Here is a 72,089-nt window from a genome sequence, read left to right as displayed (position 1 = left end):
TCTACAATCTGCGGTTGCCAAACAAAAGATCAAGGCGGATCGTCATCCTCAACCTGGGCCTTCTTTCAAACCTGGTGACAGGGTGTGGTTATCCTCAAAGAATATCAGGCTTAAAACGCCATCACCTAAATTATCTCCGAGATTCCTGGGCCCATTCAAAATATTAGAGAAGATTAACCCAGTAGCTTATCGTCTTGACCTGCCTCCCACCATGAGGATTCCTTCCGTGTTTCACACTTCCCTTCTTAAACCCTTTGGGCAAAGTTCTCATTTTCCTGTTCCCTCTCGGAAACCCAATCCAGTCTCCACCCTAGGACAACAGGAGTACGAGGTCCAATCCTTCATTGATTCCTACTGGTCTAAAAACAAACTCCAGTTCCTGGTCCACTGGAAGGGCTATGGTCCGGAAGAACGTTCGTGGGTACCAGCACGTCATATCCATGCCCCAAGATTACTCCTACAATTCCACCAAAAAGTTCCACTAAAGCCTTGGTTGGATCGCTCGGAGATCGACCCTCAAGGGGGGGATACTGTGACGGTTCAGGGGATTCCTTCCCTTTCTTTCTCTCCCTCTATCCCTTTTCTTACCAATCCCCCTGCACTTACCCACTCCTGTCCCAACCCGTCTACCTCTCTTATTGCCCCACGGCCTCAGCGCATGCCCCGCAAGTCTCGCGCACCCGAGCGGTCCCCGAGCCCCTGCGGCAACGCTCCCCGCTCCCACACACTCTCTATGCCCGCTGCCAGGACCTCACCTCCGGTGGCGGTCCCGTCCGGTCCTCTGCTTCCCTCCGCTGGGGTGCCCACGGTGCGGCGCTCCGTATGTCTGGTGACGCAGCCTGTGCGCGCTCACCCTCAGCTTACAGAGGGCGCGCGCACACGCTCCTTTTCTAAGGCCTGTAACTCTCCTGACTCCTCCTCCCATTCCCTGTAGGCTATCTCCCTGTCTGATCCTTCTGTCTCCTCCTCTTCTCTCCCTGACCTATCCCTGTTGTCTCCCACTTCTCTCTCTGCTCCTCCCCTCTCTCCTATTGGTGTGTCTTCCTTTATAATCCCTGTCTGTCCTCTCTATCATCGCTCTGCATAGTTCCTGTTTCCCTGTGTGTGCTGACCTATGCTGTGCTCCCTCTGTGTTCCTGCTCCTGTGTTACTTTGGATTTCCCTGGCTTTGACCCCTGCTTGTCCTGGACTACCCTGGTCTCTGTACCCCTTGAACCTTGCTACGAACTCTACTTTGCTGACCTCTGGAATCCTTGGACCTGGCTTTGAACTTCGACTACTCTGCTCTCTGTACCCCTGGACATTGGCACACGGACACGACCATTCTTACATTTAACCCTACAAGACGTTGCAAGTATCTTACCCACTTTTCCAACAGGCCCAACAACGCTATACCACACTCCGGGCTTGCTCCCACTGCTGTGGGTGTGTGGTGTAATACCATTCCCACCGCAGTATTGGGGTCTTGCCAGGTCTGCTGGCATACAGGCGTGACATAACTTTTGTGCATGGTATGGGGCATGGCTCTTATTATTTGCCACACAAGACCAGCTTGCAGTTAGACCTATATGATATATTGTGCCATGCAGGTTGGGACAGATAGGAGAGCAACTTTATCTGAGATCCATGAGTATGTGATTGGACAGGTATGAATACGACAAAAAATCACTAAACCAGGAAGGATGAAGGAATTTAATAAGACACAACTTAAGCATAAATGATTGCTTTATTAGAACATCTTCATGTCCTGGCAAGAAGGGCAGCTGCATTGACGCTGAACGCATCGTGGATGGGTATGTTCGATCATGGCAACTTTTGAAGGTGAAAGATATTGGTCAAGACCAAGAGATTGAATTATAGACCTTCCCGAACCAGTCCCTCCAATCTGCCTCCATCTGAGTACCTGATCCAACCTGAGTGCCTGCCCCAATATCATTACCAGTACAGACCAACACACTCCTTAAGCTAGATGAACCTACATTCCAACTACATGATTGACTCGAGCATCTATGCACAGCAAACCCCACACATCAACAGTGGGCCACTGCCACCCAATTTTCAATGTGTCTAATCAAGCCGTCCCTCCTGCCCCACTTTGCTTCAATCAAGCTGAAAACTTTCCCACTGGCAGCCAATGACCCTTCTCACTAATTCTTTGTCTTTGCCTCTTGTGTAGAGAAACTCAGCCCCCACCATCTACCCGCCCTGTGAAATTCTCCTTCCTATTCAATGACACACATAGCCCATGCATTGCATAGACATGCATTACTTTGTGTAAAAAAAAAAAAAATATATATTTTATATTTAATTTTATTGGGCACATAGATATATAATGTATAAAGAATAACTGGAAAAGCTATTTGACTTAAGCACTTTACAGTTTACAGGCAGGAGAACGGTATCTCACCCTTGTACCTGGACAAAGAATAAAGGGAATTATAAAACCGTGTAAACTATTTGCCATAAGCACTTTTCTGTCAAGTCTTGAGAACTGTTTCTCACCCTTCTACCCAGACAAAGAAAAAGTGGATTATAAAACTGTGTAAACTTTTTTGCCAAAAGCTCTTTAATGTCAATTTGTGAGAACTGTTTCTCACCCTTGTACATGGACAAAGAATAAAGTGAATAATAAAACCGTGTAAACTATTTGCCATAACCACTTTACTGTCAAATCCTGAGAACTGTTTCTCATGCTTGTACTGTACCTGAACAGAGAATAAAGGGGATTATAAAACCTTTTTTTTAACTAACTAAAAAATAACAATATATATATATATATATATATATATATATATATATATATATATATATATATATATATATATATATATATATATATTTTATATATATATAGTGGCGGGATGATAGTGTCAGAAATGATAGTGTCAGAAAGAGTCCACATGGTGTATTTAAGGCTTAAACAAACCATTTGGTGGTTTATTTCCCCATATCCCAAACACAGTAATGTAGACTCACTGTCCCTTTAAGGAAAAACGAATCATAAAAGTAACAGCCTACACCACAAGAATAAGGCTTGTCCTATAGTAGGTGTGGGTGCGCGTGCCCGCATGCCTGTGTGAATGCGCGTGCACGTGACACACGCATTTTGTGTGTATGTTATGAGCGAAGGTACTGTGTGTGTATATGTGCATGTGTATGTATGTGTGTTTGAGTTTAACCTGCCACATGCAGCAAAGTATGCACACAGCAAGCTCACGCCAACCGACACAGACTGTGACTGTGGGATTGCGAGAGTGCTACAGATCGGGAAGAAGCAGTTTTCTAGCAAGTTTGTCCATATTTGGCTAGTAGCACTTTTGCCTATTCCTGTGTGGGGATGTTGGTGGTAGAGGGGGTGGGTGCAGGGTATAGTTGCCCTGGGGCTGGGTGTTTAGGCCTCACAGGAGGAGTTAACTCCTTCATTATCTTAGCAGTTGTAACCACTAAGGTAAGGGAGGGTTAATCCCTCCTGGGAGGCCTTAACACTCATCCTCGGTCAACTATAACCTCCACTCACCCCCTCTTCCACCAAAAAACTAGGTTCCTGATATTTAACCCCTTCATTACCTTAGGGGTTAGCCACTAAGGTAATGATGATCTGTTTTAATTTTAATACCATTGTATGGAAGCAGGGGTTCTCCGGACCTGAACTGCAGTAATTTCAGGTCTGAGGACCCACTGCTTCCCGAGCAGCAGGCCTCTGTACGGGGTGCTGGTATCTCCGGCAAGTTTAATTCTCCCGCGTCACGTGACTGGGACATTTACACTAGCAGTACATTTGCACTAGCACTCCATACTGGGGCCTGTACATCGGGAAGCAGGGGAGCCCCGAATCTGAAATTAATGCGGTTCAGGTGCACAGACCTCCTGCTTCAATCCTATGTTATTGTATTGTATGTCTTTATTTATATAGCGTCATAAATGTACATAGCGCTTCACAGTAGTAATACATATCATATAAATAACAAATAATATAAATAACAGATCATGGGAATAAGTGCTTCAGACATAAAAGTAACATTAAGGAAGAGGAGTCCCTGCTCCGAGGAGCTTACAATGTAATTATTAAAATAAAAATAAAAAAGGGCGATCGCCTGTAAGAGCGGTGCAGGGAGATGCAGTTCTCTCTGCGCAGCTCTTCCAGACTGCAACAGCAAACTCGTTCGGCATAGCATAGTTGTACCAAACGGTATCTACTACGCAAAATATCTTACTGATTATCGTTTTAGCAGGGTATTCCTCTACACCTCTGATGCAGACTAAGGCCCCGCTCCCAGTCAGCGCGCCCGCACTGCAGACAGGCGGGGCGCTGACATACACAGACCGCGATATGCGGTCTGTAGGGAGCGGGAGCCGGAGCGGGAGGTGGGCGGGAGTGGGAGGTGTGAGCGGGAGGGGGGGCGTGGCTTGAGCGGAGGGACCCGCTACTCTCCCCCCCCTCCCTCCACGGCTCGGGCTGGAGCTGCACACAGACAGACAGAGGCAGGCACTCACGCACACACACAAACACAGGCACTCACGCACTCAGGCACACACATACACACACAAAGACAGAGGCAGGCACTCAGGCACACACATACACACACACAGACAGGCACGCACGCTGCTGTCACTCCACACTCCTCCCCGCTCCCCGAAGCCTCTCCTCCTCCCGAAGCCTCCCCTCCCCATTGGCTTACAGCCACACCACGTGACGCGTCAATGCTAGGGAACACAATTTTCTTGTGTCCCATAGCGGCTGACGCGCCACAGCGTGTAGTGCGCTGTACCGCCAGGGGGACCGGGACCGGCTCGGGAGGATTCCCCTGCTGGTGGGGAACTCGCGTGTAGCCGCCTGCGCCAACGAGCGCAGCGGGACCGAGGCCTAAGAACTCTATATCCTTGAACTCTGACACATAGCAAGGGATACATGCACTGGGACTGTGACATGTGCAGTCAGTGCTGCCAGAGCACATGAGATGTTAGGACTGTCTCGGGAGCCAGTGAGGCTGCCTGAGATTAGATTAGTGTTTCCCCAGAGGGCCGAGTTAGACCCCAGCCACAGTAGTCTGAGTGTTGTAGGGCTGCCCATAAATTAGGGACCCTTCACTGTAGTGATATCAGCGGAGGAGCTGCAGAGCAGGACAGACTTCAGGAAGGAACTCCAAAGGCCCAGAGACCACGTGAGCAGTTGCTGGTGATGAGGAGCAAGGGGAGTTTATTTGGAAGCCCCCTCATCATGGGACACCGCAGATGCCAGTCTCCAAGAGGGAGGCTACCATTGTTGAGTATCCAAATAGAAGGTACCCACCGTGCACCAATGACATAAGGGGGGTAGCGCTACCTCACACACACCCTATGACCTTGGGTGGACATACACTATCCCAGTTGTATTGCGGATAGAGCTGTTTCATCCCTGTGAGAGGGGATGGTGCTGGTATTACTGCTGTTGTGTTATAATGCATATGTGTTATGTTGGACCCTGCTGTAAAGTATTCTATTATTTATACTGTTGTGTGAGTGGTTATTCACAAGATATATATAGGTTCCTGTGAGGGGTCATCTCATCTGTGGCAGGATTCTCACAGGTGGAGGTGCTGCACCCTGCACCCCAAGCTCCCTATAAGTGGAGGCTTAGGCCTCCTGTGTCCTCAAATAGGTTAGCACCACAGAACCAGTAACACCCATTGGGGGGGATAGGGGTTACACAGTTTTTACACAAATGTCATACCGAACGATCAGAACATGCCAACCTGATCGATGTGGCAGTGATCTTATCGAAGCTACATAAATAGGCCCCTATACCTGGATAATTAAAATCACCCATTATGCAAACATGACCTACAGTAGTTTGGATGCCTTCTCTGTTTACACAGTATTTTGACTTCCTCTATCTCACAGATATTTGGTGGTTTATTGCATTTCCCTACAAACATGTTATTTCTACTTTTACCTAATTTCTATCCACAAGTTCTGTACATTTTCATCATTCATTTCATAAACATCTTCCCTTAAAATAGGTTTTAGATCCAGTTTAACATATAGACATATTCCACCTCTTCTATTTGCTTGATCATTCCGAAAAAAGGGAATAAACCTCTAAATTAACGGCCCAGTCATGAGTTTCATTCCCCCATGTTTCAGTAATGTGTATGATATTATACAGTACTGCTTCCTTGTAGCTATTAATTCAAGCTCCCCCATTTTATCTGTCAGGCTTCTTGCATTAGCAAGCATGCATTTAAGTTTTTTTCCAGTCTATACTACTATCTTATCTACTGCTGTCTTTCTACTCCAATTTGATTTAGTCTTTAGATGTTTTCTAGTATTATCTGTATTTAATATGAGTGTCTCCCTGCTTTCCAACCTCCCACTTTCCACCATTCTACCTTTATGACCCTTTGTTATTTCCCCATCCCTATCAAATATATTTAGTTAATTATCTGTTATTGTCCCTCCCCCTTATGCCAGTTTAAAATCTCCTCCAACCTTTTTAACATCCTTGCCCCTAGCATGAAGCAGAGTCCTTGAAAGCAAAAGAATGAGATGCTTCCGATGGTATAATTTCCTTATGATAAAAAGGTCAAAACAAATATAGCCCTGGTAAGAAATGGGGCTATAGTTCTATCCTCCTCATGGTATAATTCCTGCTAAGGGCAGGTTGCCAGGAGTTATCATGGGTTTCCCCCACTTCAAGCACTTGCCCAGAATGGTGGAGGTAGGTCACCTGACCCTGTGTCCAATCAAGAGACACAGGGGCGCTGCCTGCTGAGATCATAAAGAGCAGTGCATTTCCTATTTAGTGTGTTAGTCTGACAGTGTGAGTCTGACAGTGTGAGTCGGACAGTCAGTCAGGAGTAAGAGTTAGTGTTAGGGAGGAGAGGAGTGAGCAGCGAGCAGCTCATGACTAGAGCTGATATGATATACAGTAGTGAGGTGGACCAAATACCTCTCACCCTGCTTAGCGGGTGAGGGAAGAGCTAGCCCCACTCTGGATGGCCCTTAGGTCCAGAGTGGAGGCAGGGACCATCACTATGGAGAACAGGTGGTGGCATTATAAATCAACTATACCTGTCTGCTGCTGTGGGAGACTGAGTGAATAAAGGAGTCTGCTGTTTAAAGAGAACCTTGTGCGAGACTGGAATCTCTCAATCCCTGGGAGGGGGATTTCTGTGGTAGGGATTCCACCCCGCATCCCTGCGGCTTACTACAGATGGAGGCGATTCACCATTGAAGGAGAACGAAGGCATCCACCCCAGTAACCTGTCCTGTTGTCCCCCATGTCATCGCGGGAGACTCAGGCCCTCATGTTGCCGGCAGGTATGCACCACACAGAGACATGTAGCCAGACCCTAGAACACCTTAGGTGGTCCGATCTGCGACCGGGTGGGGGTCCATGGGTTATACAAACAAAGCTGAAACATTCACAAATATTATTCTCTATAAGAGTGCCCCCCATTTTTTTTTTTACTGATCTTTAGCCAAATGCAGTGGCTACCAGAAGTAGGTAAACACTTGAATTAATCATAGTTGGTTATATTTTTGCCACAACGTTTCGCTAATAAATAGGGCTGTTAGCCATTCTTATAGAGGGATGTTAAGTGTGTTGGGTGGGGCTATGGGGTGTTTGTTATGGGGGTAGGCTCCCCAAGGACAGGGTGGTAAGAGATTACCCTTTATCTGCCACAGTGATTATTCATTCATTGCATGACAATGCCTTACTAGCCTCTTTAGTATGCAAGGGTGTAGGGGATTAGTTGATGTAATTAAAGGTACATATTAACCCCTTTGTTTCTTTTGGCATTTAGCTTCATAAGTCATGGTTTGCCTATGGCTAGCTGGTCCCTTGGGCTTCTAAGGGGTTAAGATATTACGATGCAGATAAAAGTTAATTGAATGAACTGTTATCTACTATTGTAAGTCATAGCTATGCCAAGTTTAGTTATAAAAATTCAACATAACACAATTCAGCCAAGTTATTTTAACAGAGTTTAGCAGGTAGGGTATATATAGATATAATTTGCACTAATATCCCTTAAAATTAACATGCTATGAATGTAACTTTAACCTCAGTTAATGTTACATTACTTTCTTTAATAAGTAAAGCTTTACCATTAACCTTACATTAACTTTACAATTAAAAAGATATGAGGGCTGGAACAGAACATCTTGGTTGTGTACATTGGACTACATGAGGTCCTAAGGAACATAAATGATGTAATATTATATACTGTATAATAAGTAGATTGGGCTGAAACTTTACTCTCATGCACATTCCATACAATTAAATTTAGTGAGATAATAACGAAAAAGAAATCATCAATATTATTGTAAAGAAATGTGTATTTTCATTATGTAATCTGCTAATTATATACAGTATAAACGTGAAAATGTGCACTTTACATGTTTTATATAGTTTTGCATGCTGAAAAATAACTTCTGCTATATTGTTGAAATTAATTGGACTTTCAAGTCTTTGACATGATGTAGAAGAATGACAGTCAAGGGAAGACATAATATGTACCTACAGTATTATGAATTGTGATTTTAAAGAAAGAGTGAATACTTAATTAGATTTAAAAAAAATAACTATTATTATACATGTCTTCCTTACAGACATTCTTTTTGATTTTTGCTTTCTGCTTTCATGATTAGTAATTGCTGTATGTTCTAAAGCCATTAAACATTCATACATCAAATAAGCAAAATAGTATTACAAAGAAGAGTTTTTTTTTCATAAAATTGTAAGCCGTTATTATTTAATTGATAGCTTGTGAGGGAACTATGAAGGCCAGATAAGCTTAATTTCCTTCTGCATAACATATTTTAGCTGGAATATAAATGATGTTAATTACTGGTTAAGATTGAAGATAGAATTCACAAAAGTTTAATCATCTTTAATTAATAACAATATACTGCATAAAATGAAATGTCACTGTGCAACTTTAGGACACATTAAGAAAACTTTACATTTGCAAAAAATATCATATAGAATTTGTTTTACTTCATAGCGTATTACACAGGCATTAATGTAGTTAGTGTGTGATGTATGTATATACAGTGTATGTACAGGGCTTGAAAAATAATAAACAATGCTACTCGCCAGACAAATAAAGGGACTCGCCCCCACTCAGGCCCCCTACATTTTTTTATCCCAATGTACAATTGAGCGTACGCATGAATATATATAATACACACACTGAATATATATAGGTATACATTACTGCATAGCAGCAAAGAGGCGGCAGCACTCTGGTAGATGATAACAAAATTATGTATCACACCAGTGATTCTTTATCACATATATACTGTATATATATATACAGTGTTCGCCAAATCACCCAAAAATCTACTCGCCCAAACAAAAAATCTACTCGCCACCTAGTCCCGTCCCCAACCCCGCCCCCAACCCCGCCCCAGTCCCGCCCCCAACCTCGCTTTAAAATAAAATATATAAATAAAATACATTTAATAAATTCCTAGTCAGAACATTCGTTTTTGACATAAATGAATTTATTATATTACATTATACTACAATTAGTCCTTTTTACATGTGTGTGTGTATGTGTGTGTAAATGTCGGATCTAGAAATAAAAGCCAGGTGTGAATGACTAGTTTCCTGAACCCCTTAACCAGTGTCTGGACGTCCCCGCTTCACAATATCTAAAGCAGCAATCCCGCCTGGGATCTTACCTGATCCGCAGTCCCTCAATGTCCAGGTACCTCATTCCCGCAATGTTATACATTGGAGGGGATGTATTCCCTACCTGTCTTCTGGGTTAGAGGGGATTCCGATGTCTTCCGTGTTAAGCTTGAGTCAGAGCTGGAATAAAGCAGTATAGGTTATTTCGGTGTAGTATAGGGCAGTTAAGATATATAGGGTAAATAAGAGATCCAGAGTGTGAGAGAGAGAGAGAGACAGAGAGAGACAGAGAGAGACACAGAGAGAGAGAGACAGAGAGAGACACAGAGAGACACAGAGAGACACAGAGAGACACAGAGAGAGAGAGGGGGAGAGAGGAGAGAGAGAGCGGAAGAGAGCGGAAGAGAGCGGAAGAGAGAGGAAGAGAGAGGAAGAGAGAGGAGAGAGGGAGACACAGAGGGAGGGGGAGAGAGGGAGGGGGAGAGAGAGACACACACACAGAGACACACACAGAGAGAGAGACACACACACAGAGACACACACACACACAGAGAGAGACACACAGAGAGAGAGAGACACACACACAGAGAGAGAGAGAGACACAGAGAGAGAGAGAGAGAGAGAGAGAGAGAGACACAGAGAGACACACAGAGAGAGAGAGAGATACACAGAGACACACACACACACACACACACACAGAGAGAGAGAGAGATATGAGAGAAAGAGAGAGATATGAGACACACAGAGAAAGAGAGACACACAGAGAAAGAGAGACACACAGAGAAAGAGAGACACACAGAGAAAGAGAGACACACAGAGAAAGAGAGACACACAGAGAAAGAGAGACACACAGAGAAAGAGAGACACACAGAGAAAGAGAGACACACAGAGAAAGAGAGACACACAGAGAAAGAGAGACACACAGAGAAAGAGAGACACACAGAGAAATAGAGACACACAGAGAAAGAGAGACACAAAGAGAAAGAGAGACACACAGAGAAAGAGAGGCACACAGAGAAAGAGAGGCACACAGAGAAAGAGAGGCACACAGAGAAAGAGAGACACACAGAGAAAGAGAGACACACAGAGAAAGAGAGACACACAGAGAAAGAGAGACACACAGAACAAGAGAGACACACAGAACGAGAGAGACACAGAGAGACACAGAGAGACACAGAGAGACACAGAGAGGCACAGAGAGACACAGAGAACACACACAGAGAGAATGAGAGACAAAGACAGAGAGAGTGCGGCAGAGAGAGTGCGGCAGAGAGAGTGCGGCAGAGAGAGTGCGGCAGAGAGAGTGCGGCAGAGAGAGTGCGGCAGAGAGAGTGCGGCAGAGAAAGGGCGGCGGCGACAGGGAAAGGGCGAGGGTGACAGGGAAAGGGCGAGGGCGACAGGGAGAGGGCGACAGGGAAAGGGTGAGGACGACACAGGGAGAGGGTGACACAGGGAGAGGGTGACACAGGGAGAGGGTGACACACACTCACAGACACATACACTCACAGACACATACACTCACAGCCTGCGGGGGACATCGGGGGGCCTGCGGGGGAAATGGAGTGTACGTGGGGGCCTGCGTGGGACATCGGGGGGCCTGCGGGGGAAATTGACATCCGCACGGCCACACCAACTCCCCGATGGGAAACGTGGCCGGACGGTGACGCGCTGGATCCAGCGCGAACTTTGCTTGCGCGTGCGCACACACACTACCCGTGTGCATACAGAGCTGTCAGCCTGCAGCATTAACCTGCCCGCGCGGGATCCAAAGGAGCGTGGGACGGAGGGGAAGCGCTTCCCTTGCTCCTCCCGCCCCTGGCAGGGGGCAGAGGGCAGAGGGCGAGGGGGAGGAGGAGGGGGAGAGAGAGGCTTACCCAGAGCTGGAAGAGGGAGGGGGGAGAGAGAGGCTGACCCAGAGCTGCCAGCCGGCCCTCTTCCCCCGTCAGACCAATCAGGGAGAGGAATTATTTATTTATTTTCAAAAAAAATTGAACATTTTGGCGCGAGCAGGGGAATTAATAGAGCCGCAGCAACGGCTCGCCAGCGGCCTAAATCCACCCACCGCGGGCGAGTAGTTATAATGAATTGTCGAACACTGTGTATATATATATATATATATATATATATATATATATATATATATATATATATATATATATGTAAGGATGTGCATATATATAAAGGTTCCGCGCTGTTGCATCACATAGGCAGCGCCATATTGTCCCTGTTTTGCCAGCAAGGTCACTGCGTACAAGTTGGGCTGCGCATCCGCGAGAGAAGCGCGCGAAGGGTAACCAATCTGTAGAGACTTGGAGGAACTCTGAACTCTGAACTCCGAACTGTGGGAGGGTCAGCTGAGGCTGAGGACCAATCGGATGCGAGACTTTGTATAGAGGAACCGGATGCGTGTGGGCGGTGGGTCAGAGCAGAGAGGGAGGTGGAGGAGGAGGTTGGCGGAACCTCGTGTGCGAGAGCGGAGGGTCAGTGACCCGTCCGCTTAGGTAAGGGTATTTCCCCGGCCCGAGGAGTCTTCCCCCTGCCACAGTAGGCTGCTGCTTTTGTAAGGATGCCCATAGTTGTCAGGGACGTTTCCCTTTAGTGAGGTTTATCTGCGGAGCTGCGGCCGCCATCTTGGATTAAACAACTGACGGTGCTGCAGAAGGGAGAGACGGCGCAAGGCTGGACTAGCCCCAGGACCAGGTGTGGAGTGTCACGGTCATCGTAGTGACCGGAAGGTATCATTATCTACAAGTGCACCTACCCCGGGCACCAGGCGCTGATCCCGCCTCCCACTAACTAATTGGGCTTACTGAGTGAATCCATATGGTACCATACTTTACCGGTTATACGATATACTCCTTGGGAGAGTGGCAGAGCCACCTATGTACAGAACATTACCCCTAATAAGGTGTGGCCGAGCCACGGTGTGTGTGTGTAATGTTATACGATGAGTCTGCCGATCATTTGTTATTCATGTGTGATATATAAAAGGTTGCTGTTGCATACTGCTGTTGTTATGTTCTTGCTCAGGGTATAATCTCTATACTGGGGATCCTGGGTAAGTGGAGGCGCTGCACCGCAAGTGATAAAGGTATATGACCCCAGGCTCCCAATTAGCGGAGGCTCAGAGCTCCTGAAGCCACAGGTACATGCACCACCGTAGTCCCTTAGTATAGGCGTTAACAAAAAGGGCTACATTTGGAGGCGCTGCTGAGATCTTAGACCTGGGGTGCCCCCACATTTTTTTTTGTCTCTATTGTGCAACCAACCCACATCATGTCGGTGCCCTCGGCGCTCGAGGTGCGCAAGTGGGCCCAACGGCGCGGGATTCCCTTGAACCGTGTTTTCGCGCTGGGCCATGTCCCCGCCATGATCTCGTTAGGCACAGTGACCGAGCAGGTCCGAAAGCTTCCTCTCCTGGACAATGCCCAAGTACAAGACCATTTTTATGACCACGACCAGACCTGGCGCCGGATCTTGTATGCCACTGAACAAGATATATGCCCCGAGGCTTTGCCCCGTATACTGCTGCTGCCCGAGGCCCCGGGGGTGCGCTGTCCCATAGTCCAGGCGGACACCCCTGCGCCCCTGGCCACTTCCACCCCCCCGGAGAGAGTATACCCCCACCGCTGGCGCCGCGACGGGAGGCCCCGACCACTCCCCTGACCGTGGCCTGCACCCTCACTGGCCCGCAGCCCTGAGCCTAGGCTCCTCCTCTACCCCGTCCGGCCTGCGGGCTAGCCTCAACCGACTTAGCCTATCAAGATTGGATGCTTACCCCGCTGTCGGGGATAGCTTACCGGGAGACACCTCTTTGCCCGCCTTAGCTGCCGTTATCCACAATACCACCCAGTCGCTCCAGTACAGGAAGTTAAAGGCCTTCTCCGGGGAGAAACCCACGCCCCAAGGGGAAGTAGGGATAGAGGACTGGCTGGATCATACCGAACAGGTACTACCTGAATGGACCTGCACGGACGCGGTCCGTAGACAGCGCATCGTCGAGTGCTTACGGCCCCCCGCGTCCCACATGGTGCACTACTACCGAGACGACAACCCGGAAGCTGATGCGGCAGACCTCATCTACTGCCTAACCAAGGCGTATGGAGCTCCGGTGGACATGTATACTTTTGATGTCGAAATTTCATGCGTTAGCCCAGAAGGAAGGGGAGATGGTATCCGATTTTCTCAGGCGACTACACCTGGATCTCTGGAATATGGTCAGGAAAGGCGTGTTGCCACGGAAAGAAGCCAACGGAATACGTACCACTCAGTTGCTGAGGGGCCTCCTACCCCTACACCCCGTGTCGGTGCGGGTCAGTAGCTGCATAACGCCCGGGCAAGCCCTGTCGTTTCACGACTTAATGGATCGGGTCCAAGCGCACGAGATGGGGTTGTTAGGGCGTGACTTAGCCACCGGGAAGAAGCCACCGCCCGGGGGTAAAGAAGCCAAGAAAGTGGACCCAAAGCCCGACGTGCCCGAACCTGGGGATCCCGATTCCGAGGATGTCCCTACCCCAGTGACACCCAGACCTCGTCCCCCGACTGGGCGAAGTCCCCCAACCAGGAGAGACGAAGCTTACCTCAGCCAAATGCAGTGTTACGCATGTGGAAACATGGGACATTTACGGGCCCACTGCCCCACCTCGCGGAGGACGTCGTCCCGACCGGCGCAATCGATGCCGTGCCAACCCCTGGAGGATGAAAAGGTGTTGCCGCCCTCTCAGAGCTCCCGAATTGGCCCCGCCTCCATTGTTCGCGTAGTTATCGAAGGCATCTACGCCGCCGCATTGTTGGATACGGGTTCTCAAGTAACCATCGTATACCGGCCCTTCTACGACCAACATCTCCACCGACTGCCGTTGTTATCTGCGGATGCCCTGCGACTACGGGGATTGAGTCATATAGATTACCCCATAGACGGAGTAGTAAAGGTGCAGTTAGATATTCTCCAGCTGAATACTGGTAAACATCACCCCATGGAAGTGGAGGCCTTAGTGTGCCCCGAACCTCAGGACCACCCCAGCGCCCCAATCATCTTGGGGACCAACGCTGACATTGTGCGCGCGGTGTTCCGCCAGTTTTTGCAAGAAGCGGGAGAAGCCCCACTGCTGGCCTTAGCGGCCTGTCCCGCCCTCCAAGAGGTCTGCGGTAGAATTGCGGCTGAAGAAGAGTATGGCGTCCTTTAGAGTCAAGAATGGGGACTGACTCAAATTCCCCCGGGGGAAGGACGAATGATGGTCGCCGCTTGTCACTACCCCCGACGACGGTTGGAGGATCAACTCTTCACCGTGGAAAGTGTGGCCCAGGACGAACAACGTTTGGGATACAAAGTACTAGCCTCTGTCAAGGAATGGCCCGGGAGGATTCCGAGGCGCACCTGGGTGTACGTGCAGAATATATCCCCGTACCCCATGACTATCGACAGGCGGCAGACGCTGGGGAGGATATACCCTGTAACTCCTGAGGAGAAGGTTTCGACGGGACCATCTAGGTGCCCACCTACTACCGTCGAGTCAGTGTTGGAATTTGACTTCGGCGACTCGCCACTCCCGGATGTATGGAGGAAAAGGCTGCTGAACGAGCTACACGACCGAAGGAGTGTGTTCTCCACTGGTGATATGGACGTGGGTTGCAGTCGCAGCGCCCACCATACCATCCGAATGAGCGACGCTACCCCCTTCCGGGAGCGCTCCCGCCGGATTGCCCCCAGGGATGTTGACGAAGTGAGGGGATTAATCGACGAGATGAAAACGGCTGGCATCGTGCAGGAATCTCGGAGCCCTTACGCCTCACCCATTGTGGTAGTCCGCAAGAAGAATGGGACGGTCCGTCTATGTGTGGAGTACAGAACTCTGAATACCCGTACTATCCCCGACCAGTATACACTGCCCCGAATCGAGGACCTCCTGAACGCTTTGACGGGAAGCAAATGGTTCAGTGTGCTCGACCTCCGGTCCGGATACTACCAGGTGCCCATGGGCCAGGAAGATCAAGAAAAAACGGCCTTCATCTGTCCATTAGGGTTTTACCAATTTACCCGCATGCCTCAAGGGATCTGCGGTGCCCCGGCCACGTTCCAGAGACTAATGGAAAAAACCCTCGGAGACCTTAACCCGCGAGAGTGCTTAGTGTATCTGGACGATATTATCGTGTTTGGGCGGACTCTAGAGGAGCACTCCGAGAGGCTGATGAAGGTGCTGGATAGGCTTCAAGGGGAGGGTCTCAAACTGTCCCTGGACAAATGCAAGTTCTGTCGATCCTCTGTGACGTATGTGGGTCATATTGTGTCGGCTGATGGAGTATCCACCGACCCAGGGAAGATAGAGGCGGTGGTGAATTGGCCTAGGCCTCTCAATGTCCAAGAATTGCGGTCCTTCTTGGGATTTTGTGGCTACTATCGACGGTTCGTTGAGAGCTATTCCAGCAAGGCCAAGCGGCTGAATGATCTTCTAAAAGTATACCCGGGAGAAATCGGGAGGAAAAGCATCACGGCACAGACGCCCTTTGGGGAGACCTGGACTCCAGAATGTGAACAGGCCTTCAAGAACTTAAAGGCCAGCCTCACTCAGGCTCCCGTCTTGGCCTATGCGGACCCAGAACGAGAATATGTCCTACATGTCGATGCTAGCCTTAGCGGATTAGGAGCGGTCTTGCATCAGAAGTATGAGACCGGGCTACGTCCGGTGGCCTATGCGAGCCGAAGCTTGACCCCTAGCGAACAGAATTACCCGGTCCACAAACTGGAATTTTTGGCGCTAAAATGGGCTGTAGTGGATAAGCTGCATGACTACCTATATGGGGTGCAGTTCGAAGTACGTACGGACAACAATCCCATGACCTATATAAACACGTCTGCCAAATTAGACGCCACGGAACACCGTTGGTTAGCTGCTCTAGCCAACTACAGGTTCAACCTTAAATACAAACCCGGACCCACCAACATAGGTGCCGACGCCCTGTCTCGTCGACCGGGCCTTCAGTCCACCCCTGATGAGGAAGTTTGGGAAGAGATACCGGGTCCAGGGATTCGTGCCCTCTGCTCCGTGGCTGCGGTAGTCGACGACCACGTAGCATTCTCGGAATTGCGGATTGTTGACTCGTTGGGATGTAACTCGCGGGCTATTCCCCTGGCCTATCAAGGTCGAGAAGGGATGAACATCACTGAAGATAATATCATCTCGTGGAGGGACCTAGTGCATTATCAAACACAAGACCCCATAGTGGAGTTAGCCCGTCAAGCGGTACAACAAGATAACCCTTCTATACTGAAGCGAGCCCCCGGAGACTTGGTGAAACTCCTGCTAAATGAGTTTGGGAAGTTTGAAATGGACAATTGTTTGTTATATCGGGTGATATCCTATCATAACCATCCCGATCGGCGTCAGTTGTTTTTGCCGGAACGTTTGAGAACCCTAGTCCTCAGGGCCCTTCACGATGACCATGGTCACCTGGGCATTGACAAGACGTTTGGGCTACTACAGGATAGGTTCTATTGGCCGAGAATGAGGGAGTCCGTGGAGCAACATTGTCGGAGGTGTAATCGCTGTTTACAACGAAAGACACTGCCCACCAGGGCGGCTCCTATGGCACACTTGAAAAGCTCGGGTCCAATGGATTTGGTGTGTATGGATTTTCTCTGTATCGAGCCCGACAGTCGGGGAGTTAGTAATGTTCTTGTGATCACTGACCACTACACTAGGTACGCCCAAGCGTTCCCTACGAAAGACCAGAAGGCCGTAACGGTGGCCCGAGTACTATGGGAGAAATATTTAATTCATTATGGATTACCAAATCGTCTTCACTCCGATCAGGGCAGGGACTTTGAGAGTACACTCAACTCTACTGAACATTGCCAAGTCGCGTACTACCCCGTACCACCCCGAAGGGGATGCTCTGCCTGAACGGTTCAATCGCACTCTGTTAGATATGTTAGGAACCTTGACGAGCCCGAAAAAGACGGAGTGGAGTAAACACGTCGAAGCATTGGTACATGCGTATAATTGTACCCGACATGAGTCCACCGGGTATACTCCGTATTTCTTGATGTTCGGAAGAGAAGCCCGTTTACCGGTGGATGTGCGCCTGCGGATATCTACCGATGGGGTATCCAATAGGACGCACTTTCGATATGTCCAGCGACTAAGGGACAGTTTACAGCTGGCCTATAGATTGGCTGAACGGACGACTGCGCAATTGAATGCGGGAAATAAAAGGCGCTACGATCACAAAGTACGTCACAAGGAAATTCTCCCCGGAGATGCGGTCCTCTTACGCAACTTAGGTGTTCCTGGGAAGCATAAATTGGCCGACCGGTGGCGGGAGGGTGTGTATGAGGTGGAGTCACAGATGCCTGGTCTTCCTGTGTACCGGATCAAGGATTCTGAAGGCCGCGTAAAAGTGTGGCATAGGAATCATCTGCTTCCCATACCTCAAGTAGGGACGGACGAATTGGAAATCCCAGCCACGCCCATAGATGGAGAAGTTGAACACACAGAGGATGGCCCAGAGACTGTAAAAATTGCCACCTCTGAGGATCCAATGGAAGGAACCTCTCAAAGGGGCCTTCCGGCCGTGGAGGCATCTCCCGAAGGAGCCATGGGTAAAGAGCCTCTTGGCCCGAACATTGATCATTTGACTTCCGCGAGTCAGCCTCTAGACCCACAAAGCCCATGTTTCACACCCCAAAGAGACTGTACTAATGCTGAATACCCCTCAAGGGTAGAGATGGAAGTACCAGTTGAGGCTGGACACTCTGCAGAAGAAGCAGAGGAGAATCAACCTCGGCGAAGTCAAAGAAACAGTCAGCCTCCCATGCGAATGGCATATGATCAATTTGGGGCACCCCATTATGAGGCTCAGCAGTGGGCTCGGCATAGGATGCAAGCTATGATGGTACTGTTTAATGAAATGTGTAACCTAATCTAGGAGGGAGAGGGTTGTGTAAATAGTTATATATATGTGGGTTAGGTAGTCCAGCGGGGACGTTGGATTCTGGAGAGAGGAGAATGTAAGGATGTGCATATATATAAAGGTTCCGCGCTGTTGCATCACATAGGCAGCGCCATATTGTCCCTGTTTTGCCAGCAAGGTCACTGCATACAAGTTGGGCTGCGCATGCGCGAGAGAAGCGCGCGAAGGGTAACCAATCTGTAGAGACTTGGAGGAACTCTGAACTCTGAACTCCGAACTGTGGGAGGGTCAGCTGAGGCTGAGGACCAATCGGATGCGAGACTTTGTATAGAGGAACCGGATGCGTGTGGGCGGTGGGTCAGAGCAGAGAGGGAGGTGGAGGAGGAGGTTGGCGGAACCTCGTGTGCGAGAGCGGAGGGTCAGTGACCCGTCCGCTTAGGTAAGGGTATTTCCCCGGCCCGAGGAGTCTTCCCCCTGCCACAGTAGGCTGCTGCTTTTGTAAGGACGCCCATAGTTGTCAGGGACGTTTCCCTTTAGTGAGGTTTATCTGCGGCGCTGCGGAGCTGCGGCCGCCATCTTGGATTAAACAACTGACGGTGCTGCAGAAGGGAGAGACGGCGCAAGGCTGGACTAGCCCCAGGACCAGGTGTGGAGTGTCACGGTCATCGTAGTGACCGGAAGGTATCATTATCTACAAGTGCACCTACCCCGGGCACCAGGCGCTGATCCCGCCTCCCACTAACTAATTGGGCTTACTGAGTGAATCCATATGGTACCATACTTTACCGGTTATACGATATACTCCTTGGGAGAGTGGCAGAGCCACCTATGTACAGAACATTACCCCTAATAAGGTGTGGCCGAGCCACGGTGTGTGTGTGTAATGTTATACGATGAGTCTGCCGATCATTTGTTATTCATGTGTGATATATAAAAGGTTGCTGTTGCATACTGCTGTTGTTATGTTCTTGCTCAGGGTATAATCTCTATACTGGGGATCCTGGGTAAGTGGAGGCGCTGCACCGCAAGTGATAAAGGTATATGACCCCAGGCTCCCAATTAGCGGAGGCTCAGAGCTCCTGAAGCCACAGGTACATGCACCACCGTAGTCCCTTAGTATAGGCGTTAACAAAAAGGGCTACATATATATATATATTGTGATGCCCACATCACGTTGCAGTCTCTTTTAGTCCCAATGTAAGGCAGAAAACACTGTCATTCTTTATATGGGGTTTATTTACAGGGATTAAATCATACTAACAGTCCTACCGTCCCTTTACGTCCAAACAAAACATAAAATAAACTCCTACTCCTCTTAGGAGACTAACTGTACATTCAGCTTCAAAACCTTTCTAGCGACAGCTGGCCAATTATACTGGTTCCCAGCTTAAAACATGCCCTGGCATATGCAACAATGTACACAGTCTCTGCATACAACAATAAAGTGTTTTGCTTATCTTAGTCCATTGGAGCTGACGTCCCCACGTCAGTGCGGCCTTGCGGCCTTTCCTTCTAGGGGAATTCGGCCGCATGTGAATCCAGAGAAACTCTCCTCTGTATGTCCACGGTCAAGGACAGGACTTTCCCGCTTCAGCACGGTCTGTCGTTTTTTCCTTCTTCCCTCTGGGATTCAAACCCCCTCTCTGGGAACAGCAATGTCAATCTCTGTAACTCTCAGCATGTGTCTCTTTGGCAGCATGGAAGCATTTCTGTAGTCACTTCCTAATTATTAAAAACTCCATGAGCAATCAGGAGTTCAGCCTTCTCAATTAGGCATCAGCTGCATTAGCCATTCCTAAGGAGGATTAACTCTCTGTGAGCTGGAAAGCACACTTACTGCACTCCCCCAGACATCACACACATAACCCCCCCCACACATAACACATATCACTCCCCCCTGCACATAACACATATCACTCCCCCCTGCACATCACACACATCACCCCCCTCTGCATAATCACATCTCCTTTCTCCTCTCCACACCCCTGCACATCACATCTCCTCTCCCCTGCACTTCACATCTCCTCTCTCCCTTGCACATCTTCTATCATGTACTTCATGAGCATGCCATCATCCACCTTATCTTAATATCCCACTTCCTCTCAACATCAATTGCAACCAGATATCCCTCTTACAACACTGTATATAATATTCTCTGTTTTCCTTTTTCTGCCCTATCTGAGGAAGGATCCTGAGGGGTTCGAAACCTTGAGACATATCAACTACTTGTTGGTCCAATAAAAACTATCAGACCACCTACTCCCTCTCCCTCCTTTGTTATTTTACTAGTTTAGTGTGGGATTTGATTTAAAATATATTGTAAATAAAAGAAAACACAACTAAAAGAAATGTAAATAAAGACATTGTACTTTCAAGTAGACAGAGCATAAACTAGGCACTATTATTCCAGTGTCTCATTGATCTATAGCATTATACAGCCAGATGCTCAAAGCTCTGTTAAATCAGGGCTCATATTGGGACGTTACCTAAAACAGAAATGAAGGTTTTTGTACTATTGTTTCTGCTTGCTATGGTATAGCAGGCTGCTAACCGAGATTTGTTTGGTTAGTGGAAGAAGTAGACTGTATACATGTATTTCTACAACTTTATATTCAGATTCAGTTATATACTGTACACATGTAGTGATTCCTTCTTGTAGAAACAAGAAATCGGCCACAGAGTCATATACACACAACTTGTGCCCGCAGTAACCTGTGATAGGGATATCTAATGTCTCGTAATTTATGTTACATCCCGTATCTATATTAAAAGAAATATGAAACATATAAACAAAACAATACAGTTATATACTGTAAACGTAATGTCAGAGCAAACCACTATACAACAATGCATTTCCAATTATTGCAATACATTTTATTGTACAACCTTGCACAGGTCTACACACTTTTCTTGAATCTGGTGATGAGATATCAGGTTTTTTTTAGCTCTTTTGAGGTTTTAAAATTATATTATAGGTAAATTGGACACATGAATACAGTTTCCTCAATTTTGGCATTCATACCAGGCCAATATAACCGATCTAGGGCTCTGTTTTTGTATTTTCAACCCGCATGTGCTCATACTGTAGTGAATTTACTGCCCTAAACCCTATCTCATAGATTTGGTATTTTACCAGTCATTCACCTCTGAAGATTAGATTCTCCATAACCTTCAGTGGAAATGCCAGAATTCTGATACTCCTGGAAGACATGAATGTTTTGTCATTGGTCATCCAGTGATTATGGCTTTTTGTAGCTCTGACAGTTGGGAGTCTCTCTCAGTTTCCTCTTGAAGTTATTGTACCTTCTGGTCAGAAATAGGTGAATTAGATATGACTAAATGCACTTGTGCTTCAAATTACTCTTCTATACTGTCCTCTTGTTTCACAGGCATCTAGCCTAGAATTTCCTAGCAACTAGAGTTTCCTTTACTGTTTTTTTTTTATGAGAATGTTGTATTTCTGCAGTCACGGCATCATTATTTGCCGTCTGACTGGTGCTGCATGATTATTTGCAGGGGTTTATTGTCTGACTCCACAGTAACATTTTGACTATAAACATATTGCTGGAAATGTTCACAGACATTTTCTTTTCAATCTGTTCATCGTTGATTTCTGTAGCTGTGAGTGACATAGATGCATGCAGGTACAAGGAATATTATTTCCCCCATTAACATGGAATAACTCAGGAAAGAATGTGTTAACGTGTGTACTTTAAGGAGATAACGAATGTGTTACCATTGTGTCCAATAGTGTATGTGCTAACGTGGTGTTGAATATAGTGCTAGTATTAATAGAAAAATAGGGTAACCCCAATTATCGAGGCCACTACCAGGCACTATAGAGTGTGTTTAGGAAAGAGGGTTTGACGCCGGTATAAAGGTGATGCAGGTAATGAGGCAATATTAGGGTGTCTCCGATACTAACAAGGGGAGTGGGGTACTGGAAAACCGGTTAGAGGTACAAGGGGACACCTCACAAAGGGGCGCCCCCAAGTAAATCACGGCACGGCTACCAATATATCCTCACCTGTCTCCCCTGTGTACCGCGTGGAGGTCCCTTAAAAGCCGTTCCTGTTTGCAGCTGCAAGCTTGATCCTGGAGGCTCTGTGGGCTGGGATTCCGCTTGCTGGCGTCTGCGTGCTCCAACCGGATATGACGTCACAGGTGAAAAAAGGTAGATTGCTTCCGAGGTTCACAGCACCTTCACTCAGCCAGTTGTATGAATATAAAAAAAAACTTTATTAGTAACCAGCAATGTACAACAATGTACAATGTGATCATGCTGTTGTACATTGCTGGTTACTAATAAAGTTTTTTTTATATTCATACAACTGTCTGAGTGAAGGTGCTGTGAACCTCGGAAGCAATCTACCTTTTTTCACTAGTGCTAGTATTAGCTAAATACCTCGTGTTAACAGGTACAACAATGTCTGCTACATCTGTAAGTGACTGTTTTTCATTCCTGCATTTATATTGCTCCCAGTCCTTGCTTAGAAGCATCCACTTGAACAGTTACTTCCTTTCTTATGTTGTAGTATGCCCAAGTGCCAGCATTTGAAATAAGTTGTTTCATTTTATCAAATGCAGACTTTTGCTGTGCTTCCCACTGAAAGTCATCTTTTCTTTAATAGGTCTCTCAGTGGTGACAAATGATTAGCATGGTGTGGAATGATTTTGGCAAGGTAATTTACCATTCCTAACACTGTCTCAAGTGCTAAGCTGTTTTCGTGTGGTTTCATTTGATAAATTGTTGGCGCGTTGTGTGTCCCCCACTGCAATGCACCAGTAGAACATTAACTCCTTCTATATCCGTACATTGAGGGAATTCAAATGCTTTCCATTGCAATATTCATGTTTCCTCTCTCTGGGTGGTGCTAAAGCTACATGCCTGTATTCTATTGCACCCATGACGTTGGGGAAGCCAGCTGAAATCCCATCTCAGCTTCTGCCTCACTGTCCTCACTGCAGAAATATGTATACCCCCCTTCTGTGTTCTGTGTTTAGAGAGCACAGAAATTTGTGGAAATTACATGAAAACTGAGACTGTGCATACTGCACGACACACTTTATTCGAGCAAATACCCGGTATGTACCTGGCAGATACCTGGAATGCGCCGCTCCTCACCTCTGACAAGCCCCGTTGCGTTTGCCTTCCCAGCCTGGGTTCATGCCTGGCTGATGGGCGGCTGATTTGTTAAATGATAATGATTAGGATTTAATAGGCTGCAATGCTTCGCGTGTCTACCAGATGGCATAAATTCATGAATTGTAATGCAGTATATATATATATATACTGTGCAGTATTGCAGCCAGCGGGAATAAAATGCTTCAATCCCTGCCTAGAAAATAACCCAATATACTCGGGCAGAAAACAGTCACAAACCTCAATACACCCGGGTATACCCGAATTCGTGGGACTAGCCGAGCTCGAATAAAGTGTGTCGCCAGTGTATTTAGGCACTGTAACCTCTGTACTTTGAAAGACCCAGAGGCTAAATACTGTAATGAATACAGCATTTGCCAGACCAGGAAGGCGGAGCTCATGCCAGTGAGTTGCTCCAAATCAAGTCTTAACCTTTCATATAGAACCATAATTGAAGTTGTGTTTACGTGATAGAGGCCTATCACCAACTATAATTCCCTGGAAAGTATACTTGGAGCTATAAATTCTGGTTTACATACGAGCCACCACTCACCTCTCCAACTTCCATACAAGCTCCCTTTCCCACACCAAAACTCACAGCCAATCCCCTTCCCACAGCCACTACCACACACTCTCCAGCACCAAACTCTACATCCAATCCATCTCCCACGCAAAACCCCCCAGCTATATAGGGATTACTAATCCTCTTGTCAGTCCCCAACGCAGTATCTGGGGCCGTAGCCAAAAGCTAACACTCTAATCAATTGTTTTTTAATTTAGGTTATTTCCACTAAGCAGTGTTTTGTGAGGCCAACACCCATAATTCTATTATTTATCAAAATAATAAAGTTGCCTGTGCGGTGGTTTGAGGGTAACATTCTCATTGAGGAAGTGTATTAGTTGTCGCGAAAGCCACAGTTTTACATGGTTAAGTGATGAGAACATTAGAAATACCTGGGTTTATTTATAACTTAATAAACGTCTTGAATGATCTTTAACACTATGGCTACTGTAACGTTATGTTGTTAAAAGGTGTGCCAAATTTAGGTAAGACTTAACTAACGGAATGGTAAGTCCTTGCGTTAAAATTAACGGACTTTAGAGGATAAGAGCTTCTATGATAATGCTCATTTGAATATCTTTTGCATGTCATTATTACAAACGCCCATTATAGTTAACGCTATCTTCTTTATTGCACAATACATGTTTTCGCATTATTTTATTGTTCTTTGATGAGGATACAACTTTAATATAATGTTAACTTTGGTCAATGTAATGTTATGTATCTTAACAGGAATTTCAGCACCTGGAGCATAATCTAATCACTGGGGCAGATATGGAATGAGAGAAAAATAGGTACCCAGTTATATTAGGGTGTTCTACAGACAGTGCTATATTAACAGATATATTGTTTTTGGATGACATATTGGATGATAATAACCAATACAAAGGGTTGGATAACAATAAACCCAGAAAGGAAACTAACTGGTTAGCACGAATGGTATGAAGTGGTCGGTGTCCATAAGGTTGTTGTTACTGATGATAATGTTGCACTCTTACTAATGTATGGGCTAACCACCCACAGCAAAACCCTACAGCAAATGGCTTCAGATTGAGGCTGCATCTCTATTTATACTGCTAAACCTATTATAATTCTGGATTTCAGATTACGGATTGTGGGGTAAGGTTTCAGGTTCGAATTATTAATCTGCCGTGCACATTATCAGTGCTACAAAACAAAAACGGCTCAAAGGAACCGGCCATTCCACGTTGGATTCAAATTCGCCCAAAAATTCCCCGCCTCTAAATGTAAGTGCATAAGCATGGGAGTAGCACCAATATATGATAAAAAGCAGAGGTTAACTATTTCAGTAATATATTATACAGCAGTATATAAGCATGTAAGCATGTGTTGGTATGAGCGTATGTTTGAGTATGTACATGTGTGCATTTGCAAATTGTATATATCATTGTATATATATAAGTCTGTGTTTAGAGTACAGTATGTATATCATGCCCTTTTGTGTGTATCACTGTTTGTTAGTGGTAGTAAAGCTGTACCGAGTATTAGGATCCGCCATTGTAGCCGCTCGCATTCGGCACCGGTGCATCCCTGAAAGTCTATAATTTCAGGTTTCATTGCTTCATACAACATGGCTCACAATTGAGGACGTTTTCCCCTAGCAAGATGGCTGTCAACAGGAAGTGACCTCACACCCGCACTGAAGCAACGTGGCCTTCTTGCTTCCTTGCAATTCCTGGCCTAATTCACTGAAGAAGAAGTAAATCTCTGTTTGATCTGGAATTTCTCACATCTGTCTTTGCCCTTTGAAAGACTGTCATTACCTCTCTTTCCTTGCCTGTGCAAGGTAGTCTTATAACTTGTAGTCCCTGACACTGTGTGTTGGTGTCGCATGGAGAGCCGATGTCCCGCTTGATCATAATCTATTCCCTGGGGCAGGTATGAAATTCCACTCAATCAGCAGGGTAGGGGTTACCTCAAGCAGTCCAACGGAAAATGACACAAAGTATGTGACCAAAAGATTCAAACCAATCGAGAAAGGCTGGATAACCACAGGTAGTGGTGCTAGTATTTCAGAGCACAGCCGCTCACAACAGCGTGGTAATATAACATGCAATCGACAGGGTCCCAAAGCTTTTCGTGACCCAACGTGACTTCATCAGGGAAATGAATACATATATTTTAGGAAATCATGCATAAAGCATATTGTTTGTTTGTATTCACAGATTCTTAAGTGGAACCGTTCTAAAGTTTCAAGTTACACCAAACCATTTATGATCTGATTTAAGAGGTTATTAATTAAACTGTTATAGTGCCAATCGGAGCACTATTGCTCAGAAACTTCCATTGTCTTTAATAAGGGGTTTCCGTTTAATAGTTCCCCAATTAACACTATTGCTGTTTAATGAATAACCACTATGATGCACTAACACCTACTACGCTGACACATTCTGACATTTATCCAAAGCATTAGCATAGTACATACTACGTTAAAATCCTTAACATATTGGGGTGTAGCCAAAAGGTGGTGCTTGGAGGGAGGTAATTAGGACCCAGCACCTTCCTAGGCTTGTACCTTTTCTCCTCACCTGGCAACTAATTAATGAGCTGCTTTAAAATAGCAGTTCCCTAGTCCCTGCTGTTTTCCTGGACAAGGCTCCCAGCCAGAGAGGTCAGGGAGAGACTGCAGGGGCTGCCGCTTACACAGGTACAGGGGCTGCCGCTTACACAGGTACAGGGGCTCTGTGTTGGTAAAGACCTTGGCTCCCGAACTTGAAGATAGTAGTTAACAAAGTGTTAGTTAGCGCACCCGAGAGCAGCTACAGCAGGTATTTTGTTTTGTTCTTGTATTTTAGTTTGTACACTGTTGATAATAAACCGGATAAGCGAACCATCCATTTGCTGCTTTTTATCTGAGAGAAAAGACCCTGCAAAGAGGCTGAGTTGTCACAATATGCAGAATATTTTTTACTTGAACACATCTCTTGTGGAAAAGCATGTTCTGTTTAGAACTGTACAGAGAACAAATTAGCTTGGCTACTTGCAGTTATATGTATATTTTCACTTCCAAAGAAAGTAAGACTAATATAACATCCTTTGGGTGAGAATATTGATTAAACTGTAATGTCAGTGGGAGTTGCCGTGCAATAATGTCCCGAATGTTTCTATCGCACTTTAATGAATTACCCCCATGGTCTTCACAGTAGTACTTACAGTATACACAAGCATTAAAGAGGCGACTAGTCTCTTTTTATATCTAACTGTTTTCAGGTTTACCGTAGACAAAGTTAAACGCATAGTAATTGTAAATCTAGCATCTTAAAAGGGTAGTTTACATGCTAATTATCATTGCAATAAGATACATGTATATTTCATATAAAAACATGCAATAATTAAACGTGTCAAATTAATTTTAGCACTATGCCCAAAGGCTTGAATATGGAAATATAGAAAATCAGCCATTATATAGTACATTGCAACTCTAAAAGCAGATTCATCTTTGGAAAGAGCATTTAATTAACAGGATTAAATTAATTTACATGCTTCATATGCTTCTGAAAGGTACGACGATATGTAAATCTGTGAGATGTGATAGGAAATTCAATATGAAAATAATTTAATTAAAAGAAACATTAGATGCATAATTATTACATGTACTGTATCGGCCAGAAGCGTTTTCAGTATAATGTTTAATAATGTTTTGTATGGTATGTTAGATAACAACATAAAAATAAATATCTTGTTGGCAAGTATGTGTGTTACAATTAGCAACAAAACGTCATTTTGTGTACCTTCTAAAAACGCACGCAGGCAGGCACACACACCCTTTGGATATAGTATTTTTATCATGTCTGAATACCTTCATCTGATTGTATATATTTATGTACTGTATATATTTTGTCAGAGCCATTGACTGTGTGTATAATAACAGGAGGTTGCAGAATGCATGCTTTTCAGTATGTGGGCGGTTAATTCTTCTAGCTAAGCAATATACAGGTGCTCCTAATTAACCCAGACTGAATTACTTTAAATGGAAAGATGGAAAGCATTTACAGTCTCTCTCAGGAGGACAGAGAGAGCAGAGGAGGACTGACACAGGCATGCAACCTGCCTCTCACTTTGTACCTGAATAAATAGAGCTCTAAAGTAATGAGCTCATCATTCATACTTCCAAATCCTGTTTGGACTGGAAACTAGCCTTGTTAACCAGCCGCGTAGTCATGCCTTGCATTTTGGTTAGTTAGTCTCTCTAACTAAACTGCTTTGGCTGTTATGTTTATCGTTTGTTCTGCCTTAACGAGACGGTGTTGTGAAATGTCTCTGTTTATACTTCCACCCAAACCTGGCCCTACTACGTCCTTCCACATTACTGTTGGAACTACGATTATTCACCCAGTAGCCCAAGCACGCTGCTTAGGGGTCACACTCGATTCCTCTCTCACATTCTCCTCTCACATTCAAAACGTTTCTAAAACTAGTCGCTTTTTCCTCCGCAATATCACAAAGATACGCCCTTTCCTCTGTTGCTCGACTGCTAAAACTCTGACACAGGCCCTCATTCTCTCCCGTCTCAATTACTGCAACCTCCTGCTGTCCAGTCTCCCTGCCTCTCACCTGTCTCCCCTACAATCTATCCTAAACGCTGCTGCCAGAATCACTCTACTCTTTCCTAAATCAGTCTCCGCGTCTCCCCTCCCGAAATCCCTCTCCTGGCTTCCGATCAAATCCCGCATCTCACACACAATTCTCCTCCTCACTTTTAAAGCTTTACACTCTTCTGCCCCTCCTTACATCTCAGCCTTAATTTCTCGCTATACACCATCCCGTCTCTTGCGTTCTTCTCAAGTATGTCTTCTTTCTACCCCCTTTGTATCTAAAGACCTCTCCCGTCTTAAACCTTTCTCACTGACTGCCCTGCACCTCTGGAATGCCCTTCCCCTCAATACCCGACTAGCACCCTCTCTAGCCACCTTTAAGACCCACCTTAAGACACATTTGCTTAAAGAAGCATATGAATAACACTGTGGATAATCCTGGACACATGATACACAAAGCTTGGCCCCTGCAGACGCACATACTAGAATTCCCTCCTACTGTCTCTATACGTTCCCCTACCTACCAATTAGAGAAAATCTTCCCCCAATGGGACAGGTAGACAGCAGCACAGCAATAGAAGGAGAGAGGCTGGGATAAGTTAAAAATAGACTTTAATCAGACATCGTGCTGACAGGTCCTCTGATGCATTTCGGTCCGTGGGACCTTTATCAAAGAGTCTACCTACCAATTAGATTGTAAGCTCCTCGGGGCAGGGACTCCTCTTCCTTAATGTTACTCTTTTGTCTGAAGCACATATTCCCATGACCTGTTATTTATATTATTTGTTATTTATATGATTACAACATGTATTACTACTGTGAAGCGCTATGTATATTGATGGCGCTATATAAATAAAGACATACAATACAATATGTGGAAAATAAACCACGCACTGTATTATTACCCTGAAAAAATTATGTCACCTAATCATTGTCCATGGGAGGAAATTAAACATCAAGTAGCTGACAGCATCGCCAAGGAAGCTGAAAGCACTGCGGCACAGCTGGAGACAGACTAGATATTCGAAACCCAGTTTGGGATTATCGCAGAGACGCAAAGGGAACTCTTTCAACGCCTGACCAAGGCTGTTATGGTCACAACTGGTACTGCAGAATTACAACCCATCTGGTCAAGCCAATACCTTCAGAAGATGATGCAGAGAAGGACGTATAAGGATGCCTCCTGTCCTGTCCTTTTAGCGAACTGCTACAGCAAACATTGGGTCCACTCCCAATGAACTGGTATTATAGTGCCCTTTCTACTGGGGGAAGCCCAATTAGAACGTGCTCGTCTCAGACTTGGAAATCTACTTGCAGAGCTGAGGCAGGATGTTGTGACAGACCACAGGCCTCGGGACTGAGTCCTGATAGAGGGGGCAAATCTGGGTCACAAGCCATTGTCTGGGAATGGTGAAGAAATCATAATCAGGGTCACAGTCCAAGGTCAGGGCAAGGAGTAGGCAAAATCCAGGCAAAGGGTAAGGGCAGGCATAGTACAAGGCAAAGTCTGCTGCGATTCAAGGTAAAAACACAAGGTGGAAATAGAACAAGCGCAGAGCTCGTGCACTGGCTAGTTTCAAATGGCTTCAAGATATAAGCCTTTCAGGTCAACTTCCTGTCCAGCCATCTTTGTTCAGGCAACTGAGACCACTGTTTTCGATCATCTTGGTTAAGGCGAATGGGAAAATAGAATGTCAACAATTGCAATTATGTGCCTGTGCCAAAGGGGGACCATTACACCCAAAAAACATATTGTGAACTCGACAAAGGAGCCACATCTGATTATGACCTTCTAAAAAACGAGATCCTGGCAAGGGTGGGAGTGACTTAAACTGTCTGTGCACAAAGATCCAATACATGGAGATACATGACCAGAAAGCCCCCAGATCCCAGTTGTGGAATTTGACCTTTCTGATGATGATGAAGGTGGATCCACCTTCCCCTGACGAAGCTTCGCCTGGAGAGAAACACGTAGGGCGTGGGCACTGTGGCGTGGTGACGTCACGTCACGTTGAGCAGCTGATCCCGAACAACTGGTTGCTAGTAGGAGCGCCCCGGCAGCACTGTGTACCGTGCAGGAGTAGAGTAAAGTGACGATCCAGCTAAGTATTATACACAGACTTTGGATTTACCATCGTGTTCATAACTGTCTGACACTAGCTACAGGGACTCCCAGTAATCATTGGCAGCGATGTTGGAGCTGTGTTGCTTGGAAGCAAGTAACGTTCATATGATAGTTTAGCAATGAGGGAAGCCCCCACCAACTTGGCGATTCAGCCAGTATCACAGATTGCTCTGATACAGTTTCCATTGTTGTATTGATACTATTATTAATGACTGTCACTAGTTATAGGGACTCCCAGTACCTGTTGAGAGCGATGTTGGAGCTCTGCTACTTGCAAGCAAGTAGCGTTCATATGATAGCTCAGCTGTGAGGGAATCCCCATCTCAATCGTGCATTTCAATCTTGTACACTATCCCTGCTCCCACGGTTTGCTGAAATTGCAGTAACACACAGTGCTATACATATTATGTGTGTGTTGACGCTCCTCTAGTTTCTTATATGTGTGACCATACTTTGCGAGGCTGGTCTTGAACTTGATATATATTACATCAGGCAGGAGGCTTACTTAGCGATTAACGCAATATAGTTCGGCACCTAGCGATTCTGTGCAATCAAATAGCGCTGTTGTTTGGGATTAATAACATCAGCTCAATGTGTTTTAATAATATTTTATTATTATTTTTATTTTTCACTTATTCACCTTGGTTTTTCACTATAGCTACTGTATGTTAGAAAAATAAAAATGTTTATTGTGATGTGCACCCTAAATGTACTTCTGTGAATGCTCTTGTGACTTTATCACGCGATCATTCAACTGTTAATACCATGATCAAGGATCAACTGGCCCAGAACAAACCAGCACTGATTACATTTTCCCGTTCACAGACCCTGGAGTTGTTCTCTGAGACCAAACCAAAAAGAAAACGTATGAAGATTAAAAAACAAAAAAAAGGGGGTCCACCCAAACCACTGTTTAGAATTAATCAATGGTTTAGACAAAGGCGGTATATTCAAGTGATTTGCATAGGCGCCACAATTACCATATATATTGATAATAAAGAAAATATTAAACAAATAAAACAAAAATAAACCACGAAATGTAACCTGAAAAGATACTTCTCAACCTTTCCTGGAAATATGCGAAGATTTCCAACAGATGCAGTCTTGGTTTGGGGTGGGAAGGGAGCGATCAGATCAGGAACATATGTAAATAAAGAAAACATAAAAACAATAATTGACAAAGGCGGAACAGAGGGTGGAGAGACAACAAGTACAGATCTTATTGACCCTCGGAGTTAGGTATGCAGTTAGAACCAACCAGCATACTTCTGAAAAAATGATAGTTTTAAAGGTATTAAAGTTTCCCAAAGTTAATTATGGACAGGAACAGGCCAATGATCCCCAATGGGTTTAGCCATGTAGAAGTAGTTAAGGGGGTGCTGGTAGAAGGTACAATCAAGAACTCCTATCCTTTTTTTTTATCACATTTTTTTTTGTATTATCTGAGCAAAGAGAAGGGCTAAGAAGTAGATAATATACTGTATTTAGTATTCAACATGTTGAAGACTTGAAAGAACACATTGCCTCCTCCAGCTACCCCTGCCACTGCTACCGCTGCTCCTCCATCTTCTCCAGCTGCCCCCACCGCTGCACCCACCACCGCTAAAGCTGCACCCAGGCACTACAGATCTGTACTTCTATCAAAGGGCACACTGATGGAGATGCAGTGCCGCGGGTTCCACAGCATCATGGCCCAGCTCTCAAGGACAGAGGCCACGTCCAGACACAGGGAGCTAGCAGTCCACCACCACCGCATCAGCATCCATGCCATGCAGTAGCACCCGAGTCACATGGCACAGATTGTGGCAGCCCTCAAAGGGCTAATGTAGGCAACAGGTGCTGGAGAGAATCTGACCATGCTCCATGGTCATTACACTCACTGAGTCTTTGGAACATCAGGGCTCTCAATTTTGGGGCAAACTTCACCTTGTCTATCCAGTGACTCATCCACACCACCGACACTGCTCGTGCCAAGGTTGAGGCATGGCAGACCTTGCATCAAATGGCCGAGTGAGCACGATGGCTTGGCTGCTAAGAGGAGGCACTGAGTTTGGTCAATAGTTTGTTTTTGTTTTTTTATCATTTGTTAATTAGTAATCAATTTATTTTTCACAAAACAGTGAGTTAACTGTGTGTGAATAAAAGTTATTTTGACAACTTCTGTCCCTTGATAATTCTTGGTTTAATACTGCAGGTAGACCCATTATTGTACACCCATACTTAATACACTCAATATTATATACCATAGTAGGCCATACAGTACAAACATATATTCCCTTTAATCATTAAAAACCATAGTATAGTTTATTATATGAAAATAACACATGAAGATAACACCATGTCACATGCATCTGTTGATGTGTGTTCTGACAATAATATGTTCCATCATACAATATATATCTTTTCATTACACACATAATTAAGGGTTAAGTGCTACACTCCATACAATCATGGGTGCACCACTAAAGACCTTACTTTTTTCCCCTTGTAGACTAGTTCAAGAAATAACGCTATCATCCTGGTCTGGATATAAGTACAAATTGTTGTTTTGGATATACCTCGAATCAACTGGTTCCTTTGGCCTGCGGATTTTCAGGATCAGTTTCAAGAAGGCCAATCCACCATTTTAGTTTGTTTTAATTTTTTAGAGTGGTGTGTGTGTGTTTCCTCACAAACCTTGGGAGGATTGTGCGGAGTCCGATCCTCAAGGGGGGTACTGTAAGGGATCGGGGGACACGTTCCCCATGGCGTGCCCCCCCCCCGCTCCGGCCCTGAGTGCCGCCGCACACGCTGTGCACCCTACCTCCTCTGGTCGGGTGCCGCTCTGCTCTCTCCTCTGCGGCACACGCTGCCACTGCCTCCACGCTGCCGATTCTATCTGCCTGCCCCCTGCACGGCTGTCCCCGCCCCCTGCCGGCCGCAGGACTTAATCACACTCTCTACTACACACCTGGCTTTCCCCTACTCTAGGTCCCTGCCTGGGCACACCTCCGTTTCAACTCTACCCTCTATTGGTACACCAAGATATATTTCTCCAGTCTGCCCTCTACTTCCTCGCTCTGCATAGTTTCTTGTGGCTCTTGCTGTTCAGAGTTCTATGCCTGGCTCTCTTCTGTGTTTCAGCTCTCGTTCCTGTACCTACCCCCCCCCCCCCCCCCGTATACCACCTCTGGACTTGATCTCGGCTTCCATTTTGACTACATATACCTCTCTACCTCCGGACCTGGCTTTGGACTACGACTACGCTGCTTTCTCCTATCCTCGACCCATGGCTTCTGGACTTCACTACTCGGACCTCTGGCGCCCCGAACTCGGCAAGTATCTGGCTAAAAGTCTCTCACCAGACCCGGCATCGCACCCTACCACACTCCGGGCCCACCCTCACTGCTGTGGGTGCATGTTATACCCTTTCCCACCTCAGTACTGGGGACTGGTCTGCGGGCAGTACAGCATTACACTTAAGTCCCATTTGCAATAAATATCCTAGATTTGCTTACCAGAGAGGGGCCAATCTTAAGGATATTTTAATTAAAGCAGATAGAAGTGAGCATTATGTTGAACCACTTAACAAAAAATATTAGACAGCACACAAACTATGTGTAGTGTGAAATAATCAGTGCAAAACGGGAACAGGGAGGACCCTATTTCCTCCCAAAAGAATCAATAAACCACAAATGTTCCCAGCACTCAAACGAAAAGAGCAAAAAGTGAATGGATCAGTTAAAAAAGAATTTAATGGTACACGAATGATGCACAAACTTGTCGCAGACCAAAAGAAAGCAATATGTGCTGGGGCAGTGACAAGGACAGGGAAGGGGAAAAGGGGGAGGAAAAAAAAAAGGAAAAACAGGGGGTAAAAAGTCCAGGGCAAGGGGGGCAACGTCACGTTTCGGTGTTTGAGGACCCCTTCTACAGGCCCGTTCCCAGGTACTGCTGCGGCCGAGTTTATTCGAGCATTTGCCCGTTCTCGGCCGCAGCAGTAACCTGGCGCGCGCCGGAGGGTGCCGGGCGCGCGCCAAAGCAGCGGAAGAGCGCCCTCCGATCGGGGCGCTCTCCCTCCCGCTGCCGGGTCCGCCGGGTCCCCCGGAACCCCCTGCCGCCGTCCCCCACATCGCGGGACACCAGGGCTCCCTCGGGGAGCCCTGGACGCGCGTGCAGGGGGCGCTGACACCCGATGACGCGTGACCGCGCATCGGTGACGCGCGGCACGCCGAGGGAGTGGGGCTAGCAAGCCGGGGCATCCCCCGGCTTGCGGAACTAGCCCTGCTCGGATTAAACGTGTCGGTAGTGTACACCGTAGCCACCTGGTACTTCCCTATACCCTGCAACAATGTCCCTGGGAGACACAGTGACAAACTATCACTGAATATCCCAACAGAATGAAGATAGGCTGTGAGGCACAAGAATCAGAACAACTAACCCTAAGCAAGTAATGTAAATGACAGGGGAACTGGATGGTCAGGGTCTAAACCTCAAAAGAATATACCAACACTATACAGGAGATTTATCTGGCAAAGCAGGGTGCTAACGGGTTAACGACCCACTGTGGGGAACCTGTGGAGGCAAGGCATATACAGACCTCACATAAGACTAAAATAGATGCAGAGAGAACACTGTAAATGCCCACATATACAGAGAAAGAGAACATACTTAGAGTCCAGTTAGTGCAAGAAATGTCCAAATGCAAAAAACGGGTCGTGGCAGCACACTCCTCCTAGTGCAGGCAGTCCAGCAATGTGTAGATAGCGCTGTCTGAGTGTCTTAAGTCGGCGCGACCCAATGACGTCACGGCTGGTAGGCAATGCTCGTTAGACACAGCTCCCCAGTGAACAGGCTCCAGTCCAGTGATATCTGCACATGCGCACACTGTCACGGTAGCTTGTGACAGGCTGTAATTTACACCAAAACTATATATAAATATATATATACCTGGGTTTGAACTGGGACGAGACTTAGATATGATAAAATATAATTTATTCCTTGATAAAGGTGAACACAACAGATTATACAAATAACAGCAAAATATAGACACTTACTTAAAGATTATGACAAGAAAGCCATCAGGATTACAGTCTGGGCCATTTCTTCCATAGTTCAGCTGACATCACAGCAAGACAGGCAAAGTTAGGAAGCACATGCAGGACATGGAAACATGAAGCCTTGCATGCAGGCATCAAGACATTACATGAAGACTAACAAAGGATATATGGGGAACAGCCGGTTATAAACCTTTTGTCCCTCTATCTGTAACATTAAGTACCTGTGATTGGTTTCCCATTATCTCCAGCCAATCTTTGATGGGGGAACACATTTTGGGACAGGCCCCCCTGCTAGCTGGCCCATGCGCAGTAGAACTCTGGGGTCTCCTTTCTGAGGCCCCACATAGGCAAATGGAATGCCAGCCAGTTTACTCATCTGGCTCTCTAGCAAGATAACCTGTGTTGGACAGTGATAAGTGGGACACTTAAAAACTACTCTGGTATGAGCCTCCTCCGCCCTTAAATCATCAGGGAGGGTGACAAGACCCTTTGCACAACACTTAAATCCCAGACATTGGGGCGCCTCTGGGGGCCATCTGCTATCCTGGTATGCAAAGGAATTTCTCTTTGTCCATACCTTGGGACACAGTATTAAAGGACTATTAACCCTTGTGCTCCCAGATGTTTTCTAGTGTGTGTATGATGCAGACACTGAGGTTACAATGACACAGGGGAAACAGGGAAATACACCTTTACAGGTTATAACAGGGTTAAATCACATTTCTGGACCTCAGTCCAGTTAACCCCTTGTCTCCCTGGTGAGGTTAAAAGGTGGCCAATTGGGGTTTAACCCCTTTAATCCCGGGCCAAATCCTCTCCATCGTCACACACACGATCCTAGGGGCGGAGCTACACATGGATGGTGTCATAGGAGGTAAAGCAGCCACATCGGTGTCAGCAAGGGACAAGGAGATGTAACAACGCCGGAGGGGATCTTCTGTAAGCAGCAGCAGCCCACCAGGGGCCCAGAAGGGGACATTAGTGCACATAGGGGAGATAGCAAATACAAAGGTTAAACACGTGAAACACAGTATATAATAAAGGTATATGCTCTGGCTATATGTAGGAGATCCCAAGTAGTAACAGGCAACTATTAGTGTCTTACAGAAGATCCCCTCTGGCGTTATTACATCTCCTTGTCCCTTGCAGACACACTGTATAACAATATGTAGAAAAAGTATATATATATATATATATATATATATATATATATATATATATATATATAAAGAAATGTATTTGCTCAAAGATTCCATTTTAATATTTTATTGCACATGGGAGAAATCATTAGCACGAAACAACATGTTCCTGACATCTTTATCTTTCGTTCCATCAAGGCTGTTCAAAGTCTGTACTTTATGTTTTTATCAATGAAAGAATTGGACTACTTCTGACTTAATCCCCACCCACTAAAGAAGAAGATGACGACGGATTCAGAAGGATGTTAGTACCTGCGGTGGGCGGACTCGGGAGGAGTGACGAGCAAGTGAAGAAACTTTAAAAAAATGAAGCAGTGCCCGAAGGGCCAACAAAGTGAGAAGGATCGACGCTGGAACGCGGAAAGGATTGCATGGAACGCACGAGGACGCTTGCGCGTGACTCACTTCCGGGTTCATCCGGAATCAACATGGATCTGCAGCAGCAGTGGGGATTCTAAGGAAAGTAGTGAGTACAAGTCAAAGCCAATCGGAAGCCTAAAGATTAGACTGTCAATTGGAACTATGTGTTGATTGCTATTTGTTCAGCTGTTTGGGGTTTATCACTTTATTATTGATTGGGGGGGGGGTATATATATCCTGTTTCCTGTCTTTGGCATCATGCCTTTTCACTTGAAAAAGACCAACTAAGGTCGAAACGGTCGTTGTGTATGGCGCAATAAATTTGATACTTTTGCAAATCCGTGGAGCGTTGGATCTTTCATTTTCAAAGATCCAGACATTAGCAGTTTAATCTGTAGGCCATTGACCCCCCTTCTGCTTCCCCAGAAAGTGAAGGAAGGTCTGTGGTGACTCATGGCCTGTCTACAGCCCCTTTTAGGTGGGTACAGTCCATGAACCCGCTCCTTCCAGAAGTTTCTAGGGGAGTAGCCAAAATTAGTGGGCAGTTTCTCTGAGCTCCTCAGGGAGTGAGGAGGTGGATGTAGGAGTTCCTCTGAGCTCCTCAGGGAGTTACGAAGGTGAGAGTGTCCCTCTCTGTGCCCTGGCTAGGGTGAAGGAGGATGAACAAGGTGGGAGCTGTGAGTCTTCCACATGGCGGGGTAAGCTTGCTCATATTGGGCTGGCTAGCCAAATGACCACCTGGAGCAGTGCAATAGAGAAGAGAATGCACTGTCTAGAATTCCTGGGATGAGTGGAATATGATATGCTGCTAACAGAGCTGATGAAGACTGCCTGTAATAAAGTCCCTTTCGAGATACCTCTGCCTAAGGTGTCAGTTCCTGGGCTGGAGGGAGGTATGTGTGTAGTGATGGGGGCTGACGCCTACACTTCGTGGGATCCATCACTGCTGGAGGCGCTGACACCATTGTAAAGAACCCAGAGTCCTGTGCGAGCCAGTCCTGTCATGTCTCCTGTCATCCTGCAGACAGTGCAAACCTCCTGTGAACAGGTAGAGCACCATACCAGTGAGGTAATGCGCCCACTCCCATACACTGGTCCCTAAGTGAGGTTGGGGGGGGGGGGGCGGGACACGTGTTATGTAAGATTAGAAGAACTAACTCATCACCAGCTCACTTTGTTATATTACTTTCTCTCTGCACCTGATTTATTTGCTGTGCTTCACCTTGTTTTTACTTGTGTGTGTCAGAAAAACTGTCTTCTATTTACCTGACTTCAGTAACACATAGCCTTCAGTACATATTATTACTTTGTGCTTGAAGTCCTTTCAAGGTTACAATCAACAAAATAGATATCCTTGGAGGCAGGGCCGGCTGGGATGTTTGCGGGTCTATGTGCAGGGATATGTGCGGGGCTTCATCTCTTACCTTCTCTGGTGGCATCTCCTCATGCAAGGTCCTGTCATCATGACTCTGTGTAACAGGTGAGTTATGCCTGTTCAGGAAAAAGCCTCTAATCCAGTAGTGTGGTGGTTAACTGCTGGTAGTCAATTGACAAACACCACCTGCCTGATTAGGTTGCTTAGAAAAGCCTGCCCTTCAAACAGAAAGGGAGATTGTTCCTGACTCTCACAACTTGTGAGACTGACATGGGGACAGACGTCTTGAGTCTACCAGAAGAGACTGCTTGCAAGACACAGGGGAAACTTCTAAACCTGAATGCTGAGACAACCTGAGAAAAAGGTAGCAACCCAGGAACAGAGAAGATTTTCCCTCCAACTACAAGGAACAGATAAGACTTTCCTTTATAAGACTTTTTATATCTGCTCATTTCATGATATATGTTTGGGGCTGGGAGACATGCTTATCTAAAGGGAGTTGTGGACTACGTAGGTTTCACTAGAAATACTCCCAAGTGAATAGAAGCTTTGTTTACCCCTTGTTTGGATGGTTTCCTGATGTTAAGGAAACAGGCGCAATAAAAGCCTTATTTAATTTCACCATAACAAGTCTACCTTGCATACCTCTGTGAGCGTCCGCCTACACTCCGCAACATCAAAAATGTTGTCAAGTTGCCATGACAATGTGATATCACGTGACATCACGGCGCCATGTTATCATGGCAACACCACTCCACAGGGCGTCCCATTGTTATAGTAAAGTGATACCACATGGCGTCACGTGATGTTCTTTTGTAATGACAATGCAACACCATTTTACGTTACATAGCCATGATGATGGGGTTCCTGCATGAGGAGATGCCGCCGGAGAAACTAAGAGCGTGACAGTTGCCCCACGCTTTCCCCCAGCAATCCAGTTGAATTGTTGTGGGGGAGGGAGTGGGGCCCGGTGCATAGGCACCGATGGAACAACCATCAAGCTGGTCCTGCTTGGAGGTATTCTAGTAGTTGGCTGCTAGCCTTCAGCTGGTTTAGCTCACACTGCTAGAGCTGCAGCCTAGAAAAGCAGTAGTCTTGGGTTCTAATCCTATTGGGTCTAACAACGGTGCACCATTTCAGTCATTAGGTTGTGCCATAGACTTATCAACTCTATATACTGTAGTTGATAATGAAAATCCTTTTAGTAAAACTAAAAAAGCAAAATGTGTGGTGCTCTAAACAAAAGCCTATATCCAAAAAATCACATGACTTGATTGAAGCATCCTGGCATAATACCCCCCAATGGAGGAAATAGGATATACCCCAGACAGTATAGATAACAGCTCCAGATATAACTCCAATGTGTAACCGACTAGTGGACTAGGATCCCCACAAGCACTGTAGTAAGGGACCTCACATTATTGTGATCCAACATATAGCATCGGAATGGAGAATGTCCAGATAAAGAAATAATAACTCACTCAGAGTAGGCTTGTCATCCTTGTCATCACTGTAGGTGTGTCTTCCTCCACTGATGGGGGGTGTGCATCCATTTTTTCAATGGTCCTAGATATGTGCAGATAAGAAAAAGCAGGCACCAGCAACACAGGATCATCAAAAATTGAGGAAATCAATTGAGAGCTGGTTCCCATAAAAAAAGTTGTTTACACCTTGAAAAAGAGCTTGCGCTCGAAACGCGTTGGTGGGGGGATCTGTACCCCATAATGCTGATATATTTCTTTTGTAGAATCCATTAAACAACTTTTTTATGGGAACCAGCTCTCAATTGATTTCCTCGATTTTTGATGATCCTGTGTTGCTGGTGCCTGCTTTTTCTAATCTGCACATATCGAAAATCCTTTTAGGAAATGTGGGATGGGACATATTTAAATATTCTTTACATAGCTATTAGCATATCTCCCAGCAGGGTACCTCAGGTGTGCTCCTTTTTCAGCATGGGCATGTCTCCCTAATTTAGTTCAGGTTTGAGGGGTTATATATTGATACACAATAGGAGACACTAATAAATTGAAAGTCTCTGTCTCAGTCTCACTAATCTAAGTTTGTATTCTTAAAAATCCAACTGGATTGTATTCATTTGCGGATTTGAATCAATCCACTATAAAAAAAAAAACTATTACCCAATTTGCAGACAGGTTTTGGTGAGGGAGGGGGACTGATTTGCTCTTAACAATATGGGAAATGGATTTGGATTGGTTCGCCCAGCAGGTTTTTGTGAGACCTAATTATTAACGTTATTTTAATGTGCTAACATAACCAATGGTCTAAAGATCTGCATTGTAAGGTAAACTGCTCATTACTATATGATTTGCATATGAGTAATCCAGACTGCCGTTAAAAGTTAGCGATCCACTATACAGCAGCGGCCGCTTTTATTTTATCACTTCTCGGTTATTTTCCGGTGACTTTTTCAGAATGCCACGCGCTTCACCGCGTTCATGCCATATTCATGCCGCATTCATGCCGGCCATCACCCGCGCTTGAGATGTTTAATGATAATGGTTCGGATTTAAGTGGATGCAATTCTTCGCGTATCCGCCAGGTGGCAGATATTCATGAATTGTAATGAATTCTGTGTACACTACAGTACTGTACATGTGCTTCAGTAATGTGTCGACTTGCAGGTGTTTAAAAAATACCACAGTGGTCCATTGTGAATTGACCTTGGTACTGAAGAAGTTACAATACGGTATCAATTTAGGCGTTTCATATTAAAAACTCAATGCACGGTGTCTGGTGTTCTATTGTCCAGAGAGTTCCGAGATGAGTACACCACTGCAGTACGTGTTCAAAAAGTCTGACATAATGTACGCTTATTTAATATGGTCCACAATTAATAATGAACAAGAGACCGCAGAGTCCCCACTAGTGCTCAAAAACCACTAACAGCACAGACATTCATGTAGTATCAAATGGTGCTAAACCAGAGCAAGATGGTCATAGATTGCATGTGAGTACATAGGTGGTAGTGCAGATCTTGATGGTGATATCAATCCAATAATGAATCTCTGTAGAATAAATTTATGCAGGAATGCACAGCACACATTGATAAACAGTTCTCAATCCTGTTGGCAATACTAGCCCAATAATACAGTCCAAGAGAGCATTGATAAGTCAATAATGATAGTAGAAAGATACTCACTGAATGTGACCATCAGTATAGGCTCCAGGTCGCGTGCATCTCCTGCAGTAGTGTAAGACACAAGAGGTTCCTAGTTTGTCCAGCTGGATACAGGGAACCAGAAGAGCACAGCAGCAAAAATTGGGGACCAAACCATTAAGTGCCGTTAAAACAAGGTAATTTTAATCCATGAGGGAAATACACATGAACATACAGGTGGACCAAGTGATCCTCTAACGAGTTTCGCGCTTGTGCAGCGCTTTGACAGCGCGAAACACGTTAGAGGATCACTTGGCCCACCTGTATGTTCCTGTGTATTTCCCTCATGGATTAAAATTACCTTGTTTTAACAGCACTTAATGGTTTGGTCCCCAATTAAGAATCGTCAGTCCCCGGCAAGCAATGCGCCAGCACCAGCACTGGCTTCCAATAATGGTCCGACCGTCAGTGAAAACCTGGTGACCGGCAACCCTGGCTGTTTGTCCCCGCCTGGATACCTGCAGCCTGAGCAGGATTTCACATACAGATACCAGCAAGCTTGCATGTACCAAAAAGATTTCCAGCTTCATCAGCTGTTAACTACAGGTGTAGCAGGCCCGCTGTCACCTGTCAACTACGTGTATGTGTATAATCAAGAATACGGGACTGGTGGCAGTGGCTCGGCGCCAACCGATTGGCAAAGTCTATGGTGAGTATGGCTGCCGTATTTTATTCTTTTTTGAAATATCAATATCAATGCACAGTCAAGCGATTCTCTTGTAATCAATCGCTTTGCTTTTGATTATTTCTTTCTATTATTTTAGTCACAATTCGCAAAAATGTAGTCCAGAAATATCATTGGCTGAGCAGCTTCTACAGTAGATACTGAACAATTGGTGGACAGCTAGGTGCATGCGCCTACTGTATGTCTCATAGGGACCTTGTTGAAATGCATATGCGTGTCATCACATCTAGGCACATGCGTGTATGTAAACAAGAGACGCCCCCCGAGAAAATTATTGTTGGGACTGACCAAGGGGACTGTGGGGACTGACTGTGGGAACTTCTTTAGGGGATTGACTAATTTGAACCAACCATTACAGTAATACTTTTATTTTTCCTCAGAAAAGAAAGTGCAGGTGTTAAAAGTGGGCGTACTCTAATGTGACTCATTAAAGTATAAATACACCATCCATTTTGTTGATTCACTGCACATTGAATACACATCGACTAAATATCGAATATGCATTCTTGTGCTTGTATTTCTTTCTACACGCAGCGATGCCTGTTAAAAAGATTTCAAAGGATCTCAGCATGAGAATAAAGGATATGTACACGAGAGGACAACGAATTTCAGATATTCAACGCTGGTTAAGTACTTCTGGCCTCGTTGTACCAGCAGCCACCGTGAGCTATCATGCCCACGGTAAGACCAAAAAATTCAAGAAGACACCAACGTAAGTTGGTTACCGCGTAAGTAAAGTATTTTGAATATGTTTTCTTTACCGTGCAGTACTGCAATAGCACTTTTATTGGTTAGATGGCTTATTGTTTTTAACAGAACCATTTTCCTAGCAATTATTAGATATACAGTGCTGTACTGTACAATTTGTTTTTGTGTTGCACCTCCTTCCTCAATTATCATAATTACATTCTTGCATTCTTATAATCAATTCTATTTCTACAGTATTTCAAAGTGAGTTGCACCTCTTTCCTTAATTATCACTCACTTAATTATTACTCATTATGACTCACGCACTCACAACCCCCCATTTCAGTACACAGTTTACTGTTTACTGTAAACAGTATGGCACATACACACATAAAGTACCAGTAATGTTATATTATAATAATTAATAATTGTCATGATTGCTGTATGAGAGGTTAATGGGATCTGTGTATATGTTGATCTGCATCCCCCTGCTTCAGCAGAATTGCCCCAGGTCTGAGATGTATTTCCCCAGCAGTCTGTGTTATATTCATGTATGTGTATAAATCATGTCGGGAGGGAAAGGGTTAACCATATTATGTATATGTGGATCTGCATTTCCCCGCTTCAGCAGAATTAATTGCTATGTTATGTATTAACATGGAGGGAAGGGGAGTTTTTGTATCATGGGTAAATTGTTAAAAATGATAACTTTGGCTTTATATAGGCTAGAAAGGGGAAATTTGGATATGTTGTACCCTGCCAAGAACATGTGTCGCCTACCTATTGTTAATCTGATTTAATATATGGGAAATATAGTTATGAGTTATCGCTGTTTTTACTATAACTTTGGACATAGGACAAAAAGCTTGCCAGATGACAGCTTTGATGTGTAATTGTACAATCAAAGGAGGATACTTGAAAGGCATTGTGGGGTACTTTACCCCCTGTGGAGGTTAGCCAGAGGTGAGAAAAGACCTGGATATCAATGGAGGAGACTCGCCTCATTGCATATGCAGCCAAGTGTCACGGATGGACACTAACCATTGGGACCTGTTACATGTAAAACCCTACATGAAAGGCCCCTGTCCAATAAGCATTTTTTTGCTAGCCAGAACGGCACCCAGACCTGTGGTCATATTTTTTTATAAATGGGCTGGCCCAGTAAGAACCGGGGAGGGGTGTATTAATGAGGGGCTGGGCAAACCCTGCTTCTCGCATTACCTGTCAACCTGTGATTGGGACAAGGTAATTGTTCACCAATAACTAAACTGCCATGTTAGGAATGGGGGCCTGCATCTATATAGTTGCTTGCACCCCTTATTCCTGAGCTTGTCGTGCTTGTCGTGATTGTAACAAGCTGCTATTTGGCTGAATATCTCCTTATCCAGCCCCAGTAAGTGTAAATATTTCTGTAATGTTATTTGCTTGATGTTTTGTCTGTTCTGCTCATAGGAAATAAACTCATTCAGTTTACTATATCCTAATCTTGTTCAATCCGGCCCGGTTATTCTATATATTGTCTGTTCTCTCGGACAATTATAATTATAATAATTTAAAAAAAAAAATAACAAAAAAACCCCCTTTTTTTCAGACTTGAACTTTTAATTGAAGGGGAAGTTATACATGCATGCACATTAATAATCAACAAGGTTCCACCCAAAGAGACTTACACACAGGCGCAGAAATGTGAGACCGGACTCACTCGGGAAGATTACAGCCACAAAGCCAACCATTTGAAAATGAATGGTGTGTGAGAGGTGTCGATAAGAAGTTGAAATCCTAAAACCTTGTGTGTGTATGGGGGGGAGGGGAGGAAAGCTGTATGATGGATTACCTGTAGTTCAAAGAAATATTTTCAACAGGTCATCATAATGTTTTGATCCCCACATCCCCAAATAAAAATCACAGTATGCTACCCACGTCATAAAGCATGTGCATGACTAGTGTACAATTAAAAAGCTACAGTACTGATTGATGATCAGAATATCAAGAATAGTTATGCAGGCACAGCACATGTCGAGAAATGAAAAAAAAACAATAACAAAAAAAACCCCTTTTTTTTCAGACTTGAACTTCTAATTGAATGGGAAGTTATACACGCATGCGCAGGAATGTGATGACAGGTTCGGGAAGATCAAAGCCAGAAAGCCATCCATTCTAAGGAATGGTGTGGGAGAAGTGTACTGTAGATAAGAAGTTGAAATCCTTGAGCCTTGTGTGTGTGCGGGGCGAGGGGGAGAGCGCTGTATGATGGATTATTAGTTCAAAGAAATATTTTCAAAACGTCATCATAATGTTTAATGCGCCGAAATGTGATACTGTAACACGCCTATGCATTTCAACAATGTTCAAATGAGACATACTGTACAGTACACGCATGCGCATAAAATAACCAGTATGAAAAGAAGTAAAAGTATTGATTACTAAATAACACATATACTGTAGAAATGTGATAATTTTATATTCGAAGAAGACGCAACGTTATATTTGTGTAATACTGTATAAATCTTCAAATTTACAATTACTGCGCGCGCACACACAGACTTGCAGAAAATGTACGGCTGTACTGTAGATTGAATTGCTATTAGACTTTTAAGACAACAGCTCGCGAACGCCCACCTGAGTTTTTAGACGGTATTGCAGTATTGCAGAAAGCGCTAAAAATCTGAGCGCTAACATATCGAAAACCGCTCCGGAAAAAAAGAAAATAGACCACGGTTATCAGAGCGGCTCGGCTACGGCCGCCTTAGGATAAAGGCGGTCGCAGCTGTACTTCAGGTTAACATGAGGACATTGTAACGCTGAGCAGCTTTGCGGATATCCGTTATAAACACATCCCTTTAACCCAATTTTGCGGATCGATAAACATTTAATGGACCTCTGAAGATCTACCCATGTGATTCAAATGGATTATTTTATCATTTTATTGCCTGTGGAGAATTTCTTGAGACTACATATGACAATGCAAATAGATTCCAATTAACATGATTATTTAAATATTTTAATAGGGCTGTTCCATTATCATATTTTGGACTAATGGCACTAATGAAGTAAACCAATTTCTATTGATTTTTGAAGAACTGCAAAACTGAAACAGAATCGGATTTCTCATACAGTATAACTAATTTCAGTGATTAAATATTTTTCCTGTAACGAGCATAGCTGTCAAGTGTCAAGCCATAAATGTGATTCCGTTTTCTTTATTTCTTGTGCAAAACAGAGATTTGAAATACCTACAGTATGTACCATTGAGAGCATTGTAAGTATATTTAAACACTTTTGGTTTCACACTTCAACTTCCAGTGGAAAATAATATATCTGTAGCTTTCCACTGACCCATTTATTCTGGCAGATGTAGTCAGTATACTGAAGAAATACACTCAAGTGCACATAAGAAAATCAGATACCGTATTTGACAATGTCAATTGAAAGATGCAACGAGTAGAGAAGAATTGAGTATAAAATACAAGCTCTTGCTTTATACCTCAATCCACATATTAAGTTATCAACTTGCAATTCATTCTATATGACTTTAATTTAGTTCATGTCACATAGGCAACTAAAGGTTGCACACTGTAAGAATCTTGATTTATACTTTAACAGAATAGTTTTGCAGTAGTACAATACTAAATGTAAGATCCATATTCATGAAGAAAGAATACAGATAAAAGACATAGTAATGTACTAAATAATTTATCATGGTGGATGAAGCCATTGGAGCGAGCAAGGAATGTCTATAGCGCTCGGAAAAAAAGAAAAACATGGTGCAAAAAAAGTATTTTAAAAAATGGAAAAAAGTTTTTTTTTTTTTAAAATAAAGAAAACGGAACTGTCACTCACAAATCGATTTCTTTAGCTATATTCTTTGTAAATGTGAAAGAATTTGTTCCAAGATTGCCTCAAATCTTCACTTCTCAGTAACACCAAAAATGGAAGAACGAGAAAGAAAAATAGACCATAGCATAATACTGTATTTATAATGAAAAACAGTGGTTAAACCTGCTACAATTTCACTCACATTTGAAACATTAAAATCAAGCATGTACAGTAGGACAGGGGCTTATAGCACAATTGTCCACACTGCACCACACCAACGACATCTGAGCCATCCAATCACTTCCGTGTCATGTGATTTCCACTAGTCTTGTCTCACGCTATTCCGGCCCCCAAATCTCTGGGCAGCACTCTGGAAGGTTTATGATCACCAGGGGTACTCTGAGTAAGCATTGGAGAAGTGTAGGGTGGCCAAGTTATTGCGTTACAGACTGAGGCTTAGCTGGCACAGCTGACTATCAGAAACCTCCCGGAGCGCTGCCCAGAGATTCGGAAGCCGGAAAAACGTGAGACTAGCGGACATCACATGACGTGGAAGTGATTGGAAGTGCAGCCCATATTTTGTTTGCGACTAATGAATTTCGAATGGCGGTTGCTTCTGCTGGTGCGTGTGTCCTGCTCAATGTGCCAGAGACAAATAATAGCTGCTACATCTGTACTTTCTATTTTTCACATTATTTGATAATTAATTACAAATTGCATTCATAGGGGCCACTAAACCCACCTTGTTGTTAAGAGGGAGATGCTTTTACTGTCCCTGGAGGCACATTGTTTTGCTTTTCTTCCTGCAGCTCTGGGGAGAGTAGGCCTAGCCACACTGTGTAAAGGAAGGGATAAAGAGGAGGGGGCTTTCTCTTTTCAAACAGTTGTCGAACACATAGCGATATCGGATAAAAGTGTAAGAATTCCGCTCGATCCATGCTGGGTTTTGCTGCCAGTTTGGGTTTTCCAGATTGCCTGCCCTTTCTGCTCAAACTGGCATTTTGTGTACTGGCAGCCTGCTATATAAGGCTGCAGTTCCTGGTGGGAGTCCCTGTGCAAATTTCTAAACGTTTGCAGATCTTGTTGATCTTTGCAGTCACGCTGTACCCTTTTGCCTGTTTTGATTCCCCTGTTGCTGACCCCAGACGTGACTCCGACCTCACTGCTTTCTGCCTGCCCTGACCTCTGCCTGTCTCCTGAACTTTGCAACACTGCCACCAGCCCTGACCACTGCCTGTCTCCTGGGCTTTGCAACTCTGCCACCAGCCCTGAGCCCTGTCTGCTTTCCGACTATGGATACTCTTACAGGACTCTGTCCCTGGGCTCTGGTCGATTTATTTGCATCCCTACCTCATCCCTGCGTGTCCTCTTCCTAATTTAAGATGAGCACCGTCACATTTTGCTTGGCCTAACATGGACCTCGCTGAGGTAGCGCAAGCTTTCTCTCTCCAAGGGGAACTACTCGGAAATCATGAGACATGCCTCGCCCAGCAAAACCAACAGCTGGCACTAACTTCTAGCTGACTTCAGGACACTATCATCTGGCTGGATACATTCCAGGTGGGTTCTACCCCCACACCGCCATTGCTGTCAGCGTCGGTTCTGTCATCCCCTACGCCCAGGGAACCATGGATCCCGATGCCTTTACATTATGGAGGGGATCCTATAATGTGTAGAGGATTTTTGAATCAGTGTTCGATCCAGTTTGAACTCCAGCCCTCCATGTTCGGCATCCATCGATCCAGGGTAGCATACGTAATTTCCCTACTGACAGACGAGGCTTTGGCCTGGGCCTCCCCTGTTTGGGAGAAGGAATCCCCACTGATTGACAACACCGCTGACTTTCTCCAAGCATTCAAAAGAGTTTTTGATGCTCCCGGTCGCGGGTTCTCTGCTTCTACTGCGGTCCTTCAAATCCGGCAGGGAACCCGCACTGTGGGCAAGTATGCCACTGAATTCCATACCGTTGCTGCGGAGATGGGCTGGAACAATGAAGTTCTGCTGGCAGCCTTTTGGCAGGGCATTTCTGAGTGTTTAAAGGACGAACTGACTTGCCGGGACACCCCAAAGGATCTGGAGGAATTAATTGCTCTCTGTATCTGAATGGATCTTCCGGATGTGAGAACACACAAAATATTCAACAGGCCTCTTTAAATCGGATATTGGATCTTTCACCTGGTCATGTGCCTATTGACCTGACCCTCACCCTACCATTTGTAAAAACAAACTCTTTTCATTGGAGATTAAATAATTCACTTTTGAATTATCCAGAAATAGAGAGCAAAATTAAACGGGCCCTAGAAGAATTTTTCAATCTCAATAAAGGCTAAGGCTCATCTCCGGCGATGCTCTGGGAAGCCCACAAGGCTACGATTAGGGGTAATTTTATTTCCATAGCAGCCTACAGGAAAAAGGCCAAATTGAAAATATATAAAGAACTAACGGATAAAGTTACAAATTTGGAACAACTGCATTAAGCAAACCCGTCAAAAAGAATATACAAAGCGCTGGGCACTGCCAGATCAAAGTTGAGACAGATAAAGCTAGAAGATTTTGAGAAGGCCCTAAAATGAACTAATCAACGATATTACGACAAGGGTAACAAAGCGGATAAACTTTTAGCCAATAACCTAAGGGGGGTGCGGGTGAGATCACAAATAAAGGATAAATATAGTAATATTATTTATAATGACAGGAGAATTGCACAAGAATTCACCAAATGTTACACAAAATCGAATAATTTAAATTCCCAAAAGGGAGCGTCTCAATTTTCAAATTCAGAGCCAATTATGAGTTTTCTAGATAACTGTAATTTACCCCAGCTGTCCGAAGAAGAAACAATGACATTAAATGGTAAGATTAGCCAGACGGAAATAGTAGAAGTGTTTAAGCCCCAGGCCCTGATGGTTTCACCAAAGCTTATTACAAGAGGTTCTTAACTATACTTTCCCCATGTCTGTTGGAGATGTATAATTCATTTATGGATGGAAACCCAATTTCGCCATCCATGACGACCGCAAATCTAGCCATTATACTTAAAGAGGGTTGAGATCCTATGCACTGTGGTAGCTATTGTCCAATTTCTTTGTTAATAACAATTTTAAATAATATAGCAAAATCTTGGTGAACAGATTGAATCCCATCTTGCCCAGATTGATACATATTGATCAAGTTGGATTTGTGTCCGATAGACAAGCGTCAGGTAACACCCGGAAAATAATAAATATAGTGGACCATGTTCATCTTACTGGAACCAAAGCCATTCTACTAAGTCTGGATGCAGAGAAGGCGTTTGATAGAATAGATTGGGTATTCCTAGATAAAACATTACAGAAATTTGGATTTAAAGATTCTTTCCTAGAAGGAGTCTGAGTACTTTATTAAAACCCGACCGCTCTAGTTAAATTACCAGGGAATAACTCGGATCCGATTAAAATCAAAAACGGTATGAGACAGGGTTGCCCATTGTCTCCTCTTCTTTTTGCTCTAATGATTGAACCACAAGCTGCCAATATTAGAACAAATATAAATATACAAGGTATAGTAATTGGAAAAATAAACTATAACATTTAATTATTCGCTAATGATATTATTCTGACCTTGGCCAATCCCAGACCTCTTTAACCAATCTTCAAAAAGCATTCTCAAACATTGGGAAAATTTCAGGAGGTAAAATTAATAATGATAAATCAAAAGCTTTAAATTTGAATCTCCCAGATCCAGAGATTAAATTATAAAATTTGAATTTTAACTATAGATGGAGTTCCTTGCACATTAAATATTTGGAAGTAAATGTGATCAGGCACTACCATTCTTTATATCAGAGTAACTACCCACCCCTGTTTGATAAAATCAAAAATGATCTGGCGAAGTGGGAAGGATACCAGGTATCATGGATAGGGAGAATAGTTTCAGTTAAAATGAATATACTCCCCAGATTACTATATATTTTTCAGACTCTCCCGGTCCGTATCCCTGGATCCTAATTGAAAATTCTACAAAATAGAATATTTAATGTTATTTGGCAAGGTAAAAGACCAAGAGCAGCTAGATCGGTTATGATTGCTTCAAAGATAAGAGGAGGTATGGGTGCCCCAGATATTTCTAAATACAACCATGCTGCCCAACTACGACAGGTGGTGGTGTGGAACACAGACCCAACTCAAAATTGTTGGTTGGCTATAGAATCTTTAAAACCAGAGACAGAACATGAAACACAGACAGAGCTCTGGGCACATCCAATGACACATATACACGGTACAGTGCCTATATATATATATATATATATATATATATATATATATATATATATATATATATATATATATATATATAAAAATATGTATAGACAAAAAAGAAAAGAAAGTAGCGCCAAAAGATAAAATAATAAATGCAAATTCAAATAACAACATGTGATAACAAAACAACCTATTAAATAATTAATAATCAATAAACAATATTATACAAAATAGAACACTAATATAGATATTATCACAAAATTAAAGTCCAATGTTCAAACCCTAGAAAAGAGTCCTGACAGGTATAACAGGACAAAGTGCAGGATCCAGGGGCCCACTGCAGCTCTCAAATGGATTAACCAGTTCCACAGCAAAATCTATGAGAAAAACAAAACAGAGAGCGCACGCCCCATAGTGTGATACTGTAACATTTAATGTAGGGAAGGATGGGTGGGGGAATTAAAAACACTGACAATGTACAAGATAAAAATAGGCAGTATGTGATTAATAATCACCACCAGGCAGGGAGACTGATTCCTGTTGTTCGTGGACTCCATATCTGCTGCGGTTTTGGACCTGCCTGGTGGTGATTATTAATCACATACTGCCTATTTTTATCTTGTACATTGTGAGTGTTTTTAATCCCCCCACCCATCCTTCCCTACATTAAATGTTACAGTATCACACTATGGGGCGTGCGCTCTCTGTTTTGTTTTTCTCATATAAATATATATATATATATATATATATATATATATAATCAAAAAAATAAAAAAATAAATAGATGATACCGTTCTGTGGCTAACGAAATGCTTTTATTTGTGCGAGCTTTCGAGATACACTGATCTCTTCTTCCGGCGATGTTACAATGAATGAAGCAAAAGGTAATCTTAAAAACAGTGTCTCTTGGAATGTTATCTGTGCTGTTCCTTCCCCCGGTGTGGATGTGTTTTATGGCTAGAGGTGTTAAATGGTTACTGAAAGCAAGTGAAGAAAGAGTGTGTATGTGTATCAGTGTGAATAAAAATGAATGGAGAGCCCACAGTATATACAGTACAGTGCTTTACACAAGGTGTGTGTGGAGTGGGACTGGATATAAATGGTGTGGGTGGGTGTGGAAATGTGAGAGTTAGTAGCACAGCTAAAAGTGTGTGTGGATACTTAGTGGTCCCTATTGGTATATAGGGATGGAAAAACAAGGAGTATTAGTATGTGTGAGAGACAGCTGTGTGTGCATACATATAGCACAGTATGTACAGACATGGCCTTTAGCGCTTATGGGACGAGAGTTCACTACTGTCAGTAATGACTCATAAAATTTCGATCTCTGTTTAGGCCACTGCTAAGTGTCCCGAACAGTTGCATAAATTTGTATTCATGCAACCGTCTCTCTTTCGGGGTTTTAAGATTACCTTTGAGTATGGCAACCCTCAGATCGTTCATCTTATGGCCAGAGTCGAGAGAGAGAGAGAGAGAGAGAGAGAGAGAGAGAGAGAGAGATATCTTTTGAATAAAATGATCTTTTAGTTTAACTCTTTGGCCAAAGTGTTGTAAGCCCTTGAGCCCCTGGACGGAAGACCACATCTCAAGGGTACCTAACACTAATATAAATTCTTAATAACCTGTATATTACCAGGAAGAATGATTTATAATAAATCTGTCAAAATTAGTTGCATAGTTCTAAGTCTGATTGAAGCTCTTATTAACCTGTACATTACCAGGAAAAGCACTCTGTATTAGATTTGTCGCAATCAAACTGTGAGCAAGTTCCCCTGAGAGTGGGAAATGCAATGGAGTGAGCTTTTAAACATTTAAAAGTGGGAGGGGTGAGCTTCAAACTAGGGAGGAGGAGCCACCCTCCAAATCAGCCATAACCAGCTGAACAAGAATTGTAAAACATACAGGACACCTACAAGCTCATATTGAACCCCCAAAATAACCACAACATATATATAAGCGTATGTCACAGAGGAGTGCTACTGAGCATGGCAATATATATTTTAAACCAGAGACAGAACATGAAACACAGACAGAGCTCAGTATAGGTGTCATTGGATGTGCACTGAGCTATATATTGCCATTGTGATTGTGAACACAGTGTTTAACTTGAGAGGAGTTCCTGACATCACCAGCCTCTGTTGCATTCACAGAAAGGATTGTATCCTTACATGCGTGTTTATTTCAGCTACATTATATTTTGAAGACAAGACGGTGAGCGAAGTGATCCAGTGTATGCTGTGCCTGGAATCAACACCAAAGATACCAATCAAGGTCTATCTCCTACAGCCTTGCTGTAACTAGCTAGGGGCAGGGGCAAGGTGTATTCGTTGCCCTGAAGATACTGCGCAATGGTTTTTTGTTTTTGTGTTTTTTCCTCGCAGAATATTCTGACAAAAGGATAGAAACATTAGAATACTCCATATAAAGAAGAGAACGGTGGAAAACAGGACTGTCCTACACTCCATTCTTCAACTCTCCTCACTTCTTTGGCAGGACTGGTATTCTTTATGATATTTGCGCCAGGACTTTATTCTCTTTTCCCACCTACATTTTCATAACTAAACATGTGCGGATCATCATATTGACTAAAGTACATAAGAGAGACTTTTACAGATATCTTTCTGAACAAATCCTTCCCAAGCAGTATTCCGATATTCTAAAGAAGTGACAACTGCACTGTATAATTCCAGCAACTTCAGAGTGAGTCAGAATGCAACACCACTTGATCATCACTGAAACACATCATTTATTTTTCATTAAGTAATAAACAGTTGCATATTTTATTCATGTGGATTTTGGAAATGAGTTGCAATTATGCAAGCCATGACTTGTAGAAACAGGCTTTCATTTTAAGAGAAAATAAATATTTTATGAGGTGCTAATATAATGCTAGTAACATATTATCAGGTCCTGCAACTATGGTTCAGAGTTATTTAATTTGTTTCCTATTGAACTGTCAAAATGATATTTTACTGTATTTCATGCTGCATGCATTTAAACTGTGAATGTTGAATAATTGTCTCTTGGTTATAAAATATATAGAGTAGTAATCATTCTTCACTTGTATTCAATAATCTATTTTGTTTTATTCAGTATTCAAATACAATCTATTTCACGCATTCCTTTCTATATATATATTAGAATCAGCCGAATTATTTTTCCTTGCAATAATTCCTGTTATAGAAGTGGGCTTCTACTATGCTACAATTATACACGTTGTGATTCCCAGAATAATATATATTTTACTCTTCTGAAATTAATAACACACAGTAGTAGATTTTTTTCACATGGATTTTTTCTTTATTTTAATGATTTTCATTTAATATGATATTGCAATATATTTAATTGTTCCTAATACAATAAAATAGCAAAAAACTCAATTAAGTGAAGACTTAATAAAAAAAAAATGTATGAACCTAAAGCGACAATCCATGCCTGCGGATGTTTTTACAAATGATTTATTTAAGCAGAGGGCCTCCAGAGTAGAACCCTGCTAATTTCAACCATGGGGACCCCTGCTTTCGGGGGTTATTTACCTCCGAAGTAAGTGCTGGTAGCCGCTCTCCTCGGCTACCAGGGTTCACAATATGTTCGCTGTTCAAAGATTTCGTGCTTTCGCGATTCACACTAAGGAAGCTTTTTTGCGAAATGCGTTTGATGTTTTGAGCCTACAGGCTACCATAGCCAGAACAGACAGTCATTCTCCAATCAGTTACCGATCGCCATGGGCACTGGTGTGCCTGCGCAAACCTGTTTCTAAGGAAGGAGTTACTGCCACACAGCTCCCTCCCGGTTGTGCACGAGCTGGGGGAGCAACGAGGACAGTTATACCTGGACAAGAGGAGGAGAAAGATCTTTCGGAAAAGAGATTACGCGGATCATAAACTATCTGAGGAGTTGATGTGGAAGCACTGATCCTGACTGGGCTGGAAACTTATTCAATGTGGAAAGTGGCTAAAGCGCTCAAATGCAGGTGCAATGAATAAAATAAGCCAAACCACTAAACCACTAAACCAGGGTACTAATAAGAATAATATAGTACTTAATGTGCAATAGTATGGGTACTATCCTCCTGAAGACAGGTGGCAGATGGTACAAGCCCACTCACCCTCAGTCTCATCGGCAGGTTCCCCTGAAAATAAGCAATACTCACATCCTGGTGGTAGGTAGGCAAGCTGTGCAGCTATAATTATGCAATAACAGGAAAAGGGTGCGCTTTTTGGTCTCCCTTTTCCTGGAAACTTATTCACAATGTTTATGTGAATTAGCAGCTTATCACACTGCCAACTGGATGTTTTGAAGTATTAACTCATTGTAAATCCAGGACATCATCCTTAATAATGTAACTATTTACAGTACAAACTAGTGAACACTACAGTAGGTCTGTTAGTACCTATAATATGGAAACGGGATAATGGTCAGCGCAGACTGTCAATCTCAGAAATGTAGAAAGACAATAATAGAGGCAATTTGTTAACACCATGAAAAATAATGCTCCCACAGTGGGGAATGTGAGACAGGGAGAAAGGGGGGAGGAGGGAGGGAGGGGGATGTGTGAAACTATATATAAATCAACTCACACGGCCTTGTGTGAGCCCCTTCCCTCAGAGAGATGATGCTTCAATGTCAAATCAGATTTTCTGGGTCTTCAAAGTCAGACACGTCCTCTCAGTCATTCCCAATTGAGTATGGTGAGCGAGTGGCACCTCTCCCACAGTCCCAAGTGTAGAGAATGGGCAGAGCCAGAGTTAGCATATACCAACAGTTTAATAAGTAATAAAAACATGTAACACTCACATAATATAAAAGCACATTGCAGCCACAGGTCCTTCCGATAGGTCCACTGCTAACCGGTGAACTTCCGCGGGCGCGTCTGACTGCGGGACCGGTACCATGTAGTCTTGACGTAAGTACGGTGGCCGTCTGTGTCCAAGCAACTACGAGCGCCAGCAGGGAACCCCCTTTCTCCCTGTCTCACATTCCCCACTGTGGGAGCATTATTTTTCATGGTGTTAACAAATTGCCTCTATTATTGTCTTTCTAAATTTCTGAGATTGACAGTCTGCGCTGACCATTATCCCATTTCCATGCCGCTGTAAGAAGATCTGGGGTTGATCTTCTCTGGGTCAAGCTGCAAAGCATTTTTGAAGGGTCCAGTATAGTATTGATTTTCTGGTCTTTGATTGTGTTACACTTTTATGCACGTCACGTATTTTAGGGAGCGCCCCAGTTTTTGTCTGTTCCAGTACCTATAATATACCACTGTGTTTTCTGTTTTCCTTTTGTCACATTATTGGAACCATCACTTGAGTCTACGCGCTGGAGGACATTTCTTTTCTTGTATCCTGTTTTTGGAGGGACGTAGAACTTCCCCCTTGGACTCTAGCAGCAGGACTTGTGTAAATTACACATGTATATATACAGGTGCACCGACGAGTATTCTTAAACTTGCCTTAAACTTGCCTTGGAAAATCTGGGGCTATCAACAACAAGATCCAAGTACATGCTGGGTACATGCTTCAAACATTTCAGTGACATTTCTGCAGAGACTAATGGCCCATCGGATTAACACAGAAGGGGTTCCTGGCAGTCCCATTCAGTTTGAATGGGACTGCCAAGGACCCCCGCTGTTAATCTGATGGGCCATTAGTCTGTCTGCAGAAATGTTGCAGCATCTACCCCGCATGTACCCAGCATGTACCTGGGTCTTGTTGGTGATTGCCCCAGATTTGTTTTAGAATACTCGTCGGCACTACAGTACAGTATATTAAAGAACGACAAATGTTCCCAGCACGCAAAAAAAGGGGGGGGGCCAAAAGGCGGAAATATGCCAAACAAATTTTAATGAACAACAAGGCACAAATCAACATAAAAGTAAGTAAAGAATACAAGCACACCACATAAAGGATAGGCAGGAGAAACCAGGAAAAGAGAGTGAGGGGTGGGGAAATGGGAAAAATAAAAAGTAGTACAGGGGATGGGGGGCTACTCTCCCGGCTATCCTTTATGTGGTGTGCTTGTATTCTTTTCTTACTTTATGTTGATTTGTGCCTTGTTGTTCATTCAAATTTGTTTGGCATATTCCCGCCTTTTTGGCCCCCCTTTTTTTGCGTGCTGGGAACATTTGTCTTTCTTTGAATTATTGTTTGAGAGGAAATAGGGTCTTCTCAGTTCCACATGACACCACTTTTGTATCCCATTATATGCTGGTTTTGTGTGCTGTCTATCTTTAATTATGTTGTACAGTACAGTATATATTTTTTCACAAGTACACATCACCTTTAGTTGAGAGGTTAGCGCCGCTTTCCTTTTCCTTAGGTCATTAACCCTATTTTCCATATCTTGTTACTGATTTTATTTTTTTTCTCACATACTTTAACCCTTTGAATGCCTTAGGGGTCCACAGCACCAGAGTACCTCAGCCCCTCCGGCACATAGTGATCACGTGATCACTATGTAATTGAGGCAAACAGAAGAGGTGCAGTCCCCGTCTTCCAGGCTGCAGGAGTGCAGAATGAGATCACCCGACAGAAAGCCCATCACATGTCTTCTACCTCATGGGGCCTTCAGAGTGCCAGACCTCCTGACGTGGTAGCTACATCATGGGGCGCTCAAGAAGTTAATGGGCAATATGTTATGGGACCCTCTTGCAATGAAGTGGTTGATAAACACATCTTGAACACATGCTCAAATTATGATGACTAAAATCCGGAGGTTCTCAGATTGAAGTGTTTATTGGTAAGATCTGTTGACATTATGGATTGCAATTATTTTGCCTTTGTACAGGCAGAAAAAGACAGACAGCTTTACCAGAGATTTTGCATGTGCATTTATTCAGTAAGCCCTTATTGCATGTCAAAATCACCTGTAATCAGCTTTTTAATATTCATTATCACTCTTGCTCTGACATCCCGAGCGTTAAATCAAAAAAGACAAACTAACATTTTTTGCCAGTAAATGCTTTTTAGATAGCTCCATAATGCAATTTGTGGCTAAAATACCCGCTTTCTTTTTTAACACCACCTAAAGGGTGGCAATATAGGATTTGCGATTTGCATCCCATGGAGAATCATTTATTTTTACTATATACTGTAGGATTGAAAGCAGGGGGTTTCCGTAGATGAAACCCTTTAATTTCAGGTCTGATGACCCCCTGCTTCAATACTATGCAATCAAAATAAAATAACAGGTAAGCTAATGAAGGGATTAAATTGCAGTAGCCATTTGTTTGTTGCTTGAGAGGGTGGGTGAAGGTTTTAGTTTCCCCAGAATGGGTGGCTAGGCCTCCCGGAGGATTGCAGTAGTGGTTTATCCTTTCATTACCTCAGCATTTACTACTGCTAAGCTAATGAAGAGGTTAACCCCTGCCGCTAGCCACCCGGGAGTCCTACCCACCCACCCTGGGGTAACTACCCTCTTCACCCACCCCCACTACCACCAACATAACACACAGGATGGGCAATAGGTCCTATTAGCCAAAAATTGAAGCTACTATAATAGGCCCCTTATTGTATTATAAAGTATGTAAGGGGTCATGGGGAAATGTAATATGTGGCAGTGTATTCAGGACAACGTCTTCATATTAGAATCATATTTACTACGTGCTGGAAGGTGTCTTTTGGCTGTTGGTAGACAAAATACAGGATGCGGAGAAGATGGGATCTTGAGTCCTACATAACAATATGCCTGTAACGGTCGTGCTCACCACAAACCAGGACCGGACCGCGGGGATGAGGTGGGGATAGATATACACCGACCTTAGACCACGAAGCCGGGTCCGTATTGTGTATTTCATGGGCGTGTGCTTAGCCGGGTCAGGGTTGGAGAAGGCAGGTTAATCCGTAGACAAGCCGGGGTCAAGGTAGGCGGCATAGGAGCGATGGTCGAGGTCAAGAGCTGTGGTCAAGGCAGGAGGCATAGGAGCGTAGTAGAGGTCACGGGCTGGGGTCATCATCAGGAAACTTGAGTGAAGCCGCTTCAGCGTAGAAGTCAAGAAACTTGAGCAAAGCCGCTTCAGCGTAGAAGGGCTTCTGGAAGGAGGGAACAGGAACAGGGAGTAGAGAAGGCCACTGGGGACAGGGAGTGCAGACAGGCCACTGGAACACTGAGAAATTCAGTGTAGCCGCTTCAGCAAAGCGCTTCAGCGTGGCAAAGGAGAAATCTGCCAGGAACAAGAAGCTTAGCACAGGGGCTACAGTGTAGGAATGGCCTTTGGATGCAGGAAGCTTAGCACAGGGCTATAGTACAGGAACGCCAAGTGGACAAGCAGCAGTGCTTGTGGCAAACACAGTTACATGAAGAAAGTTCTATGCTCAGCAACTTCCTGGGGGGAAGGGCTGACTCTAAATAGCATAGCTACCGAAAAGGGGCGAAGCTAAACAAGAGGCAAGATTGCAGGAGCAGATGATGCTGATTGTCAGTTCAGGAAAGGATTTGTCTGGAAGCTCTATAGCTCTGTAAGGCTGAGTTCCAGCCAAAGCCAGGAGCGGATCCCTTACAGTATCCCCCCTTCAAGAGAGACCTCTGGGCGAACAGGAGCAAGGTCACTCTGGTATTTGGGCGACCTGGGGTTATTTCTGAACTGTCCCGTATCCCTTACAATGCCATACTACTGCAGTGAGGATCGCTGCTTAGTAAGTCTCACCCCCAATATTCTATGGATATCATATGGAAGTGGTGTGCTTGTAACATGTCTTACTGTATGTACATTTCCACAAAGCATGGTTTGGTTTCACTAAGAAACTTTATTAAATATATAATGTCTGACAATACCATAAATAAATGACACCTTCCAGACCACCATTTAGTAAAAAGTATTGAGCTTATGTTAAATTAAGTTTTAATTTTGTTAAATGCATTTGTTTATAAACACCTTATTAAAAGCAAATAATAGGGTCAAAAGGAGCCTGTATAGATTGACTTACAGGAGAACATATTTATTAGAAAGATTTAAATTTGAGCTTCCAAATGATCATTGCTTCCTGCATTATATTTTCTTCCTGCAAAAGTATTCTTCAAATAAAATGGTAGGGTGGAGGTTATTTTTCCCCTGAGTGAATATGATTTGATAAACAATTAGTGTTAAAGCCACAATAAATTATTTTTATAATTGATCTGTAGAAAAGTAAGTTGTTCTAGTCTCTAGGGTACTCCCTAATGCAAGGGCACACACAGACAGTATACAGTAATATGCTTCAAAAATTTGATAAAGCAATTCTTTGTCATGGTTGATACTGTACATCTAACACTAATTACTTTTGCTCTTAAAAAAAAAAAAAAATAAAGATTAAAATACAATTTGGCTTTTCTATTTCATTAAAAAAAATGTTTGAACTCTGCCTCTGGTATTCCAGTAGTTAGGTAAGACACTGTAGACTTATATAAACATGTTATATAAACATTTGCATGTAATTTCCCAGAATCCCTTGCTGCAGTGGAAGCACTGTCTGCTAGGAGATAATGGTGAAAAGCAGGGTGGCAAACCTGTCTGAGATGTGAATGTGCTCACACTTGATATTTTAATTTGCTATAAACATGTTAAAAAATGATACAAATTGCAAAACACTATCAAATTGCAGTGTGATGGGCTAAAGGTTTTCATATCAGTTCTTTGGTCCAGATTTTGTGCTCTGCCCTTCTCTGCCCAGATCCAGAACTACACACAGAATTTTACTCGAAACCTACAGATAGGAACAACTTATTGGGAACAAATAGTTGGCCCCTGAAAAATACCACTGAGGGGGTTATCTTATGCTGTAGCCATCACATCTGCACAAGCAGAATATACATCAAATGCAGAATTTATTGTGAGAGGCTATAAACAAATATCCGGATACACTTAAAGAGAAATTAGGATCCCTAGCTTAGATATACTCTACTTAAGTCATCAACTAAACAGACGCAGATTACTAACAAATTCCTAGCATAACTACCTATAGTTTCATTCTAAGAAAATGAATGGGATCATTTTAAACCATTGTTAGATCTTGCAAACAGGTTCTGTGTAGGGTCTACACATGGCAACCTATACATAGAAAAAACACTGTTTTCTTTTAAATGAGAAAGAAGCATTGGGGTCATCTTGAGAAAGCTGACATTTCTTTACAGACGTTTTTTCTGAACTAAAATATGATATATTCCCTTGCCTACATTGCAGCAGGGCAATTAAGGGTGATTTCTTAACCCATCCTCAGACTTGCTAAAAAAATACCTTTTTCAATTTTTTTGCCACTTGTACTTGACACTGCTTTTGTGCCCTATGCTGTTAAGTGCCGGGTAGCAAGACACTTTACTGCAGCACGTCATAATGTTGTTCTGTTTATTTGATTTTGTGACTTTATAATTATGTTTCCAGTAATGTTCACGGTTTATAATTGATGTATCCATATATATGCACATATCAGTATATTGTTATATTTATCAATAGTAATGGACGTCACCTAGTTTACATATGAAGCAAAATTGAGTGGGTTTAGCATAGAAAGACGCCTATATTTAGACTTGTCTGTATACAGTATTTTCTGTTTGTGTAAGTTGTCCCTTGTACCCCGAAATGTGGTCACTTAGTCTTATGAATTCCTAATAAATGGTCCGACTGGACCCTGTTTGATAGATAGGAAAAAAGTTATATATACTCCTGCGCACGGAATCAGTTAAAAAATAACCATAGTTCTTAGAGGTCAAGAGATTTCAAATGAGACCACACTCTAAATGTGTGTGATACAAATATACTTTTAAATAATATCAAAAACCTAATAGTTCTGAAAATAAAATACAAAAATATGAAATATCCCAGCTGGGTGTAGACTAAACCAAATAGCATTTAAACTCATAAAACTTAAAATCTTAATCAAAAATTGCCCTAATAGGGGCCTGTTAAAACAAACACTTATTATTTGCAAAATGATTGTGCATACATATGTTGTATTTGCATATACATGGGTAACAGTCTAAAAGATCTTCTAATGTCCACCTTAGTATAACAGGTACATTCACTTAGAACTACATGTTAGAAAATCCAAAAATGAGTTCTTTAGTGTATATCACAGTGTTGGTGGAAACACTTTGAGTTTTCTGTTGGTTTGGTTAGTATAAGTGATATGGGGAATGGCAACACTGTGTGCTTCTGGTGTCTGTGATATTTGCTGGCTGGGCAAGAGGAAAGAGATGTCAAATAAGCCACAGATCTCCTGAAGAGACTTCGTGCACCCTGTTGACAACCCTCACAGAATGAAGATGTATTGAGGTGTGTGTTTGGCAAGACTGGTGAGTAGCTTTTCACCTAGAGCCTACACAGGTCTTAACACATTATTCCCTGTCTCCGCTGATAGTGCAGATATGGGCGCTTTACCTCTTCACTTTACCGCTCCTAGCTTTAATATGTAATTGCTGCTGGGATCTTGAGGGGTACTGCGACTCACTTGCTGTCTCACTTCCCCCTCCACTGCTTGGCCGGTGTGTTATTGGACCGTAGTCTTCTCCGTGGTGTGAGGGTGCATCTGCAGCTTCCGCGTCTTGCGTGTGATGCCTGCGTCTCATGTCTCCTGCCACAGCCGTTCATCCGGTGTTGGCACCAACAAGATTTTTTTTTTTTAAATATTCCTCCTCTCACTTCTACGCATGTAGCGCTTCTCCCACTGGTTGTAGATGCTTGAAAAATTAATTTAATTTCGATTTTGTGTGTAAGAATGTGTATGTGTATGTGTGTATGTGTGTGTGTGTATGTGTGTGTGTGTATGTGTGTGTGTGTGTAAGAATGTGTGTGTGTAAGAATGTGTGTGTGTAAGAATGTGTGTGTGTATGAATGTGTGTGTGTACGAGTGTGTGTGTGTGTGTGTGTGTGTGTGTGTGTGTGTGTGTGTGTGTGTGTGTGTGTGTGTGTGTGTGTGTGTGTGTGTGTGTGTGTGTGTGTGTGTGTGTGTGTGAGATTCGCTCACAGTAGATTTACGACTGTGCCTGAAATAACGTCCACATTCCTGGTATCAAGAAGTTCCTGATTCCATAGAGCGAGCTGTTTTAATCCAGTTTTAACCAGGTTTTAATGATCTGTAAAATGATTGGCTTAGAATAAGGAAGTATTTATTATATTCTGACTAGTAGCCTATTTTAAACAAAGGAATCTAAAAATTTATAAAAAGCCTGCTTGGGACCTCCCTTGGCAGACAGTATCATTGACTTTTGAATGTGTATGATCATACTCAATGCTGTACAGGCAGTAAACTACTCATTATCTACAAACCCGTGTTTGTGAGTTTGCAAACAACAACATAAAAGATAGGTGGACATAGAGTCTGCAATTGTATTACTTATGAAACTAAATATGTCCTATGGTGCCATAGGAAACAGAGAAATCTCTGCTCAAAAAGTTCACCCATTGTTGCACACTCCATCTATATACGGGAAGGTATCTCACTACATTACACATAGTAATTCCCATGTGATAGCTCTGTTTGGAAATATGAATTTTAAAACTGGTTGAAATATGTCTCTGGACTACTAAAGGGGGTCTTCAGATTAAAGATTTAGTTACTGGATCTGAGATTAAAACATTTGAATCTTGGTGTGAGTAATTTGGGCTGCCTGGAAGTGAGCTCTTGAGATACCTACAGTTGAGAGGTATCTCTGCCACATTTCTGCCACTTTCCACTCAGACCTTTTGTTAATGAATGTGCTTATCCTGCACCAATCAAAAAGGCATTATGGGCCTTATTCAGAAAGCCTCGATAAGGCCCTTATCGAGCACTTATCGACCAAAATGGCTACTGGTATTCAGATAGCCTCGATAAGTGCTCGATAACGGCCTGTATCGACGCAACATTTTATCTCCGTCCGAAATTCGCTGACTGAGCAGCGATAAGGCCCTTTTCGACCCTTTTCAGAGGGTTGATAAACTCCCGCTATTCAGAGACCCGCGAGTCGGGTGTCGCGGCCCATCGCAGCCAATCGCAGGCCTAAAAAACGATGTTCTCCCCAAATCCAATTCCCCACAAAATTGTTGGACAATTGGTGGGGAAATGCCTCGATGAGCTGCGATGGGTCTGGACTTAGAAGAAATCAGGCCCCTTTCCTGCCTCGGATTGATGCCGGGGGTCTCCGGAGCTGATAGCCATTAATAGCAGCTCCGGACCCCCCGGCATGCATCCGAGGCAGGAAACATGAATGTACAGCAACTTCATTGCCTTAGCGGCTAACCGCTAAAGCAATGAAGGGGTTAAACACCCGTGCCAGGCTTACTGTAATAAACATACAGTACAATGCAATACTGTGGCTAGCGGGGGTGAGTGAAGGGGGAATTTGGCCCTTAGTGGCTGTTTAGGCATTGCGGGGGGGTTGCGGGGGGAGTTAACCCCTTCATTACCTTAGCCGTTAATACCGCTTAGGTAATAAAGGGGTTAACCCAACCGCTACCCCCCCCCGCAAGGTCTAAACACCCATCCTTAGGGCTAATACCCCCTTCACTCACCCGTGATGCCTAAGCACCCACCCCAGACTGACTATACCCACCCTATACCCATTGAGTAGTATAGTGGTACATCATACCCATATAATAATAATATGGGAATGATAAGCCTCTATAGCACTCAATGAGCACCCTAATAAAAATACAGTAATACACAAGACACACAGTAATAAAACCTAACTATACTCCCAAAAAGCACACTTCACTAAATAAAATCAGTAGCCAGCTAATCCAATCAATAGAAGCAATTACAACATCAACAATGAATTAATTAAACCATTACCCAATCAAACCAATTAATCCGTAAAGCAACTCAAAATGAATAGTAACACTAACCAATGTAAACAATGAATTAATCCTACATTAATTAATGTAACCATTAAAAGACAAATAAATACATTAAAACTATCTCAGAAGTATCCATAAAACACATTAGCTAACATAATATAACATTAAGTACAAGCGAACACCAATCGCAAACCTTTTAATACATTAACCATAAACAAACAATCACATCCACATCAATAACAAGTGAGAAATGCCCCCCAAATATTGGCATAATAATGTAAAAAGAGGTACAGATTAATATAGTATCAGTCAATGTGCCTCCCCCAAAAAAACAAAAAACACACCAAAAAATAGACCTGTAAAAAGAGACATTTACAAACATAGAATATATTACTTGCCATTAGAAGCAGTGGCCCTCCGACTCCCGGGGTAACAGGAAGCTCACGTACCTTGAAGGCCTCCAACAGCATCCGATGCCAACCGCCATCAGGATCCTGCTCAGGTACCCCAAACTTCTTTTTTCTTTCTTTACTCACCGTCTTCTATCTTCATCTGTAACCATTTCTTGTTGTTCTTTATCTTCTTTCTTCATCTGTCAATCCATAAAACCCCATGTTAAATCCCAGCCGATGCTGTCTCGTCGGCTTCTTGGGCTCAAATGAGGCGTCACGGCCTTAAATATGGCTTGTGACGTCACATTTACCCTCACAATGGTTAACAGCTACCTGATTGGCTGTTAAAACGATGTGCAGACTTAATTTTTTTTTGCTGTGACGTCACTTAAAGGGAATGATGCCAGCCAATCAGAATGGCTGTGCTTCATTTACCTTTAACATGACGTCAGTAAATCCAAGATGGCCACTGTGTCACAAGGTATTTCAGCCAATCAGCGTGTGGAATTTAGAGGCGGGACCGGGACATTTCCTTGCATAGGAGATACCGGCACCCCATAAAGAGGCATGTATCTCGGGAAGCAGGGGTCCCCGGACATAAAACCAACGTGGTTCAGCTCCGGAGACCCCCTGCACCTCTACACTATTAAAGGAATGTATATTTAAATAAATAAATTTCGGGCGACTTTTCCGCTGGGAGAGGCGGCTCTCTCAGAGCAGCTCTCTCTGCAGCAGAAATGAATCGCTGGTTTTTGCCTTTTCAGAGGCTCGAGGCTCTCGCTGGCAGCAACTCGCCAGTTGTGGGCATTCTGCTATCACAGGTATTCGAGTCTTTCTGAATACCGTGATAGCAACACCCAAAAAACATTCATTTAAAATTCCCTGGCGAATTTTTTTATGAATGTTCTCTGAATAAGGCCCTATATCTCTGTTATATGGCACAGTTATTGCTACTAATGCTCCGGAAAAATATAAGTATGTTTCACAGTGGGAAACAGATACTGGTAGTGCTTCTAGAGTGGAGGAATGGGAGGATAATTTTGAGACAGCCTCTAAAAGCTCAATACTGTATGTAATGTGCTTAAGAAAACTCAGTTACTTTTCAGATGATATTTGGCCCCTGTAAGACTCTCAGTTACATATGCAAGATTCACTCCTCCTTTGCACCAGTGGATGTGAACAGGTCAGATCTTTGTACCATACGTGGTGGACCTGCCCTAAAATAACCCTGTTGCGGAAGGACACTCACTCCATGTTTAATGAGATTGTTATACTGTCTTTGACCTTAGAGCCATGGTCTGCCCTCTTGAATTAATCAATTGAAGACATATAGTACATTTGAGAACAAGTTGATAACCAACATTTATAAAGCAACTAGGTGTAAAATAGCATACGAATAGACCTCTTCCACGACTCTGTCTCAGGTGAAGGATAAGATATGATATTTAATTAACATGGAAAAAATTAACATCATCTTAAATTATACAGTATAATGTATACATTTTCCAGTTTCTGACAGACATGGTCTAAATTTGCTAATTACGCGAACACTTGACAAATATTGTCTCAAACATTTCATTTTATTCTTGATGTATAAGTCTGAATGTTTTAGATCTATATCACAATTGGTAGTTCTGCAATCCCATAACCCCCCTTCACCTTTTTTATTTTATTTCTGTACCCGGCTCCATAATTTTGCAAACTTCAACAAACATTAAGTGGAAAAATAATAATATATGTTTTGCCTGAAACAATAAGCTTTGCTATATCTGTAGTAGTATTTGTTTTATATATAAATCTTGGCACTTTATGTAAAATAATGGGCACATTTCATCAAAAATGTTATGTGCACTTTTTCTGTTTTGAACTATGTGAATAAAGACAGCGGACATTGCTTTTGTGGCATAAAACCTTGTTGTTTGGTGACTCTCTTCAAAAGTATATTATTTGGAGGTGGCTAAGGGGCAGGGTGCGGTTCTGGTCACGCAGCAAGAGGAGTCCAAAGATTAAGCCACGTACAAAGAACTATACTGTATATGCATTAAGGCAGGGGGGTGCAAACTTTTTGTGCTGCGCCCCCCTCCCCTCCCCCCCGTCTTCCCTGCTGTGTTGGCTGCGCCCCCCCCTCCCTACTTTAGAGTTGCATTAAATGACGCTGCAGGGTCATTTGATGCATGTGACGTCACGTTACATGACCCTGCGGCGTCATTTGATGCGTGTGACGTCACGTCACATGACCCTGCGGCGTCATTTGATGCTGCGTTGCCATGGCGACGCGTCACAAAGCGACTGAATCTGGGTAAGTAAAGTGTTGCAGAGGCCTCACGCAATCCCCCGGCATTTAATTTAAATACTGTGGGGAAGAGCGTGGGGCCTCTGCAACTGCCCGCGCCCCCCCCCCAGCAAAATCTCCCGCCCCCTGGGGGGTGCGCCCCCCAGTTTGTGCACCCCTGCATTAAGGTGAAGTTTGCCGGTAAAAAAGCTGTTTGTACACATTATACACATCTACAAGCACATACAGGCACATAGAGGCTGCTAATAAATAAGTTAACCTACAGTACTTCCAACTGTGTCTTTGGGAGGGGTGGGGCTTAACTTTTTCCTACCTGTGTACTGTATGTGCCTTTCAACGCTGCCTTCATTTTGTTCATAGATATTTCAATGAAGCAGAAGATGTAAAGCTTTCTCCAGAGACCACACAGGAGAAAAGACAACTTCAAGTGACAAGACAAGACATACAGTATTTTTAAGGTATGTGCCACTGACTCACACAAATTGGCACATTATACATGTTGAGTATACAGCAATGAAAATATAAATTGTGAGCACATTCATGTCCCAGACAGGTCTGCAACCCTACTTACCATCATTATCTCCTAGCATGCAGTGAGTTTAAGCACATACTGTGTTAAAGTCACATACAGACAGGTAACACATAAATTAACCATATTCCATTGATCCTGGATAAAATAGGGTTAACATATTTATTAACTGTGTATGTGCCTTTAACACCTTGCTAATTATATTCACAGGTAATTAATCTTTGCATCATTTTCACTGAATACACAATAACATTGTACTTGTTTTTGTGTTTTCCAGAAGAACTGTATCATCTCAGCAGTTCAACAGTGCAGATTCACACACACACACACACACACACACACACACACACACACACACACACACACACACACACACACACACACACACACACACACACACACACACACACACACACACACACACACACACACACACACACACACACGTTAATATAAGTATTCAGCTGAACCTGACTAAAATAGCTAAATATCTATACTATATTTCTACGTTTGTTATTCCGTTTGTTTGTTTGTACTGTACAGACGAGACCACGACTATTCTAAAGCTTGCCTTAAACTAGCCCGGTTACATTCTGGGTATGTGCTGGGTGTAACCTGGCTAGTTTAAGGCAAGTTTAAGGCATTTCTGCATTGACTAATGACCCATAGGATTAACACAGCAGGTGTCCCTGACAGTCCCATTCAGTTTGAATGGGACTGCCAGGGACCCCCACTGTTAATCTGATGGGCCATTAATCAATGCAGAAATGCTGGGTCTAGTTTAAGTCAAGTTTAAGGCATGTATCCAGCATGTACCTGGGTCTACCTGGGTCTTTTTGGCGATTGCCATTGGTTTGTGTTAGAAACGGACGTGCGCTCCTACTTCACCGGGGGGAGTAAGGCAAGGCCAGAGGAGATACTGGCGGCCTCAGAATCTGATTCAACCCCAGAGGTGGAGGGTACATCGGCAGAGCAAACGGGGGTAATAAAAAAGGAAATAGCCCAGCTCCTCATTGATTTAAAGGCGTTTTTCAGGGGAGAGGTGGAGAGCCTCTGCAAGGACATACAGTACAGCAAATTGGATCACGCAAAAATGAATTGGAGGAAAGAATGGAGGAAAGCGCACGATGCCATGGAGAAACAAATAAAAGGATGGGAGATCTGGAAGCCAGAGTGCTGGAACTGGAGGACAGACAGGAAGACAGCGAGAACTGAGACCGGCGCAACAACCTGCTGATCAGGGGCATAGCAGAGGAGATCCTTGACCCAGAGGAGCTGCTCAGCAGGTGGATGACCTCCATCATGCCAGGCAAGACGGAGGCTGAATTATCGATGGACCGCTGCCATCGTGCCCTGCGGTCGCGCCCCACACCTAACATCCCGCCCCGAGACGTGATCCTCCGGCTGCACCATTATAGAACCAAAGATGAGATTTGCAGAATCACGCGGTCCACTCCCACGGTGACCTTTGAAGGAATCTCTATGGCAGTATACCAGGAACTCTCCCCTATCACTCTAGCACGAAGAAGGGCCCTTCAACCGGTCACGAAAGTGCTGAGAGACAGGGAAGTCCGCTACAGATGGGCTTTCCCGTTCGCCCTGGTGGTCATTTGGAATGGCCGCTCACACGTGTTCAAACACCTCACGGAGGAAAAAAACTTTCTAAAAAAACTGGGCATAGCAGCTGCAGTAGCAGAACCGGGGAGTCCGGAGGCACGGCCACCACGTCCCGTGGAATGGGAAACAGTGCCCACATCGGCAGAACAGCGCAAAGAAAGAGCGGACCCAGATGCCCAGTAACCCCTAAAAGACGAAGGCTACACGCCACGGACACTCACAGTTTCAGAAGTTCTGTTATAAGTTGATGTTACTGCCTGATCTGAATTGACTGATCTATAGTCCTGGCTGGGCCACAAAAGACGCAGAGCAGGAGATCCGGCGACGAAACAGCCCCTTCACAGCACGAAGATCAAGGAAAGCTGAAAACCTACATTCGAAAACAAAATGGCGTTTCGGGACACACCTGTAGAAGAAGGACGGCTGGCGGGAAAATCTCCATGGAGGCTGCAGGTTTGGCGGGATGGAGTGAGGAGCAGCACGAGCCCGCCCACAGAAGCATCCTTCCACGCCCACAGCCTGCCTCCGAGTGACGCGACTCCGCAGCGCACGCAGCCGAGATCACGTGGAATGGCGGATATCTGGGGGCGGATGTGACGTCGAACCAGAGACGCAGACCAGGAAGTGCCTTGACTCCCCTCTGGCGGGGGTGCACGAATTCCACCGCCAGAGAAGGGAAAAGTGGCCTAGACGGTAGCACCGGGCACCGGGCGGCAGCCCCCCCCCAAAAAAAATAACAGTGGAGAATGCATAGCAAGAGAGCATTCGGGGGGGGGGGAAGCGACGCAGCATGGGAGGAGCATAGCGAGAAACTGAAGGGAGAAAGCCTAGAGCAACCCAAAGGGGGGGTGGGGGCTGGGGGCCCCTCAGGGAATCTAGAGAGAGGGAATCGGGCCAGCAAGACCCCAAGAGGGTCAACAGAATGGCAGCTCAGAAGGGAGGCCATATGGTAGGGCTCCAGACAGGAACCAGAAAAGGAGGAAACCCTCAGTAGGCAATCCAGGATGTAGTGATCCCCCAAAGGAGACACAAGACAGGCACATTAAAGTTATATTCTTAGTTTAATGCCACCGGGTTCTGGGGTGGCAGTTACGGAAATGGACATTAGATGCCGTCGGCTGGATAGGAGAACACCACTAACCCTACCCGCAGGCATGCGTTTCGGCGACAGGGGTGTGGGTTCCCCCCACACCCCTGCAAAAGTCTCGGGAATACATGGTCTGCAGGAGAGGCCATGGAACTGGACTGGGAGGGAGGCGGGTCCAGAGAGGCGGAGCCACAGCCGGGCACCGAACCTGGGGTCCCTAGGGATCACTATGGTTATTTATGTGTCTTTACATGTCCCTCCCTTCAATGTATCCCACCCTCATCAAGAAGGAGCAAGAGCGAGAGTGATTCACCACCAAGGAAGTCACCTCCAACGAATGCGATCTCCTGCGGGTTAGATCCTGACCCAAGCCATACACAGCAATCCACATCTCATACGTTTATGGCAGTAACACTGATCTCCCAGAATGTTAAGGGGTTCAATAGCCCAAAAAAATGGGGTAAAGTGGGGTTCTCCGAATTCAAACGAAGGAGGGCGGATGTGATTTTCCTACAGGAAAAACATTTTAGTGCACAAAGTAGTCCCAGATTCCTAGACAGGGGATATAGGCAGTTCTTCCTGGCCTCTGCCAAAGAGAAAAAGAAAGGAGTAGCAATTGCATTTAACAACAAACTCCCGTTCCAGTTAGAAAAAATAAAAAGAGACAATAAGGGACTATACCTCATCTTAGTCGGTCTTCTACAGCAGTGTAGAGTAACACTAGCCTGCATCTATGCACCGTGTGAGAATGAGCCGGAGTTCTTTGACGGCTTTTTCCAGACGTTACACAGATGGGCAGAGGGGAATATAATCCTAGCAGGGGACTTTAACAAGGTGTTAGACCCCAGAATGGATAGAGCGCCAAGGCAGCAAAATCCCAGGCAAGCGGGGAACAGGCCACTGTTGGAAGGCCTTAGGCGAGGGAG

At 44.1% G+C, this 72,089-nt stretch overlaps 1 long non-coding RNA gene across 2 annotated transcripts; it reads left to right on the top strand.

Annotated features, from left to right (window-relative positions):
• The first annotated feature begins 22,882 nt into the window (after positions 1-22,882).
• On the top strand, positions 22,883-68,382 carry LOC142488755 (uncharacterized). Of its 2 annotated transcripts, none has more exons than XR_012799636.1 (4): positions 22,883-22,973; positions 23,164-23,214; positions 24,970-25,031; positions 68,291-68,382. It is a non-coding gene; the product is annotated as an uncharacterized LOC142488755 (long non-coding RNA). The 2 variants fall into 2 exon arrangements; XR_012799635.1 differs by lacking the exon at positions 68,291-68,382 and adding an exon at positions 25,342-25,481.
• The last annotated feature ends 3,707 nt before the right edge of the window (positions 68,383-72,089 follow it).

This window comes from Ascaphus truei, chromosome 2, assembly GCF_040206685.1.
Source record: "Ascaphus truei isolate aAscTru1 chromosome 2, aAscTru1.hap1, whole genome shotgun sequence".
NCBI lineage: Eukaryota > Metazoa > Chordata > Amphibia > Anura > Ascaphidae > Ascaphus > Ascaphus truei.
Note: the sequence above shows the minus strand (reverse complement) of the source record. Positions and strands in the feature narration are given on the sequence as shown.